We start from the raw sequence: 58,226 nt of genomic DNA, 5'->3' as shown, positions 1-58,226 counted from the left end.
ATACCTGCCACCACCCAAGCAATAAATAACTACATATTCAACAAAAAGATATGCAGACACTAAAAATGAGATACTCAGGATGATACAGGCTCACGTGGAGTGCCCACCAGACAGGACTTTTGTGATGTAGCCCCTATCTTTAAAGAGCTAATGGAGGTGCAGGTCTTTACTTTGACTGAGTGTCCTTATTTATGTCTCCAACAGTCAGTGGTGTGGCCGGGGACATGTTTGAGCAGTCGTTGAATGACAACAGGTCAGGGATGGACGTATGCCAGCATCATGGGCATTAAATACCTTTAGGACAAATATGTCTTTGTCTCAAATCCAGGATCTGTTTACCTAAAGGTTGATTTTTGCCAAGCCTACGAATTGTGAATTAGACACTGAGAAATGCTTGAGGTCCACTTAGGATTACTAGTTAGAATATTAGCTTGAAACATCACTGTACTGGTTGAAAATTAAAAAGAAAGAAAGAAATCTGATTTCTTGCCCAAACTACCTATATGATCTTGGGCATGTGTCTAAGACATCTGTGCCTTACTTTTCTGGCATGAACCTTTCACCTCTGCACGCATTTCCACACACATAAACATGCTTGCACATCACCCTACAAGCCCCTAAAAATTTTCACAGCATAATGTCTCTATGTTTCAAAATAATATTTCACTGTAGCCTAGTGTGACTTTCAATTTATGGTGATCCTACTGGGACTGGGGTTACAGGTATGCTCAACAAAATCCTTGATGATGTCCCCCTGCCCCCAATTAAATGCATCTTTCCAACTCTGATAAATTATTTGGAAAAATTAAAGTCTTTTTTTTTGTCTGACCTTGAACCTTACTTTTTGGTTTACTTTAAGAACTCCCCTTTCCGTGAACTCAAAAGGAAGTCCTTTTTCTATTCAATAATGTGTCTTCTTCATTTTGTCCTCTATAATCAAAATATAGGTTTTTTTAAACAGTTAAAAAAAAAAAAAGAACTCCCCTTTCCAAAAAGCAAACAAACACACAAAACAAACAAACAAAAACAAAAACCAACCCCCCCTTTCCTTTCCCTGTCTTCCTCCTTCTTTCTCTCCCTCACCTTATCAAACACACAACTTTCTTCCATATAGCCAAGGACTCTGCCATTGAGTTTTTGTTTTGTTTTGTTTTTTTTTTGGGACAGGGTTTCTCTGTGTAGCCCTTGCTGTCCTGAAACTCACTCTGTAGACCAGGCTGGCCTCGAACTCACAGAGATCTGCCTGCCTTTGCCTCTGCCTCTGGAGTGCTGGGACTAAAGATATGCACCACCACTATCTGGCAGATCGTCTTAGTTTTAACTCGACTTAGCTGGTCTTCTTAGAATACGAAACAAAAAACAGCTAGGAATTTGTTTCATTTGGGGAAGAAAGGCGCAGTGTAGTAGCTCAAATTCTTATGATAATTGTGTAACCAAAACCTGTTTGCAATGTCCAGCAGTCAGGCTAAAGGAAGCCTGCCCCCAGTTGGCTATGCCGGGAAATAAAGTTGCCAATGGCCAATGGCTGGGCAGGAGTACAGAGGCGGGACTTTCAGGATTCCTGGGCAAGATACGCAAGGAAGAGAAGGAGCAGAGTCGCCATGATGGGGAAGCAGAGAGATCAGACTTAAGAGCCCGCTGACATATAAGAATCCAGGGAGGGGTTGGGGATTTAGCTCAGCGGTAGAGCGCTTACCTAGCAATCGCAAGGCCCTGGGTTCGGTCCCCAGCTCTGGGAAAAAAAAGAAAAAAAAAAAAAGAATCCAGGGAAGTGCCACTCCCCCCCCCCCCCGGGTCTGCGGTAGCAAAGATGAAATACAGATTTTAAAATGTGTTAATTCAGGAATATCGAGGGGGAAAGTAGGTTAGCCATGTGGAGATAGGGAGAAGCCCAGGCATTAAGATAGCAAGGTATATTATAAACAATGCTGTGTGTGTGTGTGTGTGTGTGTGTGTGTGTGTGTGTGTGTGTGAGAGAGAGAGAGAGAGAGAGAGAGAGAGAGAGAGAGAGAGAGAGAGAGAGAGAGAGAGAGAGAGAGAGAGAGTCCAGAGCTCTTGGGTGGGTGTAGAGTCACGCATGCACCTTCCGGGGACGTAGAATGGACTCTTTAAATATTTCCCGCTACAGTGTAATTTTAGTCACTTTAAATTGTTGTGGGGAAGGTGTTTCTCTCCAAAACTCCAACAGCCGTTGGAACTCACCAGCGGTGGGGCAGAAATGGCTAAGCCTGGTGACCCGAGTTCAATAATCTCTGGCTCAGACACGGTGGGAGGGGAGAACCTACTGCCACTTGACTTTTGACCTCCATGTGCGCATGCGCGGCATGCCCAAACCACCAAGCTCGGGAAGTTTTTTAAAACACTTTGCAAATAAAAAAATACCAAGAATTGTGAGAAAAAAAAATCATGTGCCCCTGAAGTGTTTACCTTCCTGTGCATGTCAGTTAAAAAAAAAATTCATTTAGAATTGGTCATTGGGCGCTTGGGACTCCTCCTGAGGGAAAGGTCCTCTCCGAGGGTCTTTCAAGAATAAGTATACAAAGGGCCGGAACGCATGTAACTCAGCAGTAGAATGCTTGCCTAGCAGGTATGAGTCTCTAGGTCCAGTTCTCAGGAGCAACAAACATGTACATACACGCATAAAAAAATGCACAAATGTCGAGTATGGCGACCATAGGAGAATTAAGTTATTAATTAAGGTTTTGGGTAAAAGTTTGCATTTTTTGAGTATTCTCTAAGTCACGTTATGATGGCGATGTTCCGTCTTCAGGAAGTAGCGATTTTGCTTTGTCATTTGGTGTTCGGACGGTGTGTGTTTAGTGAGTGTCTACTCTCCAGCCTCGTAAGGGCCAACTCATCTACTTGCCAGACCGCATCCTGTTTGAGTTGTCACTTTCTCTGTTGTAGCTCCTTCCCTAATACTTTCGCTTTTTTCTCTTCAGACAGTAACCGTGGATTGAACCCAGGTTCTCACACATGTAGGGGGAGCACTGTGCCACTGAGCTGCGTCCTCAGAGCATCCCCGGAGAGCCACAGGAGCAGAGCAATGTCGCTGGGACACTTGATGGGGCACTTAACTGTTGTGCCTCACTACCATTCACCAACATCTGGAGTCTTCTAGCACCTGGAGCTGGTTGGAGCTTCCTAAATTTTATAATTTTATTTCTTGTTGCGCTCTCTCTCTCTCTCTCTCTCTCTCTCTCTCTCTCTCTCTCTCTCTCTCTCTCTCTCTCTCTGTGTGTGTGTGTGTGTGTGTGTGTGTGTAACCCTGGCTGCCCAGAAACTCACTCTGTAGACCTCAAACTTGGAGATCCACTTGCCTCTGCCTCTTGGGTGCTAGAATTAAAGGTATGTGCCTGGCCTTTAATTTTTAATTTTAAGACTTCCTACAGTCTTGTTTTTAGGTAGGATTATTTTTATTTTGCTTTAAGGAATTGACCTTAAAAGGTGCAGGAACAGTGTTCAAGGTCACTAAACATCTGAGTCAGGAGCCAGGATTATGAAATTCCCAGTGGCTCAAAAGTTCATTTGGCTCCAGCTAGGGGCACACTATTGGGGGGGTGGGGGTAGAGTAAACCACTCAGCGAGGCGGGGGAGGTCTACAACCCGGCTGGTTTGACCTAGAGTGCACCGGACCGGCCCCGCGCACGTGCACTTAGGGACTGAGACAAAGGAAGAGAAGGCGTGGCAACGGCCAGATAAAGCCGAGACTTTCCAGCTCTACCCGATAGAGGGGACTTAATGCCTGCAGTTCAGGTGACAGGGAGATGACAGCCCCCTACCTCAACCCCTCAGGCTCAGGCAAACTGCCAGTGTAAAGAGGCAAGGGAGAGCGAAAGCAAGGAAGGAAGCTCTGTCAGCTTCCCCAGTCTGTTTCTGACAAGCAGGCTGTGGGCCGCGGAAGTTCCTTAAGGTCAGGGGAAATGTGATCTGAAGAAATGGAATGGAATGGGGACACTCTCCTTAGCCATTAGGCCAAGTGGATCCAGCAGCAGTCAGCCTGGAGCCCAGGTTGGTAGCACAGTGGGCTAGAGAACCAGGAGGGAAAAGGAATGAATTAAGATCCCAGCACACCTGGTAAACAGTTTCTTGCCTACATAGATAGCAGTGGCTAGCACCGGGTACGCGGCTCTCCAGAACTCTCAGGGTCCGTTCCATGAGCGAACTTTTACCTATTTCTCCTATCTGTAATGTTTTCCTTTCTTGCCCAACTGAAACGGTAGACAGCGCAGTGATTAAAGACACCTATTTTCGCAGCAAGGTTCTGCCAACTAGAGAAGCTCTATTTAAATTATGCTTTTTTCCCCTTGATTTTTCTTATTATTTTTATTTTATGTGCATTATGGTCTTGGCTGCATGTATGTCTGTGTGAGGGCGTTGGATCCTCTGAAACTAGAGTTACAGACAGTTGTGAGCCGCCGTGTGCATGCTGGGAATTAAACCTGGGTCCTCTGGAAGAGCAGCCAGTGCTCTTAACCACTGAGCCATCTCTCCAGCCCTGAATTATGCTTTCTGAAATCTGTTTCCTCATCCATAAAGGAAGCAAGTGAACCCTGCCAGATTCATATTCGCAGGCATTAGACGATTTGTCCAGGGCTGGATAAATAGGATGCAGAATTTCTTTGTCTTCTCTCCTTCACTGTCCCCTAAGAAGTCACCAGGTTAGAGTTCTAATTTAGGAATGGAAACAGCTTATGACTTGCATACACCCCCTCTCCATCCCTTCCTACCACTTGTCATATTTTCATTAGACAGAGAAGGGGAGAAATAGTCAAAGGCATAAACCAGGAAGCCTGTCCCCCTGGAGTTTGCTCCTCTCTTGGAGACCCCGTGGCTCTCCACACTGGCAGTTTGCTGGGCCTGAGGGGTTGAGGTAGGAGACCGTCATCTCCCTGTCACCTGGACAGAAGAAGGCATTATTTCTCCCTCTAGAGTAGAGCTGGAAATTATCTTAACATAAACAAACAAACACAAGACAAAACAAAAACAAAAAAACACAAAAATAAAGACATTCTCCTTGGAGATTGGGTCAACAAAGTGTCAGCCCTAGGTCCTGGCTGAAGAGCTTGAGGCAGGAAGGACCCGAGAGATGAGGGAGGGAGAAAGCACTGGTGGAAGGGGGCATAGCAGAGTCAGAGGGTGGGTTTAGGAGTTGGACAAAGAGTAAGAATTCTGGAAACCTAGAGAACTTGGTCCAAGTGCACAGGAACCAGCAGGGATTCTCCAGAGCTCCTTCTTGAGGAGGGTGGCCGGCTAGTGTGTAAGATACACTCAGATGATACCTGTAGTCCCTGAGCTTCCCTGAGGAGCGTTCGCACATGGTCAGGGACATGTGCTCTTGACTTGGTGGTAGTTCTTCTGGCCATTCTTGTAGGCTATGTCCAGGATCTGGCAGGTGGTGGTGACACTAGGATAGGATTGACACACAAAGATGTTGGGGTTTTTTTATAGTGAGTGTGTGTGTGTGTGTGTGTGTGTGTGTGTGTGTGTGTGTACATGGCTGAGTTGCTTGAGGGCTGAGCTACATGTTCTGAGTTAAATTCTGAGGTGAGGTCATATGGCTAGGCTCAGTGTTGACTGGGACTTCAGCTACCCACAGTGTCTGGAGCAGGAGACAGAATCTTATTCTGGTTGGTACCATCTCCCTTAGAGGGAGGAGTCAAGATTGAGGCAGGGGCTGCTTGGCACACAGAACAAAGACTACTCAGTTAAGGCACGACTTCCTGTACTTTATTCTGGCTAATCAACCAACCTCCCTACCTTATTTGTTTCTCTTTTTTCGCTGCTGTTTTAACTCACCACTACCCAGGTGCTCACAGCTACTGTGAGACCATCCACCAATCAGCATCCTGACCTCGTACCCCCTGCATAATTCTGTTACCTTTTACTCTTTGCCCTGTCTCCTTGAGTCTCCATTTTCTTACCTAGGGAATGGAGGAAGCCCTGAGAGCATGAAGTCCCAAGTGAATGGATACTGTTGACATGCTCATGGCTATGTCAAAAGCCCCAATGCCTCAGCCACACAGGAGTGGCAAAGCCTTCTCTGCATGAGGTTCAGAGCGATGGCAAAGCCTTCCCTAGGTAGTCTGAGTAGCAACTGCAGCGTCACCCTTCAGAATGTTGGCACTTTGAGACTGGTAGCCTAAGAAGACCTACTACTGGGTCTAACTAACCTGTCTCTGGTGGTTTAAATGAGAATGCCTCCCTTCACACTCATATGTTTGTGATTGGTGGAACTATTTTGGAAGGACTAAGAGGAGTGGCCTTGTTGGAGGAGGTGTGTTGCTGAGAGGAGGCTCTGAAGCTTCCAAAAAAGTCCATAGCATTTCCTGCTCTCTCTCTCTCTCTCTCTCTCTCTCTCTCTCTCTCTCTCTCTCTCTCTCTCTCACACACACACACACACACACACACACACCTCTTATTTGCAGATCAAGATATGAGCTCTCAGCCATTCTTGCAGCCATGCCTTTGCTCTGACAACATGGACCCTCTGAAACAGTAAGCCCAGTCAAATATTTTCTTTTATCTGCTACCTAGGTTTTAGTGTCATATCAATAGAAAAATAACTAACACAGAAGTTGGTAGCAGGAATGGAGTGTTGCTGTGACAGGCCTGACCATGTGGTTGTTTGAATGAATGTGGAAGGCTGGGACTTCCAAGTATACAGCGGTTGAACGTGTACGAAGAACTTACACATTCAGCCTCGGAGGATCTTGGAAGACGATAGTGCAGAGAACATGGTCTGTGGAGGCCAAACTTAAGATATTTCCAGAGTGGTACAGTTTAGGACCTGGGAGAGAGACCATTTTTGTGATATTTTGGCAAAGAAGTAGCCACTTTTTGCCTTTGTCCTAAGAACTTGCCTGAGACTAAATGTGAAAAGCAGTGGACAAATCTCTTTGGCGGAGGACATTTCAAGACAGCCTAATAATCGACTCTAGTGTGACTCTGGTTCTTAGTAATGACTCTCATGCAGGTCTGCAATGAAGATTAGCAAGCAGGGGAAACAGAAATACCAAACGTTCAGTTTGAGGAGAAAGACAGCACTGGGAAGTTTAATATTGGAACCAAGACTTGTGCTGAAAGAAATGAAAAGATTAAAAGAGAGGTCTGAAGAAATATGGAAAAGGGATGGAGTCCCCAGGGCAAGGCCTCATGGAGCTAAGTTTCCAATTTGTAAAACACAAAGGGCCTAAGGAATTTCCTGCTTTAAACAAAATAAAAAACAAGCCCAAGAACAAATCAAAGCTTATTCAAATATGATTCAAGGAGGGGCCAAGGCTCCAACCCAAGTGGGTAGCATCATTCTTGTGGTTCTGGCATTAGTCATGAAGGATAGATGAATAAGGGATTGTGAAATATTCCTCTATTTTAAAGGAGAGCTGTCGAGTCATATGGCAGAAGAATCCCTGAACAGAGGGCCTTGAGTGAGTCTGTGAGAGTTAAGTCTGGATTTTGTTAGTGACCCTGATGTTGGCGATGCCAGATCTATGAGAACTGCAGACAGGGAGTGGAACCAGTCCAAAAGGGAGAAGTGCATTGCAGAAAACAAGGCTGGAAGGATAGAACGTTGTAAGCTATCTGACTCTAGAGCGATAGGATTTGGAATTTTCTCTGCTGGGTTTCTGTCTTGCTTCGGCTCAGTATTTCCTCACTGTACCCCTATTTTATTACTGCTTTAGAATGGTCTCATATATTCTATGACATTGTGTATTAGAAGCACGTAACTTGATTTTTTTATTTCACAGAGGGTTGCAAGTGATAGGTTTCCTTGAGTCTCAGAAGCAAGTTTGGACTCTTTTTTTTTTTTTTTAAGATTTATTTATTTCATGTATGTGAGTACACAGTAGCTGTCTTCAGACACACCAGAAGAGGGCATCAGATCTCATTACAGATGGTTGTGAGCCACCATGTGGTTGCTGGGAATTGAACTCAGGACCTCTGGAAGAGCAGTCAGTTCTCTTAACCACTGAGCCACCTCTCCAGCCTAAGTTTGGACTCTTAAACTGTGTTGAGAATGTGAAAATGTATGGGGGGTTTGAAACTGGACTAAATGCATCTTACATCATAATATAGCCATGAGCCTGGGTGGCCAGGGAATAGACTGTGTTAGTTTAAATGAGAATCACCTCCATAAGCTCATGTATTTGAATACTTGGGCCAATTTTTTTTAGATTTATTTATTTATTTTATGTATATGCACATTCTGTCTCTATGTACACCTACATGTCAGAAGAGGGCATTGGATCACAGATTACAGATTACAAATGGTCGTGAGCCACGATGTGGTTGCTGGGAATTAAACCCAGGACCCCTGGAAGAGCAGACAGTTCTCTTAACTGTTGAGCCATGTCTTCAGCTTAGAGCCAAGGCTTGTGCTGAAAGAGTTTGAAAAGGTCAACAAGAAGCCTATTTGGGAAGGATTAGGAGGTGTGGTCTTGTTGGAGCAGGTATGTCACTGGGAGTGATCTTTAAGGTCTCGAAAGGCCATGTTAGGCCCAGTGTCTTTCTCACTGCCTGTTGCCTGTGGATCAGAATGTAAAGCTCTCAGTTGCACTCTACAGCTATGGCTGTCTGCTTCCCACCATGATGATTATGGACAACTCTCTGAAACCATAAACAAGCTCCCAGTGAAATGCTTTCTTTTATAAGTTATCTTTGTCATGGTATCTCTTCACAGCAACAGAACAATGACAAAGACATAAATTGATATTGGGGACTGGAGCATTCCTGTGACAGGCCTGACCATGCTGCTGTTTGGAGAAATGTGGAAGACTCTGGGACTTTGGACTAGAAAACTGGCTTAACGTTTTTTTTTTTTCTTCTTCTTCTTTTTTCTTTTTTTCGGAGCTGGGGACCGAACCCAGGGCCTTGAACTTGCTAGGCAAGCACTCTACCACTGAGCTAAATCCCCAACCCCTGGCTTAACATTTTAAGTGAGGTTTATTGTGCCATCCAAGTGGGAACACAGTGGAGGGTGACTTGAACTATGGAGGCTCAGCTTTACAAGTTTCAGGGGGAAAGAATATTAGTCAGTGGTCATAGACCATTCTTGTGGTATTTGGGTAAAGAATGTGGCTACTTTCTGCCTTTGTCCAAAAAAATTTTGTTGTTGTTGTTGTTGTAAGCCAAATTGAAGAGGTTTGGATGAATGCCATTGGCAGAAGAGATTTGAAGACATCGTAGCATTGACTATGGATTAGAATGACTTCTCTGAGCCACCATGCTGGGACTCTTCCCGCCATATACCTGGCTCTGTCAGCTTTCCTTAACTGTGGAGGAAGATGCCATACACCTTTCCTGTATCTCTGTTGACTCTAAGTCAGGAACCCTTCTGGCTGGCTGGATCAGAATAACATGGTTGTAAGTGATCACTCTTAAGTAGATCTACAATGAAATAGAACTAGCAAGGCAAGAAGAAATACAAAACACAGTTCGAGGAGAAAAGGGACTTGTGCTGAAAGAGATGAGACATTAAAAGAAAGACCTGATTCAAAATGGGGTAAACAAAGTGACACCCTCAGAATAAGACACCACCCAAACAATCCTGCAACCTGTGAGAGGGGTAACCTGAAGGGGCTTCCTAAACCTAGAAACCACCAACAACTGAAATTTATGCAAATGAAAGTCAAGGAAGGGGCCAAGTTCCAACCTCCAAGAGCCAGAAGATCTCGGCAGCTTGGCCATGTGGTTCTGGATTTAGAGTCAACAAAGATACAGGAAAGCAGTTGTAGCATCTCCTCTACAGTCAAGGACAGCTGGTGAAGCCAGGCATGTGGCCAGGGAGTCCCTGCAGGGTGGCCCAGAGAGGTCATTTCATGAAGCTGTGAAGTGAAACCTGGCTTGCTTTGGAGACGCCAAGATATTTGGAGATGCCAGAGCCATGAGATACCTGCCAGAGAGAGCTGCAGTCGGGGTATGGGAACAGCTCAAGAGAGAGAAGTGTGTTGCAGTCAGCAAACTTGTGGGGAGTGGGAGACTGAGCAAGCCATCTAAGATACAATTTGGAGTTTGCCTTCTGGGTTTCAGTTTCGTTTTGGTCCAGTATTTCATTACTATGACCTCTTTTTTCCCTTTAGGAGTGGTGACACATGTTCTGTACCATATGTATGTTGGAAGCCTGTGGTCTGCTTTTTTATTTAATGAGGGTGAAGAAATTGCTTTAAGACTCAAAAGAGACTTTGAGCAATGTTGAGACAGAAGGACTGGTTGACCTTTGGAGTGAGACTAAACGCATTCCGCATTGTGATATAGCTACAAGGCTACGGGGCCAGGCCATAGCCACCACGGGCTCCTCTGTTTGAATGCTTAGTTCTCAGTTAATGGAACTGTTTGGGAAGGATGAGCAGATGTGGCTGTGCTTGAGTGGGTGTGGCCTTGTTGGAGAAAGTGTGGCACTGTCAGAGTAGGTGTGTTACTGAGGGTGGGCTTTGAGGTTTCAAAAGTCTGTTCCAGACTCAGTGTCTATTAACTGTTTACAGATCAGGGTGTAAAGTCCTCAGCTACTGGGCCAGACACGGTGGTGTACTCCTTTAATCCCAGCACTGGGGAGGCAGAGGCAAGTGGATCTCTGTGAGTTCCAGAGTTTGAGCCAGTCTGGTCTACATAGTGAGTTCCAGGACAGTCAGAGCTCTGTAGAAAGACCCTGTTTTTAACAACAACAACAACAGCAACAACAACAACAACAACAGTAACAGTAACAGCAACAGCATCCCACAGCTGCTCCTCTAGTTTCATGACTTTGTTTCCCACCATGATGGTCTCAGACTAACCCCTTAAAACTGTAACTAAACAGTTTTCCAGTGAAATTCTTTCCTTCATAAAGTTGTCTTAGTCATGGTGCCTCCTCACAGCAACCGAAGATTAACTAAGACAGTGACCTTGTTGTAAGAGACATGTCACTAGGCTCTGAGGTTTCAGAAGGCACACAGGATTCCCTGTTAATGCATGCTCTCTCTGCCTCCTGCTTTTGGATCAAGACGTGAGCTCCCCACCATTCCTGTTGCCAGGCCTTCACTCCGACATCATGGACTTTAACTCTCTGAGACAGTAAGCCCAATTAAATGTTTAAAAAAAAAAAAAACGACTTGCCTGGTCATGATGTTTATCACAGCAACAGAAAAGTGACTCGAGACACTCTCCCCTGCTAGAGTGTTGCAGGAGTTAGTGCGATCCCGTCTGAGTGCACACAGCCCAACTGAGCCCAGATTTCAGGACGTGTGTCTGTCCCTTCTTCAATCTCTCATCTCCATTGGCAGGATGAGACTCCCTTCGACTCCCCATGTCTTAAGTCTGTGTTTCACCTCCCCATCTCCAGTTCACCTTTGCCTTTTCTCTCTCCAACATCACCGCCCTCTCTTCCAAATACCTCTCCTCCTCCCCCTCCCCTGCTCACAAGAGCACCCTCGTGCCCTAAAGCTGTCCCCCCCCCCTTTGTCCATCTTATTGCTGACATATTCCATCTGGTCAGAACTATTTTGTTATTTTATGTTTTCGGAATTCACATGTAAACAAGTGGTCTCAAAATCTTAGGTTCAGGTCTGTCCCTCCACCCTCATGAACACATTATAAAAAGCAACAGTGGTAGACCCAGTACGTACTGATGAATAAGACAAGAATCCCAATCTTCACAGAGCTTACCTTACACTGGGGTCCTCCTCTGTTCTCTCACTGCCAGCCTTCATCTTTTTCTGTCCTGGTGCCATGACTGGTTCAGGAGCCTTGGGTCCTCTGAGGACTTTTGCGTACGGCCTAATTCTTTAGAGGCAGGCATGAGCTTGGGGAAGGCTGGGGGCAAGCCTGTATGTCAGGAAATGGACCAGCTCCATGCCTGTCTACTTACGTGTACCAAGTAAGTAGATGCCTATGGAGCTAGTGAGCCTGCCTAGGCATATTCAGCAATAAGGAATTGTTAATCCTCACCTTCAAAACTGTACTGTATTTGGCCCCTGGCCACATGGTTTTAGTGACTCTTATTAAGACATCTGACACAGGTGTCAACTCAACTGAATTTCAGAGAGAATTGACATTAATCTTCTTCTACGCGGACCTCCAGCTTATTATCTGGAGAAAAGCCAATCACTGTGGTGTTAAGGATTGCTTTTTTTCTGACTTGTGGTACAGACAGAGCAGTCCAGAAAGTTAGTTCGCACAACTTCTGTCATCCAGGTAAGTATACAAGCAGGACTGGTCTCCTGGAGGACTTGGAGGAAGCAAGGGACAGAAATGAACCGTCAGTCACCATGCCCAGTGCTTTCAGCAGTGGCTCAGCTGTTCTAAGATTCGTTTCTCCAAGCCTCCCTAGTTCCAGGTACTGGTCAAGGCCACTTCCTTTACTAAGAGATGGCCCCAACCCCTCCTGTTTCTTCTCCAGCCTTCCCTGTTTTATAGAAAGTTGCAGAGCTTAAACATTACCCAAGTGTTTACATTTGAGACATTATCAACGTCTGGCCTCAGCCCGTCCTTGGTTTTGTATTTCCTGCTTCTGTGGTGGGTACAGCTTGTGTTTGTGATGCTTTGGGAGCTCCCGAGAGTTTGGAATGAGGTGCTCAGAGTCAAGAAGCACCTCTAGTAGGATAGGAACACCCAGAAAAGAGGTGAATGCTGTTTTATGTTTTCAGAATTCACATGTGAACAAGTGATTTCAAAATCTTGGGTTCAGGTCTGTCACCCCAACCCCAACCCCCCCTCCCACAATGAACACATTATAAAAAGCAGCCATTTTGTGCCATGGTATACCCAATACGTACTGATGAATAAGACAAGAACCCCAATCTTTACAGGGCTTACCTTACACTGGGGAAAGAGTAAGACCATATAACGTTGCTCAAAGTGATAATTGCTGAGGAGGAAAAAAAAAGGTTGAACAGGATAGGATGGGTGGAGATTTTTGAATAGGTCATTGAAGAAGATGACTTTAGGACAAAGACATAAGGATGAGAGGGCAAAGTTGTGCTTGTCTGGGTGTCCCCAGGTGAGAGAAGAGCACTGAAATGCTATTAAGCCTGGGGTGCTGGTGAGTAACCGCAAGGTGAGCTGTGCCATTGGATCGTGTGCATAGGGCATTCAGAGAACCACATGGAGGAGACCTTAGGAACCACGGAAGAGCTGTGACTTCACTCTGAGGAGTAAGGGGCCTCTTCAAAATGTCACCTAACCCATGTGCATTATAGCCGTGATCAAATCACACAAACCATGTTGATTATGAACTTTGGGTTTTGGTCCAGAAGTTAGGGTTTTTTTTAAAATATACTTTATTTTTTTATATATTTGGGATATTCTTAGAAATATAGAACCTTTGCGAACATCATGCATGGATACAGTGTATTCCGATCATGTCCACTCTCCGTCTACCTCCTTACAGAGGTTGGGGTTTTGAGCAAAGAGGTGGCATATGCTTCGAGAAGTCGCTTTGGTAGACAGCACCGCTGTGGGCAAAGATGGATTTCTGTCAGAATAAGTGGTGTTGGAGGACAAGGCCACTAGGTGGCAAAACAGCACTAAGGACAAGTTCACACAGGCCTCTCACTCCTCAGGGTGCTTTCCCTGGAGAGGTTTGGCCCTGAGGAGCCCTGGTTTGTTCTTTGTTAAGGTGTCAGAACTTCTCCAGCGAGTATTATGCCACGTTGCTATAGATTCATAGGCACGCACGCACGCACGCACGCACGCACGCACGCATGTAGAATCCTCATTTTACTTATTTATTGAAAAAGAGGGAAGAGGGAAAGAGAGGGAGAAAGAGAAACAGGGAGAGAGGGGAAGAAGAAAGAGAGAGGAGGTGATGTGGTAGGATGACAAGTTGCTGCAGTCAATATTCTGTCCGTGTGGGTGCCAGGGACTGAACTCAGGTCGCCTTGCTTGGTGACAAATGCCTTTACCCATTGAGCCATCCTCTCAGCACCAGAACCTATGTTTTAAAGGAGGCAGTGGACCAAATTGATAACAGCTTAGTCCAGTCTTGTCCCTGAAGTCCAGGTTGGGGTGAGAGGAGGGGGCGGGGGCTGTAAGCTGTTTAAAAGTCTTAGCGTCCTTTTGCAACTCCCTTTCTCCCAAAGTGTGATGGTTCTAAGCCGTGATCTGCGTTGCATTTTCCTGTCGTTGTTATCCTATTTGCTCCTAACTCTACTATGCTGGCCTTTCCAGAGGCTGCTTGCCTATTGCGTGCAAACGAGATAAACAAAGCTCTGTCTCTCGGGGCAAAGGGAAATGAAGTGGAGCTTCAAGTTTGGATACAAAAATCGAAACCCACAGTCTATACAATTCAGTTTGACACCTTCGCCTCTGTTATTTGCGTTGGATTTCATTAGCCTAAATGGTCCGACTTGCCGTATTGGCTTCAGTTTGCACTTGCTAGGACAATGTTGACACTTCATATTCATAGCCCTCATGGTAAAAGGAGGAAAAGCTGAGAGAAAGAGGGCAACGTTGGGAAGGAAAGATGGCGGCGCAGGAGACCGCCGGAGGAGGAAAGCATGCGCCCTGGCTTCCTTGTTTCTCCATCACTAGTCGTTGTTGTTGGCCCAACTTTTCCCCCTGCCGTCCACGTGTGTATCCGTGTGTGCGTGCGTGCGCGTGTGTGTGTTGTTAAAGTTGGGGTGGGTGTTGTGAAAATTCTGCCAGTGCCAGGTGGATCACAGCCTGCGTTCCCCACAGTACAACAGCTGTTGCTTCTTCTTCGCGCCTGCAGTGGGAGGGAGCAAGGGGGTGGAGAGAGAGGCTAGGCCTGGATTGGTGCCTACCCTTCAGAGCCAAGCCTTTCTTCCAGAGTTCCACACAGCCTCCAGATACCAATGGGAAGCCCATGGGAGAGTGTTTCCCTCCATACAAGGGCCGATCCAAGTTCTGTCAGCCTAATGTAGATCTTGGATAAATAAGGGCAATAGGTTCATTTTTATATTTGGAGAAAGTGAAACTCGGCAAAGTTGGGATCAGCTGTGGGATTCTCTTCAGGCCTTTGAATTCCCATGACCTTTCCTGGAACAGCTGTGAGCTTGGAGGAGGCAGCCCTGACCAAAGGTTAGAATCCTTGGCTTCCAACCTTTAGACAAGCTAGGACACAGGAGAGAAGGGCAGGTCTTAGGGTAAGGGGCTCACCAGGTTTATCTGTGCTCTAGCCCTTTCCAGCTCCACACTCCTTATGTATGTACAGACTACGTCCCTTAGCCCATACCCAGGCCTACCGGCATCTGGTAGACCATCTTTCTAACTTTATCTGTGACTGTCCTCCCCACTCAGTGTCTCAGCCACAGACAGACATGGTTCTCATACTTTTTCATGCCATTTAACTTCTGCCTGCCCAGTGAGACTGGTCCCAGGGTCTCCAGGCTGGCTTGGAACTTGCTATGTAGCTGAGGATGGCCCCTAAACTCCTGATTCTCCTGCTCCCATCGCCCTAGTACTGGGATTTCCGGTGTGTCCTATTGCAGCCGCCGCTCAGGATCAAGTGTCGGACTTCGTCGTCTACGTGAAAACCCCACAACTGAGCTATACTCTAGCTGGCAGAGATGACCTCTCTCTCATCTCTGCATTCCTATGGCATTTTCTGTCTTCAAGAAATGTGATTTTGTGGGTGGATGGGGGATTAGAGATGGCTTAGTGGCTAAAGGCACTTGCTGCTCTTCCAGAGGACCTGAGTTTAGTTCTTAGCACCCATATCGGAGAGCTAACAACTGTCTGTAACTCTAGCTCCAGGGGCTCCTATATCTCTGGGCTCCTATATCTCTGGCCTCCAAGGGACCTGTGCACATACGCACATACCTACATGCAGACACACACATACCTACATGCACACACATACCTACATGCAGACACACACATACCTACATGCAGACACACACATACCTACATGCAGACACACATACCTACATTCAGACACACACATACCTACATGCACACACACATATATACCTACATGCACACACACACATACCTACATGCACACACACATATATACCTACATGCACACACACATATATACCTACATGCACACACACATACTTACATGCCCACACACAAATATACCTACATGCAGACACACACATACCTACATGCACACACACATATATACCTACATGCACACACACACATACTTACATGCACACACACATATATACCTACATGCAGACACACACATACCTACATGCACACACACATATATACCTACATGCAGACACACACATACCTACATGCACACACACATATATACCTACATGCACACACACATATACCTACATGCACACACACATATATACCTACATGCACACACACACATACCTACACACACACACACACACACACACACATACATACATACACACATACCTACACATAATTTAAACAAATGGTAAAGATAAACCTAAGGAAAAAGAAAGAAAGAAACTATGCCTGGCACAGGGGCACACACCTTTTATACCAACACTCGGGAGGCAGAGGCGGTTAGATTTCTGTGAGTTTGTGGCCAGCCTGGTTTACATAGCAAGTTCCAGTACAGCCAGAGCTACATAATAGAGAGATGATGTCTGAAAGGATCAATAAAATAATAATAATAATAATAATAATAATAATAATAATAATAATAATTTTCCATATAACTTAGATGGTCAGTCATCAGAAGACTAGATCAATCCATTAACAACGGTTCTTTTGTGCCTTGTGTTAAATGTAGCAGAATGCTATAACATACAGACACGCGGCATGTGGTACATTGTAGATCTAGTACTCAGGAGGCTGGAGTGGTGGGATACAGGACATTGCCATGCTGCTGCTTACTCACTAGCGCTTGGAGGTGAGACCTAGTTGTTGAAGGTATCACATACTTGGATGATCATAGGTCAGGGAGAAATCAAACTGGTACTGATCTACCAGAGCTATTCCTATTGGCTAGCTTTTATAGTGCCGGAAAGTGCTACAAAGCCTGCTGGGAGATGAAAAAATCATTAGCAGTCTTACCCAGCTGTGGATCCTACAAGCGACAGCAATGAACAGCTTGGGAGGGGTATGCCCGTCGGTGCAACAATGACACGGATGTTACAGGCAGAATCAACAGCTTTCTGATTGTATTTAAGGCCTGCTCCACAGGATGTAGTACTCATGCCTGCTACTGTCTGTCAACCTGACCAAGGACCCATGGCTGGGAGGTCATAGACCTTAGGGGAGAACTTACTAGTAATCTTACTAAATGGACATATCAATCTACCTTCCAAACACGTCCCTTTATACCTACAGGAATGTTTGTGCAAATCTCAGATCTCACCACAGAATCTTCCCTTTGCGGTGAACGATGGTCAATACAGACTCCCGACTCATCCAAGTGCAAGGAATAAGCGAGGGTGAAAAGCTCAGCCCTAAATCCCTCATCTATATCCTAACCTCCTCCCTGCAAGGCTCAGGGAACATCAAGGAACACGGGTGGGTGTGTTATAAGAGCCAGATGTCAGGGAGGACTGCTGTAAACCGTAGTCTTCTGCATGGGACAGGGCTGTTGGTCTCAGGAACTCACAGCAGCCATGGTTGCTTACACAAGAGCAAGTCAGCCAAACTTCCATCATGGATGGAGAAGAGAGTTCCAGAGACCCATCCCTTACTAAAGAGCTATGGCAGTTGCTAGTTGCTGGGGGAGAGTCGGTTCTCTTCAGGGGTGTAGTCCCTGGTGGAGGACCACATTCCTAATTGTCCCTACAACTGTGTGTGAATGGTACTAATTGAACTTAATAGTTTTGGAATTTTTTTTTTCTAGGACATGATGTTGGGACAGGAGTAACAGCAGTCTGGGAGCAGTTGGAGTGGGAAATAGGGGTGAGGATGGTCTGAATTACGTGCATGAAATTGAGGGGACTGAGTTAGCCAGAGCCAGGCTGCCAGGCTGACTCCACGACAGGTTGCAAACTGACAATTTGGGAGTCTCGACCTCAGTTTCTATTCCCCAGACACGAGAACCCAGATCCAGGAATCTGTGGTCAGCCAATCTGAGGACACCTTGTCATCTGGCCTAAAGTGGGAATAGATCGCTTAAGTGAGTAAGGGACCCCCTGGAAAGTCTCCAGAGCTCAACCAACTGTAGACTCAGTCAGACCCCTGGAGGTAGAGCGGACCAACCAAGGTAAAAGGCTCACACCCCTCCCTAAAATTCCCGACAATAAAAGCTGGGCCTTCGAGTCTTCTGGAGGTTTCCACTCCCAAATGGGGAGACCCCTGCACGCAGCTTAATAAACACTCTGCTTTGACATACTACTTGGGTCTTGGGTATCATTCCTCAGGGATTCTTGGACCCTAACAAAATTTTCAAAGAATAAATCACAACATACTTTTAAACATTCCGTCATAGTATCATCACTGGAATCTTTGTGGAGAGGAATCTCAGACAGGGGCCGAGTTTAGAGGAGGCCCTGGGTTGGTGACACGGGGATGCAGATTTGTCATTATGTCTGCGTAGGGAATAAATGAGACTCTAGAGCTGACAAGCGAATTAGTGTAGAACCTAGGAAAGGCGTAGACAGCTACCCATCTGCATGCCACTTAATTAAAATCGTCTTACAGAAAGTGAGACAAGAGCCAGTGAGGAGACCCTTTCCTCTCTCACAGGCTTTTAGGTTTGGGATCTTGTGTGCACACGTGAGTGGTAGCAAACAGAGGGGCTGGAGAGCGGTGCTGTGTGAGACGGAGAGAGCCACCAAAAACTCCAACCGCAACCTGGTTGGACTGGGGCGTGAGAAGGCAAGACTGAAACTGGCATCCTAGACTTTGTGAGTTGATGTTCTCAAAGCACAGAGTCAATCAGCCAGGCCAGGGCACCGTCCTGCAGCCCAGTGACAGCCACTTGCCTCCGTGGGTCTGAATTTGTCATTTGTCTGAATTGCGCACAATCCTCAGGGCAGGTCTTCTAAGCAGAGGCTTTGGTAATGAGACCTCGGGACTGTCCTCATACAAACTAATCAGGGAAAGAATGGGGCAAGAAGGCAAGGGAGAGCCTTAGCAGCTTTCCAAGGAGACAGCCTGGGGACGCCGGGGCGTGATGCAATACAAGGTGGGGAGCTAGCAGGGGTAGAAATGCAGATACAGACACAGACAAGAGGGAGAGCATGAGTCTCATGTCCCAATGGCATGTTGGCTAGATTATATAATGTAAGAAACAAGGAACTGTCGTAAGGGCTAAACAAAACAGGGAAGTTAATTTAAAAAAATTTAATGTGTACAAGTACTTTGCTAGCATGAATGTCTGTTTATTACCTGCATGCCTTGTGCCCACAGAGTGCAGAAGAGTGTATCAGATCCCCTGGAACTGGAGTTGTAGGTGCTTGTGAGCCATCATGCGAGTGTTGAGAACTGAACTGAATCCTCTGGGAGAGCAGAGGGTTGGTACTCGTAACCACTGAGCCATCTCTCCTGCCCTCTGGGAACTAATTTCCTTCTCCGTACTTGAATGAAAGATGACGGAGATTTAGTGGAGTCGAGGGTGTGGTGTCCAGGTTAAGAGGAGAGGCTGAGCTGGGAAAGAGGCAAGGAAGGGACTAATTTGGGGAGAGTTCTAAATAAGATTCTGAGGGCTGCATGACTTAGGGACGAGTTACATACTGAGTAGACACCATGAGTCAGGCACTGTGGCAAGAGCTTGTGATTTACATGGTAATGAGTCCTGATACCACTGTGAGGAATAATGTACTATCCTCTCGAGCAGTTAAAGCAGAAGTCTGGAAAACGCAAAGTGATGGCACACACCATTTAAAGCCAAGACTCAAGCCTTGTCTTTTACCATCATGCCTTGTGGTTGACGGGTAGGGAGATGGAGGAGCCTATCCCAGAAAACTGAGGAAGCAGACACACAGCCACGATGGTTAGTGCTAATGCCAATTTAGGATCTAGAATCACCTGGGAGATAAAATACCTTTGGGGCATGATCCTCGAGGCTATAGAGGTAGGAAAACCCAGCTGCTGTTTCCTGGCTGGGACCCTGGATCCTATGGATGGGGCAAAGGAACTGAGCAGTTTGACGTGTGTTCACCCATATCTGCTCCCTACGGATTCAACGGGACCAGCTGCTTCAGGGTCCTGTGTTGACTTCCACACTTGGATGGGCTCCTTCAGGTGTGTGCTAGAATAAACCTTCTCCCCTTAAAGCTGCTCTAGTCAAAGCCTTTTAGCATAACGACAGGAAAATAAAGACAAAAGCACCAGAGGATGGAGTCTGAGAGTAGATTTAATTTTGGGCTGTAGTTTGGGCAGCCAGAAGGAATGAGCCCCAGTGGAGGCTGCAAATGAGAGACCGCAGTGAGAATACCAATATGTCTCTTGAGACCAACTCCTCCTTCCTGAGAGCTCCACAGTGACCCCCCAGAGCACCTGAGGGTCTCCCTTCTGACTCCCACTTCTTCTGCTGAAGGTGAAAAGTTTCTCCTAAGAGCATCCCAGGGGGCTAGGGAGGGTGATACATAGCTTTGTTTAGGGCACTCAAAACAATTTGCAATCGCAATAAGCCATTTGAGGCCAGCCTGGCATATCCAGTGACAGCCTGTCACAAGTAAAGCCCCCAAAATGTGTCAATGTGGAGAATGTCCACAGGGAGGCAAGGCTGAAAGGCCCGTGGGGGTCAAAGGTTAGAGCTGGCGAGTTCCTTGAAACTAGCTCGTTGACCTTGATGAAGATCCAGATACTTGATAAAAAGCTGAGTAACTTAGCCCTTGCCTCAGTAGGACGAACTGTCACATACCAGCCAATACCAAGAATCTAATCAAGCCTGGTGGCTCACATTCTCTCAAGGGCCAAGCAGCCTGCCATGCTTGCGTGGGGCTTCAGCGGCAGAGTGCAGCAACTCCTAGCAATGCTCTGAACCGACAGGCCTAGGGTAGAAGGTGTTGGCATGCTCGGCTGGGCCTTGGTGATGAGGACTGCGGGAAGACCTGGAAGCTCTTTGTTCTCAGCCTACTGCTCTGGTGGGAAGTTCCATTGTGCATGCCCCCCCCCCCGGGGGGGGCTTATAAGTGGGATGAGACATTGGTGAACCCCTGATCAAAGGTAAACACTTTGTTCTTCATACAAAAGGTGGTTCTTTCCTTCCCACTTAGCTAAAAGCAGGACCAGTGAGCCAGAGCAAACATCAAAGAAGGCCCAGGAACTTCCGGGATTTCAGGCCAGGAGGTTGGATCTAAGTGTCCCGAGGATACCAGCATAGCAATGTCTCTTTCCTCCTACCCATCTAACTCCTTTAGCAGGATGCTCCTCAAACCCAGGGACACTCCATCCTTCCAGACTGTCTCTATCCAGAAACCTTTTAGTCTCAACCCACCTCTGGGCTGTAAGTGGCCTTAGGCAAGACACACACATCCCTGCCTCCCACTCCTCTCCACCCTGGCTGCCTTCAGTTTCTTCCTGCAGAGCTGTCAGACTACCAAGGCAGCTTGTTCTCCATTCCTTCTGTATCTACCATAAGGAGTGCCAGCAAACAGGGAGCCTTCAGAAGCGTCTTCCCCCGAAGGACCAGCTGGACCTCTGATTCTGTGCTGCACAGCCCAGAGACTAGGTGAGACTGAGTCTCGGTGGTGAACCACAGGAGGAGGGTTGGCTCTAGATAGCTGGTGACCTTGAGCAAGTGCTTTGCCTTTTTGGAGTGTCAGAATTTGTAAGGCGTTGAGCAATTTCCAGAGTTAGGAGAGGCACAGAGGGAATGCCGGAGAATGCTGGAGAGTCTGGGAAGGGTGGACAGTCTCTTTAGCCTAATGTACCTCTAATTTAACTCTGCTGGCAGAAGGCAATGGCATCAGATGCGGCCTCGCTCCTTGTCCTCCAGCTTGTCTTACAGCCAACTCTGGTGACAGGCATCACGATACAGACGGCCATCAAGAACTTCCGAATCTTACATGTCGACTACCCCATGGTTAACTACCCGAAGGGTTTCCACGGGTACTGTAATGGCCTCATGGCCTACGTGAGAGGCAAACTCCAGGACTGGTACTGCCCTAAGATCCACTATGTGGTCCATGCCCCCTTTGAAAGCATCCAGAAGTTCTGCAAATACAGCGAGAGCTTCTGTGAGAACTACAACGAGTACTGCACCCTCACTCAGAACTCCTTCCCCATCACTGTCTGTACCCTGGATCATAAGCAGGCCCCAACCAGCTGTAGCTACAACAGCACTCTGACCAACCAAAGGCTGTACTTGCTCTGCTCCCGCAAGCATGATGCTGAACCAATAGGTGTCATCGGCCTCTACTAGGGACTTAGTTCCCAAACCAGTCCCACCTACGACAGGCCTCTACATGCCGCACCGAGGCCCGTTCCCAAACTCTGAGTCTGCCTTTAAGTCTTCCTCCCTGACATCTGAAGCAGAGCCCCGCCCTCCTTCAGGCTCTTTTGCCTTCTCATCCCCCTACCCCCCCACCCTCCCATGAGCCTTCCTCTCCCAGTGACAGTAAAACCCACCCAAGAAGCAGACTGTGTCCAGCTGGCAGTACTTGTGTATCTGCTGGGCCAGATCCCGACTCCTGGAGAGAGGCCCAGGCCACAGCTCACACCATGGCAACAGGCACCCAGCTCCAGATCTCTCCCTAGGCCTGTTTTTAGTGTCAGTCAGTCCTCCACCCCCCACTACACCTCCCGTTACCCCAAGTTCCCTTCTAATTCCTGCCACGTTGCAGCAATAAGAACCTCCCTATCACCCTCAGGCCCTATTGCCTCCTTTCCCCTCAGCCCCCTCAGTCTCCAGTCTGCACTGATCTGTGATTTCCCCTTTCCCTTCACAGAACCTATCCTTCCCCAACTCCTTCCACTATGGAGCCTGGTGCTGTTTTCTCGACTCTCCCAATCAGTGCTGCCCGCCTGTTCCCAAACCCTGTCTTCCTGTGGCCCACCACAATTTCAAATGATCTTTCCTGTCCTTCCCAAGGTCCCTCGGTCCTCCTTTCCCCCCCTTATCTCTGTTTCACTCAGGTGGCAGGGTAAGAGGCAGTCTCAGGCCCAGTCATGTAAAAACCATCGGGGGGGGGGGGGGGAACCCGGCAGGAGGTCAATGAGCCCTTTTCTATATAGACTTCCTGTGAATCTGTAGTAATTTCAAAATAAAAAGTTAAAAACACATTCAAATTTAATTATGATTGAGTTCCCTTCCTTGCTTTGGGTGTCCTGGTTACCCCACACCCCCTGGACCTTCTTAGCAGTCGGAAATGTCTTCTGCTCTGTGGCCACGAGGATGAAGGTGGGGTGGATGGAAGACTTTAATGCCAGCATCTGGGAGGCAGAGGCAGACAGATCTCTGCGAGTTCAAGGCCAGTCTGACCTAGAGTTCCAGGCCAGCCAGAACTGCACAGTGAAAGCCCCGTCTCAAAAACCAACCAACCAAAGAGATTCTATCTTTCTCCAGCCTGAAAATAAATTGGTGATTTGTAGTAGGTGTCAGGCTTCCCTTCCGGGTCTCTATCTCCCAACAAAACTTGGATTCTAACAGATTATGGAGTTGGGAGACACATTCAAGATCATAAATGATTATCTGACTCATGGGATGTCAAATCAAGAACTATGACTCCCTTTGGGGAGATAAAAGGGAAGGAGACACTCCCGTGTGAACACAGTAAGTAAATATTTTTTCTTCTGCATCTGATTTAACTCTTATCTCTAAATGTACTCTCCAGTCCTGGTCTCAGGAGCGGTTGCCAAGGAGACTGCTATCCTATGGCTGGTATGCACGAGGTTTAGCAGGGTAAAGGGTCCATGCCTGAAGTCCTGGCTCTGTGGGCTTTCTCCTCTCCCTTTGTCTGTGGGCCAATCTGTTCCTTATACTCATGAGATGGAATTCGCTAAGTGCTGCACACACATTGTTTATTATTTCCTAGATTTCCTGGTGCTAAAAACACAGGGTCAAGGAACTAGCAGGTGAAGATGGCTTCCCCTCTACTGGCTTTTCTTGTCATAGGTGCCAGCCCCCTTGTAGCCACTCACATAGCCTGAGTTGTCAGTGGTCTCTTCCCGTCCTTCGATACCTTTTCCCTTACCACTCTCATCGAAGCGCTCCTTGTGGGTTCCGGTGTACTTACTGGTGTCTGTCAACCGGTCTACTCCACCCACCGTGGTCGCTTTCTGCAAAGGCAAAGGGTGAATTTGAAACCTTCCTTTCCCTGGCTCTCACAGCCCTTCACCACAAATGGTCTTAGAGCCTTAGAACACATGCTGAGAGAGCTTGTTCTGCCTGGGCATGGTGCTGCTTCCTGAGGCCTAGACACAGCTGTGGGAAAGGACTGTGGATTTTTTTTTTCCCTATCCAGAGAAATCATTCTGATCAGGATACTGGCAGAGGGCTTCAGTTCCAAGCCACACCCACATTGTGCAGAGTTGAGGGCACTGTATCTACAGAGGGAAGATTTAGGAAGGAGAGGGGTGAGAGGCAGGAGGTCTGAGATTAAACCTTAATTTATGTAGGAGGGGTATTGGGGAAGCAGGCACCAAGTCCTCCAATGTTAGTATCTCTCAAGCCACAGAAGGCTCAGGTGTCTTGGCTAGACATGAGACTTGAGAACGAGTCTAATTTCCTCAAGTGAACAGCTTGTGGCTAAGGGTGTAGCTGGGAGATCCAACTACACTGGTAGCAAAGATCTCTAAAGTCTTCCAACACAGGCAATGTACCACAGGCTACCTACCCCGTCTTCTGAGTTACACTGCCAACAAGATTTGGGACAAGAGGGGTTGGGATTTAGCTCAGTGGTAGAGCGCTTGCCTAGCAAGCGAAAGGCCCTGGGTTCAATCCCCAGCTCTGAAAGAAAAAAAAAAAGATTTGGGGCAAGATTTGGGAAGTAGTAAGGTTCTGGGCTTGAGGTGAACATTATCACTGAGGTCAGCATGGTGGCACACACGTACAATACTAGCACTTGGGAGGCAGAAGAATGAAGACCTTCCTGGGTCAACATAACCAGTTCCAGGATAGTCTAACAGAGTATGGGCCTGCTAGACAGAACAGACAGACAGATGGACAGACAGACGGTCAGATGGACAGGAAGGAAAGAAACATCCAAAAGAAGGAAGAGATCAGACGAAAAGTAAGAGCATGACTCACAGTAGCACCGGTGGTGGCAGGGTCCTTGCCTTCCATGAGTTTAAAAACATCTTCCAATGCCTCATCTGGGTTCTTCCCCTTGAAGCGCTTTTGGCCCAGCTCCTTCATAGCCTCTTGAAACTGTTGAAAGTTGATGGTTCTGGCATTCTTGGCCCTGGTCAGTCAGACAGAAATCCAGTAACTGTGGAGGGTGAAGTCATCACCTCCCAACATCTACCTTTTTCTTAGTGAGGAATGGCCTATTTTATCCTGCCAATGGATCTTGAGAATAGGGGCTGGGACAGTTCCCAGCACCTGCCAGATCCTCCTTATAACTTCCATCTATCTTAAGAACTATGCCAGGCTGTGCCAGGCTGGTGGGACACGCCTTTAGTCCCAGTACTCAGGAGATAGAGGCTGGTGGATCTCTGTGAGTTCTAGGTCAGCCTGGTCTACAGAGAGTTTCAGGATAGCCAAGGCTACACAGAGAAACTCTTCTTTTTTTTTTTAAGATTTATTCATTTATTATATATAAGTACACTGTAGCTGTCTTCAGATACACCAGAGGAGGGCATCGGACCTCTTTACAGATGGTTGTGAGCCACCATGTGGTTGCTGGAAATTGAACTCATGACCTCTGGAAGAGCAGTCGGGTGTTCTTAACCACTGAGCCATCCCTCCAGTCCCACAGAGAAACTCTTGTCTCGATAAGACAAAACAAAACAAAACACTGTGTTGTGACCAATTAAATTACCTTTTCCCGGGGTTGGGGATTTAGCTCAGTGGTAGAGCGCTTGCCTAGCAAGCACAAGGCCCTGGGTTCGGTCCCCAGTTCCGGAAAAAAGAAAAAAAAATTACCTTTTCCCGTCAGCCCCCACCTCTGGCCCCTTACTTCACTTTACTGAACACAATGTCCACATCTGTGGAGGTCACTGCCTTGCCATCCATGATGCCACAGTCTTTACAGAGTTTGGAGAAGTTCTTGTTGGTAATTTCATTGCCACTGCTGGATGATTCTCCAAAGACAGCAAATCGATGGAACGTCTTCTCTGCTTCTGAGGCCATGGTCAATTGCTGGGAATGGGGATGGGGTGGGGGTGGGGGCGGGGGATGGGGCTGGGGAGTGAGGGAGGAGGAGATGATGGAAGGGTAAGGAGTAAACTTCAGCAGCACCAGGAACAATTGCTCTCTTCCCTGCTGCTCTCCTCTCTCCCCGACCTTTCCACCCACCGCTGAGCTTCCTTCCCCTCCCAGCACTGGGTCAAGCTTAAACTCCTATGCATTAGGAAACCTCCTTAGCCACCACTGTCATATACCTGGGAGCCCAGGCGGTGTCTGTGCCTTTGTATACAAGTGTGTGCAGCTATGTGGCAGTCAGATGACTGGGGAGAAGGTGTGGCAACAGGGAGACAAAAATGGGTGAAGAAAGCAGGAAAGAAACACTGTGATGTCATAGTGTTACATGACATCACTTTTGGCTCTGGCTTGGTTTCTCTACTGTCTTCCCTTCCAGGATCTGAAGCAGAGATTCATCAATTTCTCATCTCTGGGCAGTGAGTGGTCCAGTCACGGCGCTGAAATCAGCAAGAACTTCAAGCCGGGTAAAGACTGTGGAGTCATGGATAGCAAGACATGCCCTTTGGATTGAGTAATGTCTGTCAGCATCTTCAGCTGATGATCAAAGCCCCTAATCACTTTGTCCCAGTTTACCAATCTTACGGCTTCTGGCCTCACTATGCCCTCCCACGGTAGAGCTCCCTTGGCTTATAAATCTCATTCCTGAAATTTCATCTTTTTACCCTCCCAAAACCTCATCATGACTCCTCCAAATCCCGCTCCTTAACACCACCATGTTGGAAGGGAGAACTTTAGCATGTACATTTTGGGGAGACCCAATCACTAAAGCATTTGGGATTGAGGAGAACAGGGCTGGCTTGAGTTGGACACTGCCCCTCTGGTCTGATCTCCCAGTCCAGGCGCACTGACCACCAGATCTGTGGCCGTGGAAAAACAACTGCAGCAGGGATTTTAAGGAGCTTCTACTGTTGACTCGAGAGGGGAAAAGCACTGCAGTGTAACAGATCCATATAAAGTAGAGTGAAACGTGTCAGAGTAAGTCTCACACTCTGAAAATCCCCAGACATGATTCTAAGCAGTTCCCAATACCCCTTAATGTTTTCTTTCTGGACAAAAGCCCTCTAAGAGAGATGAGCTTTAGGGATCTCACATCGGAGGTTGGTTACTTTCTAGTCTTAGCTATCTAATCAGGTACCAATTCCTATAAGCAGTTTGTAATTTTATGAGCTCATTCCTGCTGGGTGGCGACAGCGCACACCTCAACTCCCAGCGCTTGGGAGGCAGAGGCAGGTAGATCTCTGAGTTCAAGACCAGCCTGGTCTGTACAGACTGCAGTTTCAGCACAGCCAGGGCTACACAAAGAAACCCTGTCTCAGAAAAAAAAAAAGTCCTTTCCATTCCTATTCTTGCATCCTTTTCAAGTCTTTATCCAATTAATTCATTTTAATGTGTACGGTGTGTTGCCAGCATCTGTGTCTGTGTATCATGGAGTGGGTCTGGTGCCCATGGAGGCCGGAAGAAAAGTGTCAGAAAGTGTCAGATCTCCCGGGACCAGAGTTACGGTGGAGAGCTGACATGCGAGTGCTGGAGATGGAACCCCCAGGTCCTCTGGAAGAGCAGTTAGGCTCTAACCACTAAGCTCTCTCTCCAGGCCCAAGTCTTTTGTACTTTATATCCCTCTGATTATCTGGGGGCTCTTCTCTGAGGCTTCTGAACTTTTTCTAGGTTCGGTTCTTTACTCCTTTCTACTCCTTTCTAGCCCACGGACCAGCTCTGTTACCCTTCCCCAACCGTGATTTTCTATTCACTATTCCTGCTGGAGAACAGATTATGGTGCCTGACTACAGGAACACATGCCTATAATCGCAGAACTCTGGAGGCCAAGGCAGGAAGATGAGGAGTTCAAGGCCAGCCTTAGACACATGGCCAGTCTGAGGAACACCCAATACCCTGTCTCACAGAATGACTATGCTATGACTCAAGAGTAGTTGGGACTGGAGAGAGAGTTCTGTGGTTTAGAATATGGCACCTGGGTTTAACTCTAGCACCTACGTCAGGCAGCTCTTAGACGCCAGTGACTTCAGGTCCAGAGAGATCTGATGTCTCCGGCATTGATGGGCATTGCTCTCACATGCATGGACTCACACTCGGACACATAAGTTAAAATAAAACACCTTGAAAAAGAGAAGTATAATCTATGGTTCTTACTGCCAAATCATTCTGCCTAGCATTCAAGGACACAACTTGGACCCAGTCTGTCTCACCAAGTGTCACCCGCCTCTCACTAACATTGCTCTTACCCACAAGGGGGGCCCTAATGGCATAGTTATATGTTCAAAAGGTTACCTGGTGGAAAGAGAATAGCCCCTGAAGGGGAATGAATCTGATGGGGATTCACACCCTGGTGTGCGATCAGTTGGTGGCCATGGGCAAGTCCTTAATGCTCCTGGGCTTCTGTTTCCACATCTGTGTAGTTAAGGATAATGACACAGATTTGGGGGTCACACACACTTCCTACTCTTCAACTCTTCAGAGGAGCTCTCGAGTTTCTGCTTATACTTTCTCTTCTGCTCTCTCCTGAGGTGAAAACACCCCTTCTCTCCCACTCAAACGTTCTACTTCTCATCTGGGCAATTCACCCTAAAAACAAAACTCCTTTCCTCCAAATCATAGAAACATGTGGCTCTTAGCCTGTAGTCTCTAGCCTTTGGGGGGGTGGGGGTTTTCAGAAGTATTGCTTAGGGACCCTGAAATCTTTTGGTACAAACAAGATTCAGCGTGAACACTAAATAATACGCTTTGCAAATGCATATATGATGGCTAGGGTATTGTAAAAACTACTTTTAGGTATTTCTGAATTTCCAATTTGTGCTTTCTTCATCAGGGGTTATTAAAATCATTCTGGGGGAAAATGAAAATCCCTTCTTTCCCACCGGAGACCGGTGGGGACTGCTACAAGACTTGTCCTCTATACATTGATCTTATTGATTAATTTCCCTAGCCTTTTCTGTATTTATACGCTTCTTTAATCACTGGATCACGAAACTGACCAAAACCGTATCACTTCTTTGAATTTCATCTATCCGGTGGTTTGTACGCTGAATATGCTTGAAACTGTCACTTAGCCAAAAGCACAGTTTGAAACTGCTTTTGACCCAGAGAAAGGTTAGATACTGTCCATGTTGGGTCAATTGTACTCAGGTCGGCCTTGAACCTGTCAGGACAGTAAAGAACAATGAGGCAGAACCAGTTTTGTGCGCGCGTGCGCGTGTGTGTGCGTGTGCGTGTGCTTGTGTGTGTGTGTGTGTGTGTGTGTGTCCTCAGGAGCTTCTTAGAGACCCCGTAGGTCTAGGAAGTAAGGAGATCTCAGTGGAAATTTCCCACCTCCTGCCCTCCCCAAGCCCCTGTGTCTGCCCCCTTATCAGGTTCCCCCTGAGTCATCCTGACCCAGAGACAGATTTAGATGCTGGAACCTTCCAGTCTCTCCCTCCCCCTCTCCAAGTACGGCTACTTTAGACACGTGAAAGAAGCCGGCAGGCTGAAGTGCTCAGTCCAGGTTCCCTGGCTTTCTCCAAGTCACGGGGGCTGTGGAGAGCTCTCTTATCTTACCCATCTGTAGCTCTTCTCTTAATTCCAGCAAACTTCTTGTCTAGGAGAGCGTTAAACCTGTGTACCCAGGGGCTAGGCAGGAAGCTAGAATGCCAGGTTTCTGTGCCAGTTTCTAGGGCAATTCTTATGAAGGGAGTAGGAGAAAACAACAGAGGAAAACTTGGGGCTCTGTTTCGGGGATATAGGAAGCTCTTTAGGTCTAGGGTGGTTTTTTGTTTTTTGTTTTTTTTTTTTTTTTAAGCTGGGTCTGAGCCTACCCAGGTCTCCTCCTCCTCCCTCTTGGCCTCTCCTCCTTTCCAACAGACCTGCCAAGTGGGGATGAAAGGAGCATTGATGTTCCTTGGGGAGGGGGGTTGTGGGTGGTGAGGGTAGTTCCCAGGCAGGGGGGAGGGCAATCTGGGGGTCTTGGGGGGAGCAGTCTGCTCTGGTGTTGCAGTTGGCAGCTCCGGTTCCATTGGACATTGTTTTCAACTGGCCTGGCGCCCAGCCCCCTAAATGGCAAGTCTGGAACTAGGCTGAAGGGGGATGGGGCAGGGTTGACTCTGGGAGCAGGGTGCGAGAACGAGGGCATGTGGGGAAATACAATCTGGTTGCTCAACACAACTTTCAATCCCCGTAGCCCATCAACCATTCCACTTCAGCAAGCCCTTAAAGAGCTCAGGACGTGTCTCAGATGTGAATCTTGTAGAAGTCTAGGATAGGAGAGTAAACCCACCCAGGCACCGCGGGTCGGGCCCAGGAGACAGCAGCTCAGGAGCTCTGCAACAGGGCACTACCACTCAGCTTTTCAGAGCTGATCTCGCCCTCCTTTTCGGGGTTGGACTAGGAGGGGTTAGCGCCTCAGCCACAGGGTCTCTTGGGTCTCAGCCCAGGACATCGAGTCCTCCTCAAACCCTTTACTCCACCCTTGCAGAGTTAGCTCCGCCTCCGCGCCTGTTTACACAGGAGTCGGAGCCCTTGGGGGGTCCCCAGCCCCTCCTCTACCCGCCCCCCTCGTTGGGGCCTTGACCCGGGAGTCGCTGTTGGCCATCATCTTTCCCCTCCTTCGTTCATCCTCTATTTATAGCGGCCCCCAGCATTTCCCGCCCCCCCCAACCCCCTGCTTGTTGTCCAACTTCTCACGGAGCAGCGGGAGAGCAAGCGGCAGGACTCGGCTGAGGAGGTACCAGCACCCCAATTGTTCGGAATTCCTGCGCCCTCGACGCCCCGTCCCCAGACACGCTGGCACCACTACCCCTACCTGCCCCGAAACCCGGTCTGAGCTGTGGCCCTCGCCCACCTCCCTCTTCCTTGACCTAGCTCTCTGCTTCCGGGCGGGCGTAGCTGAAATCGTGGGACGTGGGCACCTTGGGTTGGCTTCCCCACTCTATCCGTCGCTGCCACTCAATCTGGGGGGCTAGGAAGAGAGCCAAAAATGAGCCTGGCAGAGCCAGGTCACAGTAGGGGGCGCCGTTGAGGTGGGCGTGGGGATCATTTGGAGGCTTAAGGGGTCCCCAAGCACACCCCATTTCACGCGGCTCGGGGTTGTGGGGAGCACTCGGGGAGCCTACAAGCATCACCTCTGTGTGCTCCCTAGCCGCACCCTCTCGCCCCTCCCCCGGTGGCCCGGGCGAGTTACGAGGCGTGTTTATGGGGGGTCGGGGCGGATCTGCAGGGAGATGGCCCGGGGGCGGGCCCTGGGCGGGTCTGTGGGGAGCCTGAACTAGGGCGGACCTAAGTCAAAGGCAAGTGAAGGTGGCAGCGACCGCGGCGGCTGCAGCAGGTAGGGGGAGGGGCAAGCGCGCCCCTGGGTCGGGAGAGCGCGGGCCAGGAGAGTGGGCATCGTGGTTCTGGTCCCCGGGCTGCAGTCCTGGGGAAGGAGCTGGCTAAGCGAGGCTCTCTGCTGCTGGGCACAAAGGCAGAGGCGCTGCAAAATGCAGGGCGTGTTTGGGAGTCTCTTGAGATGATGTCCTGGGCACTACGTGTCCGCCGTGAGAGGGTGTTGGTCCGGATGAGGACCGACAGCTAGGGACTCATAGGGTCAGGTTTCGTGTTCTGGGAGCAGCCAGTCAAGCCCTACCCATCCTTTTCCGACTGGCACCAGCTGGCTGGCAGTCCGGGAAAGTGCGGAGGTTACGGGACCACCCTATTCTCCCTCCTCTTTCTCCACCCGACATGCAAATAGACTGGGTGGACCGGAGAGATGAAGGCGTGAAGCTTGTTTGTTTTTAAATGGTGAGGAAAAGGTCATGCTGTAATACCTACATATCAACTGAGAACTGTCAAAACTGAGTACTAACTAACCGGACAAGGTCACATAGTGGTGGCAGTAGGGTAGGACCAGAGGTTTTGACACAGTCATGCTCTATCGCCTTGTCAGCTCTCCTTTCGCTTCATACCCTACCCAGCCTGGACTTGCTTGTGTTGCCCCGCAGGCCCCTGCGGCTTGTATTGATTGGAACCTAGAGAGGGCGCGTTCTCTGGACTCAGGAGAGATTAGGAAGGGTTAGTGACCCTGGAATTCTGGGTCTTGGCTGTGGCTGTATGTCCCTAAAAGACCCAAGTCTGTCTCCCATGTCATTCACCTTGTTCCTGTGTTTTCTCAGACCCCAGAGTCAGGACTAAGAACCCTGACCTCCTTGCTCACTGTATCCAGCCAATAAGAACTCAGTAAATTGACCCCACCCACCCTATGCTACTGGCGCCCCACCCTTTTTTCCCAAGTCTGCGCAAGGGGGCTCTGCTGCTCTCTAGACCTACCAGTGTTGATGTACGCTCATTTGTGTACTTGGGAGAGAGAGAGTCTTGAGTCGCCAGAGAGAGGGAGACGTTGGTCGGATTGGATATCTAGGTCCCTCTGTTGAGTACTTGAAATGGTCATTGCCTCAGTCAAGATGCTGACATTGGGGGTATAGTTGAAGGTCACAGTGAATAGTGAACTCTTACAACCCTAACCCTGTGCACCCAGCCAGTGCGCTACAACAGGGAGTGTGGGGTGACCCCTAAATATAGCTTAAGAAACTGGAGCCACATTGCTTCTCCACCCTGGCGTCTTCCTCCAGGATTGGAGAGAGAGGAGCATCCTGAGGTTCGAGTGTTGGGGTTGAGGGGCAGCCATGGGACTGCCGGTCTGAAGAGATGTGCTCTCCTGTTTGTTATTACCCTGGAAGTGGAGTAGGGGAGCCAGAAAAGCCATTTGTGTGTCTTGGAGTTTTCAGTGCTGGGGTCCTTCTGCACCTTGCATTACCCTGGGCAGAGAGTACACCCCCAACCCCCACCCCCAGCCCCCACCCCCGGACTTAATGTTTTGTATCGGTTTTAGGGACAGGGTTTCTCTGTGTAGCCCTGGCTGCCCTAGGTCTCTCTCTGTAGACCAGGCTGGCCTCTAACTCAGAGATCTGCCTGCCTCTGCCTCCCGAGTGCTAGGAACAGAGGTGTGTGCCCACTGCCTGGTGTGCTCCGTAACCGCCTGGCTGGTTTACAGTTTTCTTATCCTTCCAGGCCACCATGGCAGAGCTTCAGGAGGTGCAGATCACTGAGGAGAAGCCACTGTTGCCAGGACAGACGCCTGAGGCTGCCAAGGTTTGTAGAGACTCTCTGACTTCCCTGCCTTAAGCCCATGCTCTGAAAGATCCCCCCCCCTGCTCCCCGACTCCCCAGGCCCACAGCACTCATTCTAATGCACACCCCTCCTTTACCCATCTCCTCCCATCTTTCATCCTAGACACTGTAAAAGGGAGCCCACCAAACCTCGTCTCGTCACTACACTAACCTTCACCCTCTCCTGTCTTGTTTTTTGTCGCTCTCTCTGTATTTGGTGTCTGTTGGTCTCTCTTTACCTCTTTGTGTCCATCTCTCCATCGGTTGTGTGTCTCTGTCCGTGTGTATGTCTGTGTGTGTCTCTCCAGGAGGCTGAGTTAGCTGCCCGAATCCTCCTGGACCAGGGACAGGTAACTGGGGGACTGTGCCGGGGTGGGAGAGGAGCTCTTCTGTCCCCCAACTGAGAGGCCCTCAATCTGGCCCTCTATTTTTTTCCTATTTCTCACATTTCTCCTCTTTTCCCTCCTTTTTTTCTCTTTGAGTTCCTTAATCTCTGATTTTTTTTTAATGATTTTTCTACCCTCAGACCCAATTCCATCATATTTCCCTAGAGACTCATTGATCCTGTTTTTAATAGATGGTTCACTTATTTTTGCCTTTCCCCCTTTGGAAAACTTTTAGTATATTTCCTCCCTGAAGGTAAGCTTTTTTTTCTTACAGACTCATTCTGTGGAGACACCTTATGGCTCCGTCACTTTTACCGTGTATGGCACCCCCAAACCCAAACGTCCAGCGATATTCACCTACCATGATGTAGGACTCAACTGTAAGACCTTCATTTCTTTTCCTACATCTTTCTGGGAAGAGGCAGGGAAGGGGAAAGTGTACAGGGGCATAGTCAGGATGGTCAGGCAGGGAACCCAGCGGCACACCAGAGAGAGATTCCCCCGCTAATGTGGGGTAGCATCAAAGCAAGAGGGTGGGTTCTGACACTAGGGTGCTTTTTCCCTCTGATTTTGTTGTTGGGTGGGGAATGTGGGTTCTCTTTAGATAAATCTTGCTTCCAGCCACTGTTTCAGTTCGGGGATATGCAAGAGATCATACAGAACTTCGTGCGGGTCCATGTGGATGCCCCTGGAATGGAAGAGGGGGCACCTGTGTTTCCTCTGGGGTAAGAATTAGTTCCTTACCAGGCAGGTCTCTCTCTGTCTCTGTCTCTCTGTCTCTCTGTCTCTCTGTCTCTCTGTCTGTCTCTCTCTCTCTCTCTCTCTCTCTCTCTCTCTCTCTCTCTGTGTGTGTGTGTATGTAGGGGGAAGCAAGATAGTGCACAGTGTACCAGAGAGGATGGATGTGAAGGAGGCATAGAAGGCTCTGGCAGAGAATACAGAGATTACGACAGGGAAGAGGTCTATGGGTACAGACTGGTAGCTAACATTTTTTTCTTTTCCAGGTACCAGTACCCATCTCTGGACCAGCTTGCAGACATGATTCCTTGCATCCTGCAGTACTTAAAGTGAGAGTCCTTCAAATTTTCTTTTCAGCACAAAGAAGGCCCTAGAGTGTGGTCACCATGGTTTCTGGGCTAATTTTGGTCTCAGTCCGTCTTCCTCTTCCATGGATTTTCACCTTGATTGTTAGAAAGGGCAGTGGGCTTGGACTATTGACTGCAATGATCAAAGTAATCTTACTACTGATCGGGAGAAAGAGAACAAAAGGGTTTGTACTTGTCCCCATCTCAGGCTTAGGGGAAGCTTCTCCGACTTGGAAGTTAGGCAAGAGGAGGTGTGGGTGACCTCATCCCTGAGGAACTAGATAGACCTGTCTTGGTCCCCATTCCTGTCTCCCATGATCACATTGGACACCAGGAGACAGGTGTGTAAGACAGTGGGGGAAGGAAGACGAGCCTCACAGGCATGCGGAGGAAAATGCTGATTCTTGGGTGTTTTCTCTTTCTCGGATTTACTTTTATTTTATAGATTTTATTTACTTTATTGATTTTATCTATTATCTGAGAGTGTTTGCTGCATACATATATGGGCACTACCACATATGTCTGGCGACCACAGGGGCCAGAAGAGGGCATTGGAACCTCTGGAACTTGAATAATCGGTGGTTGAGGGCCACCAAGGAGGTGCTGGGAACTGAACCTGGGGCCTCTGCAAAAGAAGGAAATGCTCTTGACTGCTGAGCCGTCTGGTCAGCCCCGGGTTCCTGGGATCTTTTCTTGGTCTAGCTTTTCCTGGGCACCATGGCTCTCAGCAACTCTGGTTTTCTTCCTTTCCTGCCTCCTCCATTTCTCCCAAATGACTAACACCTCACCTGTTTCATAGTTTGCTCTAAGGTCCATAATCCTAGTTCCTCTGTAGGGCCAGGGCTGAGAACACATTAAACTCATTTCAGAGAGTTGGGAATCGATAAGCTGTGTGTGTAGGCAGGGATGTCTTTTCAAGACACTAGTTCTCCGGGAGGAAGCTGAGGGTAGACTTCAGGCATCTACACCAAGTATCAGGCATTCTTGGTGCCGTTTTACACCCCGAACTGAACGTCCTTCGCTGTCCTCTTCTGTGGCTATGACCTTGGGAAGATGATGAGTTTGAGGAAATTGGGCCGTGACAGATTTTTGGCTGCTAGAACCCGTGACATGTACATTTACCTTTTACAGTTTCTCTACGATAATTGGAGTTGGCGTTGGAGCTGGAGCATACATTCTGTCACGATACGCTGTAAGAAGCAAAAACTGCTAGAGTGGGGAGTGGTGGGTCCCCCATATTAGATAGAATATTGCAGGAATGAATGGTCCACATTCCTGTCACCCCAGAATTTTGGAAGGAAATAGGGAGCAGGGTCATATAGGAGTCTGGGGAGATAAGTGGGGCTCAGCGAGGTGGGGACAAAGTGGCCGGTTCTGATCTCCTTTATGTCATCCCTTAGCTGAACCACCCGGACACCGTTGAAGGTCTTGTTCTCATCAACATTGATCCCAACGCCAAGGGCTGGATGGATTGGGCAGCCCACAAGGTTCGGAGGGCCTTGTGTGCTGACGTCTAGGGTGGGGACTCTTCCTTGGATGGCACTACTGGTTTAACTGAATAGATTTGGACCTTCAAAGGGGGAATGGTGGGGCCCAAAAATGAGGTTGTGTTGCTTTGCCTGGGTCTCTTTCTCCACAATATCCTGAACTTGTTCACCTGTCCTCGCAGTTAACCGGCCTTACGTCTTCCATTCCGGAGATGATTCTTGGGCACCTTTTCAGCCAGGTAATTGGTTGTGGGAGGTGGAAGAAGTAGAGGTGGACAGCGGGGACTCGAATGCTTTGGGAGGACTTCCTCAGCTGGCACAGGATCCTGAGGGTGTTAAGACCGTTTCCGTCACCGTTGGCTTCTTTTTCCCACCCTGATTCATCCCTTCGGTGCTGCAGGAAGAGCTTTCTGGAAATTCTGAATTGATACAGAAGTATAGAAGTCTCATCACACACGCGCCCAACCTGGAGAACATCGAACTGTATTGGAACAGTTACAACAAGTGAGTGGGCCGTGAGCAGTGTGCGCTGCGGGCAGGGTTGGCTGGGCAGCTTCAGGGCAGGGGTAAGGGCATCTCTCATTCTTGGGCCCTTCTTCTCCCTTAGCTGCCTCTGACCAGAGATCTAGGGCACAGGTGATTACAGGTGGTGTGCTCTTGGCCTGCGCCTGCCATTTTTTATGGTATCCCCTCCTCCCTTTTTGACTGCTGCGGGGATCAAACCTGGTTCCTAGCTAAGCAGGAACCTTACCAAGTTATAAATCCTCCCCCTGGTATTTACTTTTAATCACCAACAGCTGACTATAGATAGGAGCTAGCTTCCTACGGAGGAGGTAGCTTATCTGGGTAGACAACCATGCCTGTCAAAAAACAACTTCTCTTTGAACCCTCCGCAGCCGCCGAGACCTGAACTTTGAGCGAGGTGGTGAGATGACCCTCAAGTAAGACGTTGGTAGATGCGGCTTTGTCCTGTCTCTGCACTGCCCCTGGGTACCAACATCCCTTAACCTTTGTAGAGAAGTTACCAGTCTCCCTTATCCCATCCTGTGTAACAAGTTGGCTCCCTCTGGGGCTTCCCTCGTTGATCGCCTTGCTGAGTCAGCAGGACGAAGGCAACTGGTTCCTCCTTGGAACCAGACTCCTGTTTGGTTGCTTTTCTGGGAAGCGTGGGTGAGAGGGTACAAGGCTCACTGTCTTCTTCCTGACCCTGTGCCTCTAGGTGCCCCGTGATGCTGGTGGTAGGAGACCAAGCACCTCATGAAGATGCCGTGGTCAGTAGGGGCTTTTGGGGATGTTGGGGTCTTGCTAACACTGGGTCCACCCAAGCAGTGGGTCTTGGCGAGCTACAGACTCGAAAACTCCGGGACAGGAGTAGCAACTCTAGGGCCTTAGGAATTTGACTTCTGTTAAGAAGTAATTGGGTGGGGGCTGACAAGGAGAGGGGAAAAGATCAGGGCCCCTTGGAGGGTTGTGGAGAGGGCGACCTCATTCACTCCACCTCCTACTTATTCCAGGTGGAATGTAATTCAAAACTGGACCCCACACAGACCTCATTCCTCAAGGTTAGTGGGCCTCCTCTAAGCCTCACTTGCTCTCCGGCCCCCAGGGCAGGGGCATACATACTCTAAATTCCATCGTCTAAGCTTTGTGGGTTCATTATGGGTCAAGGAAGAGAAGAACAGAGAGAGGGAGCTGGGAGGAGCGAGCCCCTCTCCCTCTGCACGAATCTTTTGATATCTCCATGGATCCTTCTTTTCTGGGCGTTTCTTTCCTGAGCAGATGGCGGACTCTGGAGGTCAGCCGCAGCTGACTCAGGTGAGCGAGCACCCTGCTGGTCCTGGGATGAGGAAACTGGACGGCTCATTAGGGTTGCTGAGCAGTGCCCTTTGCCACTGCTGTGTCTTTTACGGTGCCCAACCATCTCTCCTCTTTCCTTGCCCCCACAGCCAGGCAAGCTGACAGAAGCTTTCAAGTACTTCGTGCAAGGCATGGGCTACAGTGAGTATTGGGACAGAGGCTGATAAGAGCACTGTGAGGTGGACCTATTTTAGGCTAATCCTTGGACTCGTTGTCTTACAAGGCAAGCTCGCTGATTCTCTGGCCGCAGCTTGTCTTCACCTAGGCACCGCCGGAAGTTACCTGCCGCCTTCCCCACTCCTCTCTGATGGCTTGCTTATGATTCTGTATCTACAGTGGCCTCATCCTGTATGACTCGCCTGTCTCGGTCTCGCACAGCATCTCTGACCAGTGCGGCATCCATCGATGGCAGTCGGTCCCGATCCCGCACCCTGTCGCAGAGTAGCGAGTCTGGGACTCTCCCTTCTGGACCCCCGGGGCACACCATGGAAGTCTCCTGTTGAGCGACCCTCTTTGCCTTGGTGTGGAACCCAGCCCTCACCTCCCGCAGCACTAACTTAAGAGGTGTTTTCAGGGCAATGGGCCAGAGTCAGCAAGGAAAATGGGCAGATTGTGCAGGGAGATGATGACCTTGATCTTTAATTGCTACCCTAACCTTGACCTTTAACCTGTGATATCCTCTAGCTCCTCGGTGAGGTGTCCTAATATCTCTTAGAGATCCAGGCCCCCTAAGTCATCTCCTCCTCCCGTTTTGGTCTTGAGAAGGCTTTTATGTTCCCTCTCTGACCTGGGTTCTATAGATGAGGAACAATAAGTTGTTTTAGCTGTCACGGGGATGCCATCACTCCCCCTCTTTAGCCCATATTTGCAAGGGTAGGAGAGTGTGTGTATGTGTAGGGTTGGTGGTGGGATATGAGGAGCTCCATTCCCCCAAAGCTGACACAGTGCCTTGACGTTTAAGGCCTCTGAAGGCAATGCTCCTAAATGGATGTCTCTCAGGGGAATATTTGCTGGTGTGTTACTGATCCTTAACGTGATAGACATATCCAGCATGTAAAAAGAAAGTCAGAACGGGAGATGGTGGCCAGTGAAGAACAATGGTAAACACATTGAAGCAGGGGCATTAGGGAGGGGCCCGGGTCCTTTGGCCGCACTAACTTTAATAGCTGTCAGTGTGCACCTAAAGTGGGACTGGGGGAAAGAACTTAGGTCCGACTGCTTGGGGTTTGGCATCAGGGTGGGAAGGGCTACCTCAGACTCTGACCATACTCTTGTGTGTAGGGTGTGACCTCCTGTCTCACACAACTTCTGCTGTGACAATAAAAGATAGAGGAAACTGAGCACCGTTGTTAATCCGGGTCTGCATGTGCCTGTACCCCACCCCTTTCTTACCCTTCCCCTGTTCCTCCTAAAGCAACGATGACCTGGGATGGCTGGCGGGGTATATAAGCTTCACAGAGTGTGACCATGGGAGCCAAGAAAACAGTGTCGTTCTTTTTACTAATAACATTTTTAAGCTTGGGAAAGAGGAGCTGTTGTAGATCTTAGAAGGCTTTCTTGTTGTTTGTGAAAGACTGTAGGATTTCAGAGATGTCATCAATATCGTGCCCTTTAAGAAAACTGACTGAGGGGCTGGAGAGATGGCTCAGTGGTTAAGAGTACTGACTGCTCTTCCAGAGGTCCTGAGTTCAAATCCCAGCAACCACATGGTGGCTCACAGCCATCTGTAATGGGATCTGATGCCCTCTTCTGGTGTGTCTGAAGACAGCTACAATGTACTCACATACATAAAATAAGAGAAAGAAAGAAAGCTGGGTGATGGTGGCACACACCTTTAATTCCAGCACCTGGGAGGCAGAGGCAGGAGGATCTCTGAGTTCAAGGTCATCCTAATCTAAAAGATGACTCAATTGATACTTCCAGAGGACCTGGGTTCAATTCCCAGCACCTACATGGCAGCTCACAACCATCCATAACTCTAGCCCCCAGGGATGCGTGCCTTTTTCTAGTCTTGGAGGAGCACTAAAGGCCATGTCTGTGCACCACGGACAAACATGCAGAGAAATCACACACATACATGAACTAAAATTTAAAAAAAAAAAAAAAGACAAAGGAATGGAACTCCTTAAAGACTCATCTTTCAGGATCCTCCTTGGAGTTACCCAGAGAACATTTTAGATGGATCATTCAGCAAAGTAGTAAACCCAGACTCGGAATGCGACTTACTACAGGGGATGTGCTGCTTATAACTTCATTTGTGATTCAAGAAGGTCACAGCAAAAGGGACTTCCTTTGAGGATTTTATTCATTGATGGATTCCAGGGCGTCTGGGGGCAAAGCTATGGTTCTGTAAGAGGCTGTCAGCCAAATATGTGTAACAGCCATGGGGATTCAGATGTCTTGTAGTTGATGCAAGTTCCTTCTTGGACTCTTGAGGGGGAAAGGAGAAGCTGGGGAGATGGCCCAGCATGTAAAGTCCTTATGCAGCCATGAAGACCCGTGATCTGATCCCTAGCACACACTAAAAAGTCTGGGTTTGGCTGTGCACTTATAACCCCAGTACTGGGAGGCAGAGGCAGGAGGTCCCTGAGCTCATTAGCTGGCCAGTCTAGCCAATCGGTGGACATCACTAGCTGGCCAGTCTAGCCAATTGGTGGACATCACTAGCTGGCTAGCCTCGCCAATCGGTGGACATCACTAGCTGGCCAGTCTAGCCAATTGGTGGACATCACTAGCTGGCTAGCCTCGCCAATCGGTGGACATCACTAGCTGGCCAGTCTAGCCAATCGGTGGACATCACTAGCTATCCGGTCTGGCCAATCAGTGGATGCCACTGGGATCTAGTATTGAGAGTACTTTCTTCCTGAGGGTGTGGAACTAAGCAATGTGTGTCTCCCCCTCAGGAGGCCCCAGTAACAAAGCTAATGAGTCCAATTAAGCTTCCCTAGAGATTGTGGGCAGCTTTAAGGCAGGCGCACTGGAAGGTCTGTACCCAGCATAGGCGGTGACTCCCCAATGCAGGCACAGCTCCCTTCTAGTCTTCCCTGGGCTATATATCCTAGCTCCTCTCTGAGATCCAAGGCCTCATGGGATGTGGGCACATAGGGTTGAGTTCTCAGGTCAGGATCCTATGACCCTGCTTCCTTCCTGCATGTCAACAAGCTTAGCTATGGTGATCTTTTACAAGCAGGCAGGACAATGGTGGCTGTTTGACTTACAGGGTTGTGACAGACAACACCCAGCCTCAGAAAATTAGGTGTAAATGATGAAGGATTCAATCCAAAGTCCACCTCTGCCTTCACATGTAGGTATGTGGACATAAACACTTAGTGCACTGCAAACATGCGCATGCGTGTGCTTGAGTGTGAGCTTGTGCACATGTGCACCCACCCACCCACACAAGTATGAAGGAGAAAGCACTTTATGAATAATGTGGAGAAGATATTTGCAGTCATTAAAGCTTGCTTTATGGAAGTCCCAATTGTACCATTTCTTCAGTGGCAGTGGGTGGCAGACTGAGCCCGTTGGCATCAAGTGCTCACATTCCAACATGGTAGTGAGCCAAGCTACGTCCTCAATGCTGAGGCTTTCCCCTTTTTCCTCTTCTTTCTTGTACTGGGGATTGAACCCAGGACCTTGTGCATGCTAGGCAAGTGCTCTACTACTGAGCTATGGCCCTACCCCTAAGCCTGTTTAGATGTTGTAGGCCAGTGTCAGAAGAGGGTGTTAGTGGGTTGGGGTTAGCTGTTGGATGGGTGTTGGGTCAGACAATAAAGATGGCTGAAATGGCACACAGAACAAAAGCAAAGCACGGCTGTAATCACTGGGGTCACTTAGCAGAACAAAAGGAAAAAGTGAAGACCAGGACCTTAACCAGCCTTTATTAGTTACAAAGGTTGTACTGTTAGCAGAGAAATTTTCACAACTGGGAACAAATTTCACTTAAGTGTACACGTATGTGCATACAACTATAGGTGTTTCTGCTCCAGAATCTGAGGCAGGAGAAAAGGTATTTTACAGGAACTTGGGGGGAGAACATTTGCTGTCCCCGGTTGACCCTAGTTTTTGGTCTTACATGGTCTAGTTTATCCATGGAGACACAGCACCCCCCTGTGGTCAGATTCCGGTCTTACAGCCCTATTGTTCGTCGAAGTTGAACATAAGGCAGTCCTGAAACCAAGACCTGCTTTGAATCTTGTTTTGCTCCTAAGGAATGTGAGAGTCTTTCAGACATTAGGGGCAGGTGAGGTGAGAGACAGCTCAAGAGAATGAGAAATCAGAACAGAATGAAAAAGGGCCTTACAGGTTCAGTTTGGAAAATCACGAAGGATTGTTCTTATGAGCTTCGGAATTGCATTTCGGCCAGTCCAACATATAGCACCACATATGTGACAATAGACTCACAGTGTTCTCTTACAGAGACCAAGGGTTTCTTGGGTAGTGTAGCACACTCTTCAAGGTTTGCTCAATGACAGAAAAACATTACCTAATATATGTTTCTCAGAACATAGCCCTGTCTTTGAGCAATATATGACACCAACAGAACAGTGACTTTACAGTAGGCAGAAGTAAAAGCATGGTTAGAAGAAAGGTCAGAGTGGGAAACAGAACTTTTGAGACGTAAGTCAGGAGTAGCCTGAAAAGAGGAATGATTTCTGACCCGAGGCTCAGGGTTTAGCTAGGATATGCGGTGCCCAGAGCAATATAGCTTAGTTTTACCAGATCTGTCTGCCCGCAGGTTCTCCCTCATAATGTTGAATTCATAGACGATATAGGGTACACTATGATATGACCATGGAGAGTCACCAAAAGCATGCGTGTGACACACACACACACACACACACACACACACACACACACACAGAAAACCTCCAAAACCCCAAACCATATTCTATAGCATCCTGACAGATTATCCCTGATACATAATCTATTTCTGCTTCCTCTTTGCTAATGGCAATGGGCATCTCCTCAGGTTGCCTAGGGTGTCTGTACACACTCCCACCCTTCTAAGCTCCAGCGCTGTCCTTTGTATCCAAAACCAGGGTCTATTTTCTGTTGTGAGGGAGGCAAGACACTCCACAACTTCCTCAGGGGAGGACCAAGAGGCACAGGTTACCCCACAGGATGAGTCACAACTTCTTTAGGGAAGACCAAGGCGCACAGGTTACCCCAGCAGAGTGAATCTGGGGTTTTAGCTCGTCCCTCTCTTTCTTTGGTACTGGAGATCAAACCCAAGTCCTCATGAGTACTAAGCAAGGGGCTGTCAAATGGTGATCTCTGCCTGAGGACCTGCTCTGCTCCAGTAAACTCTCTGAACTCTAGTTTCTCTCCCATTCATCACAAACGGTCTTCTTGTGATTGCAATGTGGAAACCAAACCAAACCAGTCCCCCAGCCTTAAAGCAGAGGCAGGAAAGGTCCCAGAAAGGTTACTTCAGACAACAGCTTATTGGTACCAGAAACATAAAGTCGGCTCTCTGAAGGACGTTGGTTGGAAGCCTAATTCTTGATTTTTCTTCTTAGGCATATATTGCCGAGACTGACATGATCTCGGAAGAGACAGAATGACTGGTCCCCTCCCCTGGGACAGGGCCAGCAGGTGTGGGCCTCCAAGAGTGTTGATGGCTGCTATGGGCGTAAGGCTTGTTTATATAATAATGTACATATTTTCACGTTCTTCCGAGGAATGTTCTTCCTGGTAATGTTAATGACTCCATGAAAATCAGAGACAGCATGAGTCCAGGAGGCAAAGGTGTGGCCGATGTCTCAGCCAAACGGTAAACACTGGGGCCTTCAGGACAGCCCTTAAGGCTGTGGAAAGGAACTCCAAAGATATGAGTTCAAAAATACATAATTTTTCAACTTTGCAAAAATGTAAGGAGGCAATATGAATTGTATAAGGGGCTTCACAGATCTAAAGGAACAGAGGCAGCTACACTGTGAGCAAGCCAGTTTGTCAGAAAGATACAAAGTCAGGCAGATTCCTGAGTTCTAGATCAGCCTGGGACAGAGGGAACTCAGGAGGTGGTGATTCCAGGGTGGGGTCCTACCCAGCCATTTTATTGCGTGTGTTGTGCTTGTTGTCTCTTCCTAAGAATCAAGGGGCTGAAGTCCCAGAATGCTGATTGGTGGGATGGTCCAGAGAGAACCTGGGATAAATAACTACTTAGAGAGATGACAGATTGTTCAGGATGCCTGTTAGCAACTAACCAGAGAAGGCTATCTGAAGAGAGAACATGGCTCTTGAAGAAAATTCTCTGGCTTTCTGATTTTGATCAGAAAACCCAAGCATTACTTGTAGAACTTTCCTAACGGGATTCCTGACTTGGTTGGAAAATTCAAGAATTTCTTGTAGCAGCTTTTCTGACTTTGGTCGAAAAAACCCATGAGCCATCCAGAGAGCTTTTAGAATTTTTTTACTAGCAGAGAGAGCTGTCTCAAGCTGAAAGAACGTAGGCCACCAGCATGGACCCACCATTTGACTTCACGTGGTTTGTTTTCCCTGCTCCCGGCCACCCCTTCTCTTGGAAGCCCTCTCCAAGCCGAGGCTGGTGCTTGTCAGAATAATATACAAAATATCCGAGGAAGTGTCTATAAGAGATGGGAAAGGTGACCTAGGGCATAAACAACAGTTCCTGGAAAGACATTCACACACTGAACATTCTGGCAGGCTGATTGACTGATTAGAACTTAAATGACTGTGGAGAAGTTGGAATGTTGCAGGTCTGGTGCTTAATTACAGTTTATTCTAGGCTATCTTTAGCCCCCTCCCCTCCCAAGTAGCCATTCATTACTCACCTTGACATCTTTCTATCAGGTAAAATCTTCTGGGATGAATTAATAGACCATTGGCTTTCGCTCACCCTGGATGTCAACAGGGTTAAGAATGTCATCAGACAGTAACTGAGGCCTTTGACGTTTTGATTTATGACTCTGTCCTGTCACTATTAAAACACACTGATTTCTGGCATGGTTTGGCACACCTTTAAACCCAGCACTTGGGAGGCAGAGGCAGGTGGATCTCTATGAGTTTGAGGTCAGCCTGGTCTACAGAGTGAGTCCCAGGATAGCCAAGGCTACATAGAGAGTCTCTGCGTCGAAACAAGAACCGAACCAAACCAAACCATCAACCAACCCAAAAGCAGCAACAAACTCCATGCGGATGTCACCATGGTGGAACTCGGAATGTGAGGTGACCTCAATCTTTTCTGGGACACAGCCACACCTATGTGGCCCCAGAGAAAACTCCCTCTGTATTTTACATCATCACAGGAAGACATGAAAATTGACACACACACACACACACACACACACACACACACACACACACACACACACACACACTCCTGATTATTCCACCAGCCTGAATCACCTCTCCTCTTTGTCTTTAAGACTCATTGTTCTTCCTAGCCATCTTCTGTTACAGGCTCCCTCAGGCCGAGCAGGCAGAGCTGCCTCACTTCTTTCCCACCCTGGTTCTTATGCCTGCCCCTGTTCCCAGTGTTGCTTCAATTTGTGCCTTCTGAAAGCACGCAGACCTTCTCCTGGTCCAGACACTCTCTCCCTGGTGCTCTCCAGATGGGCCCACCCTCTAGCTTTATTGTCTGTTCTTGACACAAGATCCTTTACACTAAACACATGTCTGGCCCCGGTTGGTAAGAATTTGGGGAAAAAGAAGGGGAGGAAAGGAAAGGATTGGTGGCTCTGGAGCGGAGGCCAAAGGGGAATCCAGGATTTCTGGGATGGCACAAAGAATTCACGCCTCATCAGCCAGTTGAGGTAACAAACCCCACCTCCTCTGCCTCCAATGCTAATGGCACCAGCGATCCAGAAACATGGAGGGAGCCACGGCAGGCCAGGGCACTTCCGTATCAGGTTCCTTTCTTAGTTATACGAATTCCTGTGATGGGTACAGTTCTCTAGCTTCCACACAACTTATCCCGCCAGAGTTCTGGATGCCATGCAGGGGACAGATTTGTGTCCCCGCAGGCCAGGCCGACCCATCTTTATAGAGCACTAACAGCCATTTCTATCCCCAGGCTTCTGTTTGGCTTTACTTAGTAAGACGTTAGCACATCAGAGCAGGGAAATAAGATTATTCTAGCGCCTTCCTGGTTGGGCCTCCCTAGATGGAGGACACAGCTCTCGGGGCTGGTCCTTTCTAGTTTCTACGGGGAGCGTGCTATTACTCAGCTCAGGGGATTGCAGGCTTCTTGCTTTGTTTAAACCCTGCCCACACACATCTTACCGAATACCCTCCCATTCAGCTTCCTCAATTATGCCCCACACTCTGCTCCGCTCTGAGATTCTAACACAAATGAACGTTTGGAAGAGGAAGCACAAGGAAGAAGAGACTCTAGGCGAGCTTTTTAAAGTTATAGGAAAATGAGCTTTGAGGCCCCACTGGCTGAGAGATCAAGTTCCTTAACTTTTCTGGATGCCGGTTTTCCTAGGTTACTACCGGGATAATGGCACTGCTGGAGTTGTGCCAGCAAGGCAGTCTGTGTACAAACAGCAGTGCAGCACCTGTCACATCACAGGTGTTCTCTGTCAGAGCCCGTGCTATTGGCACACACCAGCCTCTCCCAGGGGCCTTACTCCAGTGCATCTAATGCTCACACACACAACGGGACAGACTGTGCTCTAGGGAAAATATTCCCCTCTTCTCTCTCCTATCATTGCCCACCTATTTGGTTTCCCATTGATCCCTGGTTGTGTGGAGACTGGATTTAGATTTCTTACTTTTCCAGGAGGGGAACATGGCAGAGAGAAGACTGAGACATGAATGAACTCAGGAGAGTTTTTCATGCAAAGACTGTTTGGGCCATCATATTGAAAATCACAAGAAAGGGCAAACTGGTGAGGGCTATTGAGCTGCAGAACCTGTTTGTCCTTCCCCAATTCTTCCTTACGTGAGATACTCCAACCAGGCGAGGGCAGAGGAGCCGTCCTCCTGTCTGTCCTTGATTCAGGGGTAGCTGGCTTCTGCACTATCTTTAGTAGCAGTTGGTCAGGGAGACAGAAGAAAAGTCACTAGGTGGTTACACCTCAGATAATCACACTAGGTATTTATCTGGCGCCGGTCCCCTTCTGCAAACACTGGTTTTTAATCCTTCAGCCCGTGGCAGCCAGAAAGAGAGAAGCTCAGAGGGTAGCAGTAGTGTCCCGGAGGCTACACAAGACTCAGTGTGAAAATAGAAACTCACTGGGGTTGACAGCAGACACTGAGAGTCGGGTGAAGTAGTTCATGAAGGAAAAATATCTCTCCCCTAGTTTCTGTTTCTAAACGTCCATCTTCCTCTAAATGCTGGTTTGCTTCTCAGCTATCATGGGTAAGGGAGTAAAAGGTTGTTGACATTTATTTTTAGCAGTCCTATGTTTGGAGGGGAAATGGCCTATAGCCACTAAAATGACTATGGTCCCAATTCTATTCCACCCCCTTTTCCTCTACCAGAGACAGGATTACAGTGAGATTGAAGGGAACAACGGGTAAAATGGGAATTTTATTACACACAATAACAAATCTGGAGTGATGGTCTTGATACCAATTTTCCAGTTAAATAGGCATGTAACCAAAACATTCTTTCTAAGTCCCAAGCAAGGACGGGATCTCACGTATATAAAATCTGGGTTAGTCTGTACCTAGTAAATGTTTAGTCTCACTGAAAATAATGTCTGAGGACTTAAGTTATTGAGGGAGTGTCCTCAGGAGAAGTTATCCTAGGTCTAACAGGGCAGTGAGGAATGTATCAGGCCCACAAAGCAATAAGGGCCATGAAGGCAAACCCGGCAGCCACACAGCCATACTTGGCCAGAGGGGCCTCAGGACAAGCCAGCTCCCGGGGCAAAATTTCTAGGAAGGTGACATATAAAAACGTGCCAGCTGCTATGCCCTCTAATATCGCCTGGGCTAATTCCTGTGCTTGTCCTGAGGCTCCACCAGCCACGGTCAGCCCTAGGGCTAGGCCCACAGGAGACATGAGAGCTAAGGACAGTATGCAGAACGTGGCCCATCGTGGTCCAGTGCCGATCTTCACCAGCCTCAGGCCCACGCTGAACACCACAAGCCCCTTATGAGCCAGCACAGCAACGCAGAGCTGTACAGTAGCTGCCACGGTTGCCTGCAGTCCCACAGCTAGACCTTCGAATACGGAATGAAAGGACAGCGAGAGCAGAAGGATGAGGGCGCGGAGGGGACCCCGTGAGGGTGAGGGTATGGGTGGATGCTTGTGGAATCCGAAGGCATGAGTCCCTCCCCATTCCTCCTCCTGTACTGTCGATCCTCCAGCAGCACCGTGACAGCACTGCAAGGCCAGCGACTCCAAAAGGAAGACAAAGAAAAAGCCCAGGGAGATGACAAGTTCTCCGTAGGGGTACTCCACCTAGGAACAGAGAGAGGAACCATAAGCCAGGGCGGAAGGAGACAATACACGGAATGGACACGGGACCAGGAGAGGAGAATGGAAAAAAATGGCAAAAGGACAAAAAGGCGCACGGAGCCCGAGAGTAGACGTACAGAGGAGAGAGAGACCCAGGGGGCTGAGGGCAGCCGGTCAGAGTGTCTTAGGTAGGAAGGGTGGAGTCAACCAAGAGCCTTTTCTGAGGTCCACGAACAAAGGATTAGGCCCGGCACTGGCTTTCTCTAAATTATTTGATCTGAGAGAAGAGAGTCCCGGTATCCTTCACTTATCAAAGGGGGCATGAAAAGTCCAGGCTCTCCTCACTCTCCAGACAGGGGCTAATAGTAGATACTTACGTAACTGGCAGCAGCATCACGAGAAGAATTCCCCTTACTTCCTGTACTATTCTAGGAAGGCAGAAACAGAAATTAGACTGAGTCTGAGGCAGCTCTAGTCCTTGTCCTGCCTGCCCTTTCAAGCACCAAGCTTTCCTTGGATGCTCACCCCGACCACCGCTCCCATTCCTACCCAACAGCTGCTGTCCCACCCGTGGGCTGTGCTTATCTAAGCGGTCCCGATGTCTCTAGCTTCTGTCTATCAGCCCGGCTCCATAACCCTGACACTTGATTTCTGTGCTACCCACCTGCACCACGAATTTCTGAATTTCTGACTCAATTCCCTCCAGGGCTTCAGCAGTCATATGCATCAACCCTGCTCCCAGGAAGACACCGGCAGAGGTGCAGCCCAGGAGGCTGAGAACCCTGTGGTGGTGACCTAATAAAAGAGCCGGGGTTATTCTCCAGCTAGCGACGAGGTCAATGGGAATGAATGAAGAGCAACAGACAGCGCTCCCCGCCGTCTTTGGAGGGATGTGAGAGAACCAGAGCCAGATGTTAGGAGAGGTCTGAGGTAAGACAGTGTGAGGGACAGAGTCAGTGGGGGCTATACCTGTTGCTGCATCCGTCTGGAACCATTTGACGTAGATGGGAGTAAGACCACAGCCCAGTGTGAAAACCAGGAGGGCAAGCACACAGCCAATTTTAACTCCTGGTAGCACCTCCATCTCTGGGGTGTAGGGTAAGCAGAGACCTCAGAAAGGCGAAAGCAGCGAGGAACGGTTGAAGCAGCCAAAGTGGAGTATTCCCTTGCGTGAATTTCAGGACTGTTGCTAACCCTCTTGTCCCTGCACTGTCTGGGTTTACACAGCCCTCAGCCGCATAGCTGACGAGGGCTCAGCCCCAGCCACCAACCCTCCCACTATCTGGAGGCCCCTCCCCTGCCTCACACCTTCCTGAGCTTCCAAACCAGAAACTCCAGACTCCCTGCCAGGTACAGCTCAGAGAAGTTTTCTCTTCTATGCTGTGACTAATCCAAGCGCTCTGAGGACTCTTAGTTCATGTCTGGGGTTGATCTGACCTCAAGTGTAACAACCTATGGTAGTTAGGTCCCAGTTATGTTAATTTGGTCCTGCCATGGTCAGGACATTTAATATAAGCCTTCCATAGGCTTGCTCTACCCCATCCTAAGTCTTACAGGTTGCTCTGCTGATACTTGAACTGAACCCTTTCAGAGAGGATTTGGGGCCACCTGAGGGTAAAGGGGGTGGAGTTGCTACTCTTCTGTGTGAATTAGCAAGCAAAGAGAGTCCCCTTTCCTCTAACTCTAGAAAAATAGCTCCAGGCATGGAAATTCCCAGGGATCTGTTCTCTTTCTCTCTCTCTCTCTCTCTCTCTCTCTCTCTCTCTCTCTCTCTCTCTCTCTCTCCCTCCCTCCCTCCTTCCCTCTCTCCCCCTCCCTCCCTCCCTCCCTCCCTCTCTCCCCCTCCCCCTCCCTCCCTCTCTCTCTCTCTCTCCCTCCCTCTCTCCCCCTCCCTCTCTCTCTCTCTCCCTACTGTTACAACATGGATACTGTCACTTTTTTTTTTTTTTTGACCCAGGGTCTCACTGTGTAGCCCTGGCCAGCCTGGAACTATGTAGACCAGGCTAGCCTTGATAAACTGAGATTTACCTGCCTCTGCTTCTCCAAAGCCTTGGGCTACTATGCCCCACCTGTCACTTCTGTTTCTGTGATGAAGCCCTCCCCATATCCCCCAGTGAAATCAGTCAATTGCTTTTTTCTCTTATATAAAAACTTAAAACACTTTTTTTTTATCTTTAAAGTTTGAGGAAACCCACAAACTTCAAACAAACAACACATTCTTTGTTTTAGTCAAGGTAAGCTCTGCCATGTCCCTGTTGACATCTAGTCCTAGAATTATCAACTGTTAATCTTGTCACTTTCATCATACAAGAAAATTTACAAGCTTTACGTGCTGGACCTCACGTGCTGGACCTCAGATTGCTGGACCTGAATGGTCTACCAGATGTCCCTCAGTGCCAAGAGATCTAAAAGCCTTGACCTTTATCAAAGCCTGTGATATTATCTGCTTGCCCCCAGCCCTCTTCCGTGCCTTCCCTTATAGCTCGGAATTATGCTTGCTGTGCAGGGGCAGACTTGAGGTACCCTTGCCTCACTGGTAGGTAGCCTCTTGTTTTGGGGCTTAACGTTTCTTGTTGTGAACTGGGGTTGTTCTAGCATGGAAACAGGAAATGGAAACAAACCAAACAAACAGAAGTGTCTGACTAGATTAACCTTGAGGGAAATATGAGGCAAACTCCAGGGAAAGAAACCAGTAAAGGAGTCGGCTAACTGCTAGTTCCCTCTCAGGAGGCCCGCATGACCAGTGGGTGAGCCCTGCTGAGTCTCTCACAGGGCCAGTGTGTCTTTCCCCACCATCCTCCATGTCTTTCAAGGAAGTGTCTCTTTGAAGCAGTGAGGTCTCTCTACACTGACATTGCACTCTCTTCATTACAGACAGGCCAGGACAACCGACCCCGTATCTTTAAGCAGTCATAAAATCCACCTCTGTTCTTTAAAAACATTTATTATTAAAATTTCAAACAAATACAAGCACAGGGGTACCAGAGCTGTCTTCCTGGACCAGGTAGCTTTGCCCTTGGCAGGTGTGACGGAGGAATATCCTTGTCAACTCTCAGGGGGCTCTTCAGCCGGGGACGGAGGAGGAAACTCGGATGGAGAGATCACAGGTAAAAGGTCTCCCCAGGAGCTGACGCGGGCACAGCGATATAAATCCCTGCGGCGTGAGAGAGAGAGAGGTGTTCAGTGGGCTGCGGGCTCTTGCTACACTCACTCAGATGGCCGTATCTCCTCTACCTGCCGTGCCGACGGGCTGTGACCACAGCGTGCTGCATGTGCCCATCTGGACAACAGAGGTGACAATGCACATGGCGAGGCCGTTTAAGAACAGGCTGCGTGATTCGGGGCCAGCGGTTAGCTTCCTTTGGAGAACCCCTGGCAAGGATTACCATGGAGAACGTTTCCTCCTTTGGTTTCTTATTCTACAAGAAGAATATGGAGCTGTTCAGAGGGAATGAACCATAGCTCCCTTCCCTCTGCATGCCTGAAGTCCTCCCTCATACTATAAGTCACACAGAGCTCCAGGTTATTCTGTTCGCCTAGGTTAGGCCATCTCACCTGCACAGCACTCCAGGGATACATACCCAGTGAAAGGGGATAGGCTGATAGGCCTGGGAGAAGCTACAGGCCAGGGACTTGGCGGCGTTCAGCTGAGGACAAGGAAGTTCATGGGGACACTGCAAACACATGTAAGATCCATCAGTAATGTAACAGGCTGGGGAGAAGGCTCATCTGGATCTGACCCCCTCAAATTCCAGAGGAAGGAAAGAGCAGATTCTTGAAAGCTGTCTAACCTCCACATGGCTCACATGTACCCCCATACACCTCATGCACCAGCGAAAAGTAAAATTAAATACATTTAAAGTCAAGAGGGGTCAGGAGGGAGGGAGCAAGGGGGACAAGGGGCTGGGAAGGCAGAGGGAACCATTGGAGGGGGTGTAGAGTGCTCTTCACGGACTACAATGAAGCCTGGATCTGGGCAGCAGGACAGGGGGAAGCAGTACTTACTGGGGCAAAGACAAAGCTAGGTCGCAGGTCCAGGGGCGACTTCTCTTTGTCCTGAAATCAAGAAGTGCTGCTGAACCCTGATCTGTCTTCACAGTCCACCCTCTGCGGCTGGCGAACTGAAGCCGCCTCACAGTAATTCCAATATTGACAAACCGTGTTCACTGAGGTAAGCTGACACACGGACCTACTCTTTCATCAGCAGCCTCCAGCCGAAACACTCTCACTCTGGCACAACTACATTTAGGATTCCATATTGGCTCACACTGATTCCCTGAGACAAGGTTCACCAACACCTTCAGTCAGGAGTCAGCAAAGTAGTTTTTAAGTCATCCAGAGAGCAAGCAACACCTGTTTCTAAGGTGCTCCGCGCTGCGGCCTGCTGTGTGAAAGTTATCCCATTCACGAACATGTACAGCTCCTAAGGCAACAGGTTCTGGGCTGCATTTGACCCAGAAACCCTCATTTGCCAACCACTTGCTGAATCATGACTTTGTGTGTCTCATCCTTGAGTCATCAGTGTAAGTGGGTGACAGTCGCCAGCTCGCCAGGGAGTAAGAGTAACTTATGTCAGAAAGGTAAGGACTGAACACAAGGGACCTTACCCCGAGGATCAGGTTCCTGGCGTCCATGAGAAGTCGGTGCCCAGCTTTTGTTCCGTTCTCCACCAATACCTGTTTAAAAAGACAGAAAATAAGCAGCCACTCGGCATCCCATGAAACAGCTGTCAGTCGGTCGGGGCACTGGCAGAGGGAAGGGGGCACTGTGTGAAAGGGGGACGGATACCCTAAGGAAGCGCACACATCTATAAAGGGAAAGACACTAGATGATGACGAGAGGAAAAGGCACAGGACCACAAAGACGCTTTAAAAACATGTGGCGGAGGGATTTCAACTCACCAGAAAATGGCTTGTCTTACGCCACAAGTTCTGAAGTACCTCAGTGCGATCGGCCCTGCTGGGTAGTTCACTGAGGGCGAAGGCTGATACTACTACGTCAAACTGGACCTGAGGACCAAGACGAGGGACACTCAGACCTGATATCCCCCTATCCAAAAGTACAGCAAAGTCCTGGCCTCTAAATCCTCCTGACCCCGGTGTCTTATTACGTAACCGTGCTGGACCTGAACTCCCAGCAATCCTCCTGACTCATCTCCCGAGTGATGCGATTACAGCTGTGCACGTGAGTTTTAAATGTCTTCTATTGCTTCTTTTATCTTCTAACACAGAAGGGTTTAGCGGCTGAGGCCATAGCTGTCTGTCTGTCACAGTGTATCTGACAACAGCCTACTTGCTACTTGCCTTGGGTGACACAGGTAGAAACTGTCTGAAAAAGACACCTGGGATACAGGGCTTCCCTGATTCTGAACCACCTATGGAAGAAAGACGGAAGCCAAGAGTGAACACGGACTTTACAGCCACAAGTTCAGACTCCATTAAGAGACATGCCTGGGACGAGAGGTGCAGGGCTGGAAGGGAGTATCACTAAAAACGGGCGATCTACAGACGCCTTCCAACCGCGGTGCGGTCCCACAAAGGACTCTAGCACTGTTCCACTATAGCAATGCAAGGAAACCTGGTTGTCTTAATTAACGGTGTTCTCAGTGTCCCAATGAAACACTTCCCTCTCCCCCCTTAGCTTTGGAAAGTCCTGGGTTACAGCTTGGCTCACCTTTAAGGAGCTTTTCAGCTAGACCCAACATGGCAGCTGAACGGTCCACACAGACGTATTCACGCAGGCTCTGGCCCCAAGTACTATGAGCAGCCCTGAGGCGGGCAAGGTGAAAAACACCAGTTCTTATGTCAGACTCATTCCTCCAAGAGTCCCGCTTGTCCTCAACCCTACCCTCGGGAATCATGGCGTTACAACAGATCATCTGACCATCTAACCTCTGTGGAATCATGGCTTTACATTAAAACAGATTATCTAACAGTATGACTTTACTTCCTGAAGGGATTTACAACTTCTGAAATAGAAGGGCGATGATTCAAAAACTGATCTGTAGACATAAAGATTCTGATGGTATATAAAAAAAGTCCATTCCTTCCGCTAAATTTCTTTCTCCTTTAACTCAAGTACTGAACCTTTTTCCTGTGCTCCTTCTGACCTTAACCCAAATGCCGCCTTCTAATCTGAGGGCAGCGACAGTTTTAGGTGCAACTGTTTTGTTCTTGTAGTATCCCAGTTTCCTGACACTGAGGTGGAATATGAAATCTGACTCATAGGGCAGGAGTTCTCAGCCTTCCTGATGCTTCGACTCTTTAATGTAGTTCCTCACATTGTGGTGACACCCCGCCCCCGAACCATAACATTATTCTCGTGGCTACTTTAGAACTGTAATTTTGCTACTGTTATGAATCACAGTGGAAATATCCGATATGCAGGGTATCTGTTATGCAACCCCCGTGAAAGGGTAGTCAAACTGCCAAAGGGGGTTGCGACCCACAGGTTGAGAACTACTGCTCTAGAGTTAGACCTGATAGGGCTAAGGGTTAACAAAGTTATTTACCAGGCAACAGAACCAGTGCCAGACCCGAAGTCCATCAACGTCTGTGGCTGGAACTCTGGGATTCGAGCCTGGATCTGAAGGAGACACAGAATAGCAATCAGGGCTTTAGCGACTATCAGGGAACTGTGACAGAGGAGAGAGATGAACGCACTTGTGAGATTCGCTAAAACATACTCTCGGTTAGGAAACACCTGGGTGATTCTAACCTTTGTTGGGCCGCAGGATTTTTTTTTTCCAAAGGATAAATAGAACCATTAATGTGTCTAAGAACTCCTACCACAGAAGACTAATTTACAGAAAACAAAATCAATGATAAAGGGGGTCAGGTTGGATGCGGAGAGATTTTTTACCTCATGGAATGCCCTGAAAACTGCAGCAAAACCACCGTCCAATCTTGCTGCCATATAGATCAGGCTCAGTTCTTCATTGTAGCTGCCATAATAATAATAATAATAATAATAATAATAATAATAATAATAATAACAACAACAACAACAACAACAACAACAACAACAACAACAACAATAATAATAATGTCAGATTGTCAATCCTCCCTAGGAAATAACCCAGCCCCAGATACCCTCTAAAGTTTATGAAACAAAGTACATGTCAAGGACTCTTCCGGTCAGTCCTTTCACCTTCTAGTACAGAAGATTTCAGACAGTTTTCTCAAACAGAGAGGTGATGGGCTCTTCAGTTCTGCTCAAAACATGTCTTCTTTGTACCCTTCCTGTAAGTCCTTACCTGAGTTCCTGCCAGTGGTAGGTAGTTTTGCGCAGGGCGTGCAGTACCGCCTCACGAAGTTTTTCCTCTGTCTGAGTTGAGTCTGGGGCGAAAAGGACTGGAGGTGAGGACCTCTGAGAATCGCTCAGATCCCATGTGGTGCACACCTCCCTGCCCCAAGAAAATGCTCAAAGTCTGAGAAAGAGGCCAAAACTTCAGGGAAGCGTGGTAAGACTGAGGGCCACCACCGTCAGAGTGTATCCAACAGTATCTGGCCTACGCAGTACCTACCTAATAGTATCCGGACTGCTAAAATACTAGTTTAGCCAACTTAACCCTTCCGAGTTTTGCTTCACAGCAGGCAGAAGCCTGATAAAAATGAAAACATTCTTTATATTCATTTATCGTGTGAGTAGAGGTCTGGTTCGGTTCTCACGTCCACCCACTTGGCAGAGAAGGTCATCGTCAGGTTTGGTGGCGAGTGCTTTTCCACTCTGTATCACCTCTCTTGCCCATGTGGTAAAAATTTAAAAGCTACGATAAGGGCGCCTTTATGGACTTTTCCGCCCCTTATACTTAGGAGTGAGACATCTTCAATTATTACTATAGAAAGAGGCTTGAAAATCCAAGTCTCGTGACTGTGTGGAGATCTGTACCACTGGGCAAAGTACTACAAACACCTACTGTGGTGGTTTGAATGAGAATGGCCCCGATTTGGTCCCCATTGGCTAGTGGATTGGAATACTCGGTCACTAGGGAGTGGCACTATTTGAAAGAATTAGGAGGTGGGCTTTGAGGTTTCAAAAGGCCATGGCAAGGGCAAACCTACAGATCCTGTAGAACTCTCAGTTCCTTCTCCAGCACCACGTCTGCCTGCGTGCTGTCACACCAACAATGGACTAAACCTCTGAAACTGTAAGCCAGCCCCAGTCAAACGCTTTCTTTTTTTTTTCCGGGGCTGGGGACCGAACCCAGGGCCTTGCGCTTCCTAGGTAAGAGCTCTACCACTGAGCTAAATCCCCAGCCCCACGCTTTCTTTTCTAAGAGTTGCCGTGATGGTTCTTCAACAACAGAACACGGGCTGGAGAGATGGCTCAGCGGTTAAGAGCACTGACTCTTCTTCCAGAGGTCCTGAGTTCAAATCTCAGCCACCACATGGTGTCTCACAACCATCTGTAATGGAATCTGGTGCCCTCTTCTGGTGTGTCTGAAGACAGCTTCAGTATACTCATATATAATAAATAAATATTAAAACAAACAAAAAACCAGAACACTAAGACACTACCCTTAACCAAGTACTGTGAGGAGTGCAGGGAGTACAGGGTTAGTAAAGGGCAAATTTGCAATAAGAAGTTCATAGTCTTAAAAATTAATCTGAAATGTAATCATTTTCTATCCCTGAAGTGGGTTTCGCACTTACTGGACAGCCATATGGCCTTTAGTCGCCGGACTCAAAATATAGTGGTAATCTATTTGACTTGCAGAGGTGGGGGAAAAAAAATCAAGAAAATCCAAAGACCTAAACTTCTGACCTTTCCCGAATCTCTTTCCCCAACCTGTGGCTCTATCTGCCTTCTAGGAGGGCATCATTTAGTAGGGCTGTTACTACAGCATCAAATAAGAAACGGCAGCATTCATCTGAGAGATTTAAATTAGTCCTTATTCCTAACTTCTCATTGACATTTCTATCTGGTTTACTTTTAGCCTTAAGCCCCTACCTTGTTTTTCCAGAAATTTCTTCTCAAGATAGGCGGCCCGTCTTTGCAACTCCTCCGGCTCTACTGGTAAATGTCGGCTCCAGAGATAGTTGGTGAGTGCTTGCACCTGCTTCTCTACACTGCGCTTGGGTCTCTCTGCGGTCACAGATAGAAAGAGTCACCGCATCGTGCTGACCTCGTTTTGTTTTCCTGGTTTCCCCTTCCCGCAGTTTCTCACCAAGAAGCAGTAACTGCGCGGCGTCAGTCAGTGCTTGCGGCAGATGTACGTGCGGAAGATGCAGGATGCCCGGATGCTTGCGATGGGGCTTCTTCCCCAGGAAATCGGACCTGTTGTCTACCTGGGACACACCGGGCACAAGGGCAGCGAATGCCTGCAGACAGCGAAAGAAACAGAAAAGTTGCAGGTGCTTGCTGTCCGAGGCATCGCCGAGGTCGCTGCTCCTCCGAGAGATGTCTCTGGAAACCCAGTTCTCCGCCAGCAGAGGAAGATGCACTTACTCGGGACTGGGGTCCTCGAAGGCTGCGGCACGATCTGCAGAACAGCAGCAGAAATCTCGATGCCCTGGCGGTGGCCATGGCTGCAGGACACACCGGAAACGGAAGTCCACGTGCCTGTGACCCTCAGCCCAAGCTGCTAAGAGCATCTTCCGTGGAACTTCGACCCGGACGGTATCTACTAATGAAAAGAGGAGAGTTTTTGCTAGCAGCCAATAAGCAACCTCTATGTACCTCTCTGCGACGGAAGCTGTATGTGGGAGGGGCTTAGTCTCCAGAAGGGGCGTGACCTCAGTGCTGCGCGTATCTTGG

At 48.4% G+C, this 58,226-nt stretch overlaps 5 protein-coding genes across 33 annotated transcripts; 2 read left to right on the top strand and 3 right to left on the bottom strand.

Moving 5' to 3' along the window:
• Window positions 1–20,474: 20,474 nt before the first annotated feature.
• Window positions 20,475–23,075, top strand: Rnase13 (ribonuclease A family member 13). 3 transcript variants are annotated; one of them, XM_087586379.1, is made up of 2 exons: window positions 20,475–21,511; window positions 21,737–23,075. In XM_087586379.1, exon 2 carries the CDS (start codon window positions 21,743–21,745, stop codon window positions 22,202–22,204), a length of 462 nt encoding a protein of 153 aa, XP_087442505.1. In that variant the 5' UTR covers window positions 20,475–21,511; window positions 21,737–21,742; the 3' UTR covers window positions 22,205–23,075.
• Window positions 23,076–23,154: 79 nt separating this feature from the next.
• Window positions 23,155–39,429, top strand: Ndrg2 (NDRG family member 2). Of its 20 annotated transcripts, XM_087584876.1 has the most exons (17): window positions 23,232–23,554; window positions 26,523–26,610; window positions 33,176–33,256; window positions 33,583–33,624; window positions 33,935–34,040; window positions 34,265–34,385; window positions 34,665–34,727; window positions 35,877–35,937; window positions 36,146–36,232; window positions 36,415–36,471; window positions 36,633–36,736; window positions 37,129–37,173; window positions 37,452–37,503; window positions 37,747–37,794; window positions 38,012–38,047; window positions 38,179–38,230; window positions 38,426–39,429. In XM_087584876.1, the coding sequence occupies exons 3-17, from the start codon at window positions 33,182–33,184 to the stop codon at window positions 38,590–38,592; spliced, it is 1,116 nt and encodes a 371-aa protein (XP_087441002.1). In that variant the 5' UTR covers window positions 23,232–23,554; window positions 26,523–26,610; window positions 33,176–33,181; the 3' UTR covers window positions 38,593–39,429. The 20 variants fall into 20 exon arrangements, with proteins under 20 accessions (XP_087441009.1, XP_087441002.1, NP_001257791.1 ...); XM_087584883.1 differs by lacking the exon at window positions 33,583–33,624 and having other exon boundaries at window positions 23,155–23,554; NM_001270862.1 differs by lacking the exons at window positions 23,232–23,554; window positions 26,523–26,610 and adding an exon at window positions 30,790–30,857.
• Window positions 23,780–31,283, bottom strand: Tppp2 (tubulin polymerization-promoting protein family member 2). 5 transcript variants are annotated; one of them, XM_087586402.1, is made up of 5 exons: window positions 30,975–31,283; window positions 28,433–28,552; window positions 25,902–26,125; window positions 25,031–25,184; window positions 23,786–24,060 (listed from the first exon to the last, which is right to left on the bottom strand). In XM_087586402.1, exons 3-5 carry the CDS (start codon window positions 26,072–26,074, stop codon window positions 23,875–23,877), a joined length of 513 nt encoding a protein of 170 aa, XP_087442528.1. In that variant the 5' UTR covers window positions 26,075–26,125; window positions 28,433–28,552; window positions 30,975–31,283; the 3' UTR covers window positions 23,786–23,874. The 5 variants fall into 5 exon arrangements, with proteins under 5 accessions (NP_001102570.1, XP_087442528.1, XP_087442527.1 ...); XM_087586401.1 differs by lacking the exon at window positions 30,975–31,283 and adding an exon at window positions 30,411–30,496; XM_087586400.1 differs by lacking the exons at window positions 28,433–28,552; window positions 30,975–31,283 and adding an exon at window positions 26,326–26,438.
• Window positions 39,430–47,562: 8,133 nt separating the features above from the next.
• Slc39a2 (solute carrier family 39 member 2) lies at window positions 47,563–49,675 on the bottom strand. The gene is made up of 4 exons (NM_001107260.1): window positions 49,437–49,675; window positions 49,132–49,262; window positions 48,845–48,895; window positions 47,563–48,470 (listed from the first exon to the last, which is right to left on the bottom strand). Exons 1-4 carry the CDS (start codon window positions 49,549–49,551, stop codon window positions 47,838–47,840), a joined length of 930 nt encoding a protein of 309 aa, NP_001100730.1. The 5' UTR covers window positions 49,552–49,675; the 3' UTR covers window positions 47,563–47,837.
• A 1,718-nt stretch (window positions 49,676–51,393) lies between these two features.
• Mettl17 (methyltransferase like 17) lies at window positions 51,394–58,013 on the bottom strand. Of its 4 annotated transcripts, none has more exons than NM_001427254.1 (14): window positions 57,918–58,013; window positions 57,637–57,790; window positions 57,420–57,554; window positions 55,723–55,804; window positions 55,329–55,410; window positions 54,979–55,052; window positions 54,141–54,235; window positions 53,771–53,841; window positions 53,369–53,476; window positions 53,075–53,143; window positions 52,473–52,523; window positions 52,049–52,141; window positions 51,702–51,886; window positions 51,394–51,621 (listed from the first exon to the last, which is right to left on the bottom strand). In NM_001427254.1, the coding sequence occupies exons 1-14, from the start codon at window positions 57,993–57,995 to the stop codon at window positions 51,513–51,515; spliced, it is 1,386 nt and encodes a 461-aa protein (NP_001414183.1). In that variant the 5' UTR covers window positions 57,996–58,013; the 3' UTR covers window positions 51,394–51,512. The 4 variants fall into 4 exon arrangements, 2 of the variants coding, with proteins under 2 accessions (NP_001414183.1, XP_087441712.1); XM_087585586.1 differs by having other exon boundaries at window positions 54,141–54,223; window positions 57,918–58,011; XR_015637973.1 differs by lacking the exon at window positions 53,771–53,841 and having other exon boundaries at window positions 57,918–58,011.
• Window positions 58,014–58,226: the final 213 nt, after the last annotated feature.

The sequence above is a fragment of the Rattus norvegicus genome, chromosome 15 (assembly GCF_021556685.1).
Source record: "Rattus norvegicus strain SHRSP/BbbUtx chromosome 15, alternate assembly SHRSP_T2T, whole genome shotgun sequence".
NCBI lineage: Eukaryota > Metazoa > Chordata > Mammalia > Rodentia > Muridae > Rattus > Rattus norvegicus.
Note: the sequence above shows the minus strand (reverse complement) of the source record. Positions and strands in the feature narration are given on the sequence as shown.

Excerpts from the sequence above, each read along its gene's own strand:
- Tppp2 (XM_087586402.1), bottom strand. The coding sequence starts at position 26,074 with ATGGCCTCAGAAGCAGAGAAGACGTTCCATCGATTTGCTGTCTTTGGA. Across the intron at positions 25,185-25,901 it reads ATTGTGTTCAGTAAAGTGAA|GGCCAAGAATGCCAGAACCA; the intron begins GTAAGGGGCCAG and ends CTGACTGACCAG. Across the intron at positions 24,061-25,030 it reads CTGCCACCACCGGTGCTACT|AAAGCGACCACGGTGGGTGG; the intron begins GTGAGTCATGCT and ends TTGCCTTTGCAG.
- Ndrg2 (XM_087584868.1), top strand. The coding sequence starts at position 32,548 with ATGGTCATTGCCTCAGTCAAGATGCTGACATTGGGG. Across the intron at positions 32,584-33,175 it reads TCAAGATGCTGACATTGGGG|GCCACCATGGCAGAGCTTCA; the intron begins GTATAGTTGAAG and ends TTATCCTTCCAG. Across the intron at positions 36,233-36,414 it reads TGGATTGGGCAGCCCACAAG|TTAACCGGCCTTACGTCTTC; the intron begins GTTCGGAGGGCC and ends CTGTCCTCGCAG.
- Rnase13 (XM_087586379.1), top strand. The coding sequence starts at position 21,743 with ATGGCATCAGATGCGGCCTCGCTCCTTGTCCTCCAGCTTGTCTTACAG.
- Mettl17 (NM_001427254.1), bottom strand. The coding sequence starts at position 57,995 with ATGGCCACCGCCAGGGCATCGAGATTTCTGCTGCTGTTCTGCAGATCG. Across the intron at positions 57,791-57,917 it reads TTCGAGGACCCCAGTCCCGA|GCATTCGCTGCCCTTGTGCC; the intron begins GTAAGTGCATCT and ends CGCTGTCTGCAG. Across the intron at positions 57,555-57,636 it reads CGCGCAGTTACTGCTTCTTG|AGAGACCCAAGCGCAGTGTA; the intron begins GTGAGAAACTGC and ends CTGTGACCGCAG.
- Slc39a2 (NM_001107260.1), bottom strand. The coding sequence starts at position 49,551 with ATGGAGGTGCTACCAGGAGTTAAAATTGGCTGTGTGCTTGCCCTCCTG. Across the intron at positions 49,263-49,436 it reads CCAGACGGATGCAGCAACAG|GTCACCACCACAGGGTTCTC; the intron begins GTATAGCCCCCA and ends CTCTTTTATTAG. Across the intron at positions 48,896-49,131 it reads TTCAGAAATTCGTGGTGCAG|AATAGTACAGGAAGTAAGGG; the intron begins GTGGGTAGCACA and ends CTGCCTTCCTAG.